A 57,117-nucleotide genomic window follows, 5' to 3' on the forward strand; every position below is an offset into this window, starting at 1 on the left:
CTTCATTTCTTTATAGTGTGTTTTGTATTTCTAGCATTTCCTTTCAGTTCTTTCTTAGTGTTTCCACCTCTCTGCTTACATTGTCCACCTATTCTTTCATGTTGTCTACTTTTTTCACTTATCATATTAGTCATAGTTACTTTAAATTCATAGTCTGATAATGCCCACATCTCTGCCATGTCTGAGTATGGTTCTGATGCTTGCTCTGTCTCTTCAAAGTGCTGCTTTTTAGGATGCCTTGTAATTTTTTGTTGAAAGCCTAACATGATATACTGGGTGAGAGGAACTGAGGTAAATAGGCCAGCAGTGTGAGGCTTTATTTTTATCTGGCCAAGATTTAGGCTGTGTTTACTATTTTTTTTTTTTTTTTTTTTTTTTTTTAGTGGTACTCGGGCCTCTTGCTGTTGCGGCCTCTACCATTGCGGAGCACAGGCTCCGGACGTGCAGGCTCAGTGGCCATGGCTCACGGGCCCAGCCGTTCTGCGGCATGTGGGATCCTCCCGGACCGGGACACGAACCTGTGTCCCCTGCATCGGCAGGCGGACTCTCAACCACTGCGCCACCAGGGAAGCCCTGTGTTTACTATTTTTGTAACTGTAAGTGTCAGAGGCTAAATTTCCCCTGGTTTTCTTGGGTTTGTCTCCTTTATCACACAGGAAACCTATCCATGTGCTGGTAAGATTTGGGGAAGGGGATTCTCTAATCTTATGATTAGGTCTAGTCTTTTAGTGAGACCACGCCCCTGTTCTGTGACCTTCTGAAGTGCTTCTCAGCTTTCCCCCCACTTATATAGGACAGGAAGCCCAGAGTGGGGCTGCAGTTGGGTATTTCCCTTCCTTGAGCTTGGCTAGGCTCTAGTAAAACCTCAGTCAGGCTCTGGTACAATAGTTTCTCTTGAAAGCCTTGTTCAGAACAGAGTCTTTTGGTGTATTTTCTCTCCCCCTTCTGGCAGTATGGGGGGATTTTTCTCTGATTTTCATTGAAAGAACCTGGTAGAGCTCCTGGAGGCGAAACTCAGGAAAGTGTGGGCCCTCCCTAAGGCTGAAACCCCTGGTATTTTTACAAGCTCTTCCAGATCGAGCCTCCAACAATTCATCAATTACGGTTCAAGTTTCCCTGGTACTGGTTCCCACAGAGGTTGTGCTCTTGGGCTTCATCTTTGGTAAGCTGTGATTCACTGTATCCATCTGTTGCTTTCACCAATTTATGGGACAGAAGTTTGCCTGTGACCTCAGTCCTCTGCTGGATCTAAGAAAAAAATTTTTTTCAGTTTGTTAAGCTTTTTTATTAGTGTTAGTATGGGAGCAATGACTTCTGAGCTCCTTACCTGCCAGATTGGAAACTGGAAATCTGGGTTGTCATTTCACATTCTTTTTTTTTAAAATTTTAATTAATTAAATTTATTTACTTTTAAAAATTAATTTTTATTGGAGTACGGTTGCTTTTCATTTCACATTCTTGATAGTGTCCTTTGAAACATGAAAGTTTTTAATTCTGATGAACTACAACTTACTTTTCCTTTTGTTGTTTGTGCTTTGGTGTCCTGTCTAAGAAACCATTGCCAAATCCAAGACCATGAACATTTACCCCTTATGTTTCCTTCTAAGCATTTTATAGTTTGGCTTTACATTTTAGATGTTTGGTCTGTTTTGAGTTGATTTTTGAAGTAGGAGTGTAACATTCTTTTGCACGTGGATATCCAGTTGTCCGAGCACCATTGGTTGAAAAGACTGTTTGTTCCCCATTTAACTGTATGGGCACTCTTATAAAAAAAAGCAAATTGACTCTAGATGTATGGGTTTATATCTGGACTCTAAATTCCGTTCCATTAATGTAGATGTCTATTATTATTCCAGTAACACATCATCTTGATTACATAGTAATCCTGATTATGTAAGTTTTGAAATGAGGAGTATGAGTCCTCCAACTTTGTTCTTCTGTTTCAAGATTGTTTTGGCTATTCTTGCATGTCCACACAAAGTTTAGCTTTAGCTTATCAATATCTGCAAAAAATGGCAGCTGAGATTTTGATAGGGATTATGTTGAATCAGTAGATTAATTTGGGGATTATTGTTATCTTAATAATATTGTCTTCCCAAATCATATATATGGATGTTTTTCCATTTATTTAAGTCTTCTAAAATATCGTTCAACAATGTTTTACAGTTTTCAGTGTCCAAGTCTTGTACTTCTTTTGTTAAATTTATTCTTAAGTATTTTATTCTTTATGATGCTATTATAAGTAGAATTGTTTTCTTAATTTCATTTTTGGATATTTCATTGCTTTTATATAGAAATACAACCATTTTGTATACTGACCTTGTGCCCTACAATTTTGCTGAACTCATTTATTAGCTCAAATAGTTGTTTGTGTATGTGTGAATTTCTTAACTTTTCTATTATATATAAGATCATGTCATTTGCAAGCAGAGATAGTGTTACTTCTTTCTTTCCAGTGTGGATGCCTTTTTATTTCTTTTTCTTGTCTAATTGCCCTGGCTAGAACCTCCAGTGCAATGTTGAATAGAGGTGGCGAGAGCAGGCATCCTTGTCTTGTTTTTGATTAGGGAGAAAGCTTTAGTCTTTCTTCATTAAATATGAAATCATTTTTTAATGGATGCCTTTTACCAGGCACCTGATTATTATCATCTCCATTTTTCAGATGAGGAAACTGGGGCTTAGAGAGGTTGACTAAGTTGTCAGATCACATAGCTGGTAACTAGAAGACTCAGGATTTGAACCTGTTTGGTTGTCTCCAAAGGCTTTTTCTTGGTAGTTCCCCCTCTGCCTGGGAGTAGCCAGCAAGGGGAGAGAGCCCTGGAAAAGAAGGGGAGCAGTGAGGGCTCGGTGGGTAGAAGATTGAACTTTCTCCAAACTACCACTGACCATTCCAATACCATGTCCACCTCCCACCCTGAGACAGTGGCACATTCACTGTGTGGCCTGTCTCTCTGCTTTTTCATCAGCCGCCATTGCTGAACACTGGCAACATTCTCTGCCATCTGAGGTAGGTCCTGCCACTGTCTCTGCCTCTTCTCCAGAGGGCTGGGGAGTCCAAGGTAAAGCGTTTGCTAGGAAATTAATATGTTGGGTGCAAAGAAATGCAGTACTGTTTCTTCTCCAGCCACACAATATTGCTTCACAAAATGCTAGGGCATTCTTCAGAGACCATTTACTCCCCAGGCTTTGCCCTCAGGTTATGGAACCTCTGGGGCAGTTTCTTCATTTATAAAATAGGGATTTTTATGAGAATTAATTGAGACACTGTGTAAAGAGTTCTGTATAATGCCTGACATGTAGTAAAGGCTCAATAAATGGTAATTATTATTATTTTAACACTTTTCCTTCCACAGTTCAAAGGAGAACAGTTTAATTTTCAGTAAGCTGTTGCACGCTGAATACTGGTCAGTGTGCAGTTCAGTGCCTACATTCCTCTTACTTTGGGCCCTACTCTGAATGCTGAGAAGATTTTCATGGACCGTGGGAACCTAAACAGTTCTTCCCATTGGCCTAACAAGGCCTCCATGGAGCTAGGGTGACTTTATGGAGAAATACCAATTCTTGTTCTAGGTGGAGGACTGTGGATCTTTAAAAAGGATGGTAAGTAAAATACCAACAAAGCAATGGTGGGAACCGCAGGCCTGAGCCCCAGAGGATAACTGAGTTGAGAGTCAGCCGGAATGTCTGCTTCTCCTCCTATTTCCATCAGGCACCCCTGTCCCGGGAGCTCCAACACATGGAAGACCCTGAGGTCTCCTGGTCACTGCTTGGCTCCTCTGGAAGCCCTGTCCATGGGCACGTGGGGAGGGAAGGGCAGGGATGGCGGGATGCTGCCTCCTACACCAGACACCGGGCACTCCTGCGCCCTTGCCCGGATGTCAGTCAGCCTTTGTATGCTCTCTGCAGGTCAGGAGGAAGCTCAGAGATGAGCTGTGCTGCCTGGAGTCCCTGAGCCATGCCACCTCCATTCTAAGACCTAGTGCAGTGTTGCATCGTGCTGTGTGGTGCTGGGCCCAGATTCACACCACGCAGACCGGAGTTTGAAGCCAGATAAAACTCGGTTCTAGTCCCAGTTGTGTGACCTGGACAAGTAGTATCTCCTCTCTGAGCCTCGGTTTTCTCATCTGAAGAGGAGGGGACAATAAAATGTTGTTGGAGACCTTATGGAATATGGTGGTGGATGATTGGAAAATGTTACCTTGTTCTTAATTGCTTAGCCTTACTGGGCCTCAGTTTCCACGTCTGTAAAGTGGGGATCACAATTGTGCAACTGTAGACCCCACAGTAAAAGACAGAGCCCAATCTAATTATGTCACAGGCAGGATATGATGGTAGAAGACAAATGGAGAGTGGGATGGAAAAAGAGGAAATGTTCTGTGGGGTGAGGTGGCCAGATGGAACTTTGCTGAGGAATGAAACTTGCGATGGGGAGTGATTCTGAGACAAGCTGGGACTTGGGACCCAGGACCCTTTGCTGCAGTGCTAGCACCTGGACAGACATCTTGAGCAACAAAATACGAAGAATCCATAAGGAACTAAAAATAACTGCATGCATGTGCAGTTGGGGCAAATTATGGACAACAAGGTACAAAAAGACCAAAAATCCCAGCTGCCACTTCTGAGGATCCGGTCGCAAAAGCAGGGGGTCGGGAGCAAAAGCAGGGTACTGCACGTGCCCGCTGCACACAACATCACCAAAGGGGTGGGCAAATCACCTAAGCTACCCCTCCCGCTGACCCCTGGACCCACCCCTACCCTCAGCCCATATAAGGAACCAGTTCACTCCCCACACCCCACACCCCTGGTCGGGGAGGGAGCGAGCAAGGGAACCTGTTGGTTGTTCTCGCTTCCAGCCCCTGCAGCAGGAGCCCCGGTAAAGCCTGGCCTGAATTTCTTGCCTGGCCTCTTATCAATTTCTATTTATTAAGGAGCCCAAGAACCCTGGTCGGTAACAATTTAACAGGCAGAGAAGAAGCCAGACACTGCCTGTGGGGTGAGGGATGGTGCAGAGAGGCCCAGAAGGAGGAATAGTACAAGCAGAAGGAGAAGCCCTATTCTGGGATCTTCCAGCTGTACCTCGCTTCGCTGGGAATGCATGTAACCCACCGTGGGCTCTACGCTGACAAACCATTGACTAAGATAAGACAAGTGCATGATAAAATCAGTCCTAAAAAGGGCAAAAAAGTGTTGAGGGCATAAAAATGGACTGCAAAGCCAGCCTTCTCATTCCTATGTGCTCATTCACACAAAACCATGTTCATGAATGTTTAGAGGGACTTTAGTCATAATCGCCCAAAACTGGAAACAACTTAAGTGTCCTTCATTGATCAGAGGATGAACAAGCTATCCCTATAATGGAATACTACTCAGAAATAAAAAGGAACAAACCACTGGTAAGGAAACAGCACGTAAATCCTAAATGCATTATGCTAAGGGGAAGAAGCCTGACTCAGAAGGCTGCCTCCTGTATGGTTCCACAGATAGGATATTTTGGAAAAGGGAGTAGCTGGGGTTGACTATAAAGGAGCATAAGGGAATTTTGGGGGGTGATGAAGTCATTTGATGTCCCCACTGTGGCGACAGTTACACAACTGCATGTGTTTGTCTAGACTCATAAAACTGTGCATCAAAAAGAGTCCATTTGAGGGCTTCCCTGGTGGCGCAGTGGTTGAGAGTCCGCCTGCCGATGCAGGGGACACGGGTTCGTGCCCCGGTCCGGGAAGATCCCACATGCCGCGGAGCGGCTGGGCCCGTGAGCCATGGCCGCTGAGCCTGCGTGTCCGGAGCCTGTGCTCCGCAACGGGAGACGCCACAACAGTGAGAGGCCCGTGTACCACAAAAAAAAAAAAAAAAAAAAAAAAGAGTCAATTTGAAATTATAGCTCAATGGATAAAGCACGTGGGAACGGGTGTCCAGGTGGATGAGTGCACATTTTAGTCAACTTTTCCTGGTTATTTCCCACAGCTTCTAGCCTAGTGATCTTCACACAGGAGGAGCTCAACAATCACAGATCACAACAAATTCATTGTAGCCTCATCAAATTCTGTGGTGGATGGAATACATCATATGATATTTCCAGACCTAACTATGATTGCTATCAGTGCATGTAAGGAAAGAGGCAGGGCAAGAAGGTGGAGAGAGCATGTGGCTGGGAATCGAAACTAGAAATGTCCTGGGCCCTTGCCTGCCAGATGACTTTGGGCAAATCACTCCAGTAATCTCTAGGAATCAATCACTGATCTGTCTAGCCAAAGGGTTGTTGAACGGGTCAGCTGGAAGTAACATGCTGCAAACTATAAAGTATTGTACACAAATCAGATATTCGTATTGTTATTGCTATTGTACTTTCAAACAGGGAATGTGAGTGCCGGGATTTAAGTGACCCGTCCAAGAAAACAATCCTAAAGTGAAACCCCATCCTTGGCCGTATCCTCTGCGCTTCTCAAGTTAAGGGAGAAGTTGATGCTCTTAAAACACAGTAGAAAGCAAGCCTTGAACGAGCTATTCTAGGCAATTTAGAAGCCAGTAATATGAAGCTTGCAAGCTACTTAACTTATGTGAGCCTCTGTTTCCTATTTGTTGTAGCGAATCCATTTGTTGGACAACAAAATGTTAATATACAAAGTACCTGCGTCCTGTGTGCCATGGCTCGTGTGAGGCATCAGGACCCACGCAGAGCAGAGAGGAACAAGTGTGCAGAGCCTTCGGGACTGAGGCAATGGTAAGGCCATCCTAGAGGATGACAGAAGGAAGCCCCGAGGCCTTGGTGGTCTCTACCACAATCTTGTTCAGTGGACAGCGGGGTCACAGATTCATCTGACTGCGGGGAAGTCGTCTGGCTAATGTCAAAGTCATGTTTTACCATTGCAGGAAATGTTTCCATTTGATAAGCAGGTGGTGTAGAAGCGGTGATGGGATTTCTTTATTTTGCTGGCTGAAACAGAAATTTGTTTGGACGTTTTTGAGTGTCACCCTATGTATTAGCTCTGTCTTCGGCTTGGGGGAATCCAACCACGAGTGAGACACAGTCCCAGCCCTCAAGGGGTTTATAGTCCTAGACTCAGGCTAGGGAGCTGTTGTGTAAACAAGCAAGTCCTGTCGAGGGGTAGAAGGTTACGGGTCCATGAGGGACACCAGGCAACCTGCTGCTGAGTTCATTTTCGATGGATGTCTACAGGGAGAAAACAGGCTGGTAAGGTCAATTTAAATGTTTGATGCATTGAGAGTTCGCTCTCTTATTGTAAATTCATCATTTAAGTTACTCAGGATTTAATCATATTGAAAGTTCCCATTCCTGTCAATCAGGTATTCTCCTTCATGAGGCTCTGACGGACGGAACCTCTGAATCTGTGAGACTGAGGACCGCACCCTGAGCCATGATTAATTCACCAGGTAAATGCCACTTTGTAAAGGGGAAAAAAGTGCCAACTCACCTACCTGAGAAGTTAGGGAGGGGATGATAGGTCCCTTCTGGGAAGCTGGGCTCCAGTGTCTCAAATGAGGGTGTCAGGGCTCTCCCGCCTTTGTCTGCAAAGCCCCAGTTGGGTGCCTCTGTGTGTGACAGCTGGCTCACGGGGCGTGACAGATTGCAGTCCCTAAAGAAGGCAGTGTCTGCACCGATTGCTCTAGCAAACTCCCTGGAGGGCTCTGGCCACCCTGGAGTCAGGGACTCCCCCTGCAGCCAGCCCCATCCAAACTGAGGTAGGAGATAGATGGGCCCCTGGGCTGAGCAGCTGGGGAGCTCGTCAAACAGAGTAAATTGGAGCTCTGTTTTCACTAAACACGCCAAGGACAAAGTTAATAGCAGGAGCTGAGCTCTGCTGGAGTAAAGAGCTAGGGGGACCACATCTATGACTCCTGAGGTCAAGGAGACCTCCCCGACGGCACATGTGCAGGGAGGCTCCTCTGGGGTCAAAAGGGGAGGGAGCGCCATCCCACAGTAGGTGTTGTCAACCTCCCTGTAAGCCTCCACGCTGGAATCCATCTTGGCAAAACGATGTGCACGCGTATTGTGGGGAGGGCCCTAAAGACAGCTCGGATGTGGGAAAAGAAGCGGGCTAATTGACCAGGGGAGAACAAAGACCAGGAAGACTGCATCACTCTCCGGCAGGCTTCTCATTCGGGGCACACACACTCTTCCCTGGGTGTGTATTTCTGCCCTGCTTTTGTCTTAAATAAACAAACCGCTTCTCTGTGTGCTCTGCCACATGTTGTGCTGTGTCTCTGATAATAAACTTTGTGCCCAGTTTTGCTTCCTTGAAACAGGATTCCTGCTTTTCATGCAGGCTACTCAGGTTCAGTCTCTGGGTAGGGAGATAAGATCCTGCTTCAAGACTGCTCACTGCTGTCTCTCCGAGAACAAAACCACTTGGACCAAGCACTGCCAAGCAGGGCAGCTTTGACACGGGGAGGGGTGGCTCTACAAAGGAGACGAGAGTGAGTGAACACCACTCACCTCCTCCTGAGGCCTTCTGCAGACAAGCAAGGAGCCTCCTGCCTTCCTTTCAGGAGGTACTACAAAGTCTCATCCTGTGTTATCTATCTGCAGCATTAGTATGTGAGAAATGGTGAAAGCCAGGAAGCGTGTGCCCTGCTAACGCAACCAGCGCTGGCCTACTCCCGATTCTCTTCACTTACACGCAAAGCAGGTGCAGTGAAAGGAAACTCCAAAGCCGATTTGGATTCCAGTGCTAACTCTGGTCCTACTAAGCCAACGCTTTTGAGCAAATCTCTGAAGCCTGTTTCCTCATATGCAATGAGGCTAATGTGCCCATGTCACAGGGTAGTTGTGAGAATGAGGTGGATTAAGGGGTGCAGAAGTGCCTAGGATAATGCCTGATGCTTGATACATGTCTACTAAATATGTATTTGGCCTGTGTTAAGCGCTTGTATCTAACGCGTGTATTTACATGTAAGCACATGTATTCAATAATACTACTACACATATTACCCACGTGTCTGGCAGCTTAACAACTGCTTCTAAGGCTTTGCCGGTTGATGAACCCCACTGGAGAATTCCCACATAGCTTTCTCTCTCTCTCTCTCTCTTTTTTTTTTTTTTTTTTTTTTGGCCAAAGTGCACGGCTTGCGGGATCTCAGTTCCCTGACCGGGGACTGAACCCGGGCCGTGGCAGTGAAAGCCCCAAGTCCTAACCACTGGACCACCAGGGAAGTCCCCCCACATACCTTTGTAGGAAGTTTTTCCTCTTTGTCTGAACTAACAGGGATTGTTGGGGCCGGGTGTCAGCAGTGGCTTAAATAGCACCTTCTTATTCACAGGAAGGAGGATTTGAGAACTCACTTCTGGAATAACTTTGTCTTATTTTCTTGCTGTTCTGTCTTTTTACTGATGGGTCTGGGGAAGAAACAAGATCACACCATTAATTCGTTTTTAAAAAACATCATTGATTCTTCAAATGAAAAATGAAACCAGACAGTGGGCAAGGAATCCGAGCACAGGAAGCGATCATGGGTGAGAGATATTTCACCCAGACGGGAGCAAGCTTGGTAAATTATTCCTACCCCCCCATGACCAGCAAGTTCGGGTTTTGGAATTCAGAACCTTGCTTTCTAGAATGTCTTGTACAGTAGTCATCTTTTCAGAGATCCAGTTTGATCATCCCTCTTCTATTCCAAGAATACTTCATTGAACTTTGCTTACCTAACAGCGCCCATATTCCAGTTCTGCGTCCTGAGATGTGTCTGAGGTCGCCTTGATTAGAGTTTTGAGAGATGTTAAATACTATCTCTTGGTTTTACTTCCACAGATGACTAATAATTTGTGTGTTTATTTGTCTGACTTTCAGAGGGCAATCTTATTTTCCTTTTTTGTTGGGTAAAGGCAGCTCATTGTTTCCCTATGTACTGCCAACAGACTGGTTTTCTTGAGGGAAAACACCTGTACAAAGTCTGGTTTCAGGTCATACTTGGACAGATGGTGCTGTTCTGTGTACTTGAAGTTGGAGTCTCATTTCTGTTTCTCTTGCTTACTGGGGCGAGGTGGGGGAAAGGAACAAACACATGGACGGTATTTTCCTATTCTGGAAAAAATTTTTTTCAGTTATTTTTTACTTATGTTTAAGATTGTTATAACATTCCGTCCTTTATTTCCTCCCCACTAGAGTTCCCCATAGCTATGAGACTCATTTGTTTTAAATAACCTTTTTTTAAAAAAAAAAAAATATAAAGCAATATTCATTAGAAGAAAGTTGGATAGACCAAGGTAACAGTTACTTTTACAATTATTTTTGATTAGCACACAAAAAATTCTCCCAATCTGAATGATTTAGTCTATGTCTGGATTCAAGTATGTTTTCCACTAATAATAGTTAGCCGCAAAACAGTATCCTGTTCTATTGCAGAATTTCTGATTGATAATTTATACCAATGTACTGAGACTCTAAAATAGCCTCTTGCTTTCTTTCACTGAGCTTGAGGCAAATATCAAGAACGGATAACTTTATTTGTATCCACAAGTTTGAAACTAGCTTTAGGAGACATGAGAGCAGGGGTGCTCCGTGAAAACCTGTGTCTATGTACCGTGAAATCGTTCTTCCTCCTTATCTTTCTTTATATCCTTTTCCCTAATAGAGAACTAGCTGTGTTGTAAACCATTATATACGTAAATCTATTTTGAACAGTTCCTTGTCTAGAATGGACTGAATTGCCTTTTGCATATATGGTTCTTTAATGATTTCTTTGCTCCTGAGGAGCAGTAACCCTCAGAAATACTTCAAAAAATCTCTGGGAACAAAATGATTGTGCCATTCTTCATACTCTGCCTCTTGAATCTGAGCCCTCTCTTCAAACCTTGCCTAAAAGTCTCCTTCTTTCAGGAGGTCTCTCTCCTGCACCATCCCTTCCTACCTTATAAGTGGATGTGATCGCCCTGCCCACAAATTCCAATCATATTCTCTACCAGTTTTCTGGCACTTAGGCGAATCTGGTGTGTGTTTGTGTACTGTTTCATTCTTCTTGTGGGCTATGAGCTCCTTAAAGGCAGGTTTAATATCTTATTCTTTGAGTCCCTTGCAGCTATAGTGCCTTATAAATAAGAGTTGCTAAGTATTTATTAATCAAATTCTAGAAACGGAATAACTCTGGTCTTTGTTTCACTTACGTACTTACAAATATTTAAATGAAACGTACACTTAACAGAGTTGTAAAGGTACAAACTACTAATCAAAAAGTAACAATACTTCCTAGACTTTTTTTTTTTTTAACGTTTAGGTGCAGGAGTAGAAACTGTTATGAAATCTTTAAATAATGTTCTCAGTTTTCAGAGTAAGTTGTTGAATTGCTAGCTCAGAATCTGGGCTCCCTTCCCGAAACCAGATGACACATTTCTTGCCCCTCCCATGCCAAGGGCCCCTCCCTCTTTGTGGGCGGGGGCTTCCCTTCTGCAGCTTGGCACTGAGATCTAAACCTATATCGGCAAAGTCCTCTTTCTTCTCACCTTCACGTGGAGGTGTGTTCATTTCTCTAAGCATTGTGCAACAGGACCAGTCCTTGGGGGAGACCAGAAAAAAAAAGCCAAATGTTCAAAGAAAAGTCCCTCACCCCTCACCATGCTCCTCACTAGCACTTCCAGTGTGTACTGTGTGCTCGGATAAAATTGAGACCCATAAAATCCGTCAATAGAGGCAGCATAGTTTTCATTATGGAAACTTGTGCTAAAATAATAATGTGGTCATTTTACAATACTGTGAACTACTGCAAGGTCATCTAACATTTTTGTTCTCATTTTGTGATTGAATTATAATTGTATAACTTGAAATCACAAAGAAGTGTTTTTAAAATACAAAAAGGGCAAATTAGCGTTCTTCCGTAAACTCTCTATAGTAATTTTTAAGGAGGGAAATAATTTAAAATATCCCAGTAGGCTTTTCTTTTTTTTTTTTTTTTTTTTTTGGCCATGCTTGGAAGTGGGGTTGACCTTAAAATTTTTTGGTCTCAAAGAACGCTTAATTAATCTGATGTGAAGAAAAAATAATAATCGCTTTATTTCTCTGGCAGTCTAATCACAGACCACCCCCTTTTCCCCAGCCTTAGGGGAGGGAGCGTTTAATAACGGTCTGTGTAAACTGATGCCCAGGCCGTAAGAGTTCGCAGGAGCTCTGCTCGAACAAGTTAAAACCAAGCAAAGAGCAAAGGGCGGCCCTCGAAACAAAAAACTGCTCAAACCAGCCAACGCAGAGGATCGCAATGGCTCTGCTGGCGCGGATCCTCAAAGCCCGTCTGAGCCCGGCGCCCGAGCGGGGCCCTTGGCAGCCTCGGCCCACGGACGCCAGGCTCCCGGCGAGGGCGCGGGCCGAGGACAAAGGAGTCGGGCGGCCGGGGGCGCCGCGGGCCGGGGGCCGGGCAGAGGGACCCCGGAGCCTCGCCGCCATGCCGGGGCCCCAGACCCTCGCCAACCTCGTGGAGCTCTTCTGGAAGGACGGCTTCAGCCGCATCCACGAGATCCAGGTAGCTGCGCGCGGGAGACCGGGAGCGCGAGGGGGCTCGCTCCGGCGGGAAGGCGCCGGGGACGAGGCCCGGGGAGGGAGCGCCGGCAAGGGGAACCGGGGAGAGGATCCCGGGAAGGACGCCAGCGAGGGAACCCCAGGAGGGAGCGCCGGGGAGGGGATCCGGGGAGAGGAAACCGGGGAGGGAGCGCCGGGGAGGGGACCCGGGACAGGATCCTGGGGAGGGAGCTCCGGAGAGGGGACCCGGGAGAGGAAACCAGGGAGGGAGCGCCGGGGAGGGGATCCGGGGAGAGGATCCCGGGGAGGGAGAGCCAGAGAGGGGACCCGGGAGAGGATCCCGGGGAGGCAGCGCCGGAGAGGGAATCCGGGGAGAGGAAACCCGGGAGGGATTCCAGGGAGGGAGCGCCGGGGAGGGGGCCCGGGGAGGCACCGGGGAGGGGCGCCGGAGGAGGGGGTCACGGGCAGGGGCCGCCCTGGAGCCGCTGCGCGCCCACGCGCCGTGCGCTCCGGCGAGCTGGCCTGCGGAGTCGGGGCGCCGGGAGCCGCCGCCCGGCCTCCCGGGACCGTCCCGAGGGAGGCCCGTGAGCAGCGCCTCTCCCGCGGTGGGTGACAAGCCCTGCGGGTCTTTACGCGGCCGAGGACAGGTTGCGTATGTTCCTAGTCCTTTTTGTTTGTGTTTTATAATTGAAAAAAAAAAAAAAAACACAAAAACTAAAAATAACAGCGAGGGGTTCGGAGGCTCCGAGTTATGTGATCTCTAAGTGATGGGAAGACAAACGAAAGTTCGTGAACCTCGGCGTCAAGCCAGGTCTGGGCAGGGACTTAGGAAGAACCCAACCGGTCCAGCAACCCCGTCGGAGTGCTGGGAGCCCGATCGTTGTACGGTGGCTCATCTTGACCCTGAGTTTTGCCCTTCCCGTGCCCATCTCAAATCGCGTCTTTCATTGCAAGGTGATCCCCACCTTTCAGCGTCGTCAAATCCATTCGCTCCCATTTCCTATGGTAGCTGCTCGCTGCTTGCCTCCGTCATTTTCTCAGGGCTCCCACCCCAGCACCCGCTGTGATTTCTGGGACCTCGTCCAAGAACACCCTCCTTCCCCACTACTCACTTCTTTTTGTTCAGAGCTTACCCTTCAACCTTCAGAAACTTCTCAGAGGAAGCTTTTTGTAACCACCCACCTGGGTTTTGGTCATTCGTTCATACGTTCATTCCCTCAACCCTTAACCTACATGATGGTGCAGAGGCCACAGCTACAGCTGGAGAAGCAGAAACTTACTTCATTGATAGAAAAACAAAACCAAAAACAGTGGGGCAAGAGGAACAATCTTAATTTGACTGAAATTCCAGTTGGCCCCTCCTCTCCGTGCCCCACATGAACTCTACACGATTTCTTCCCAAACATGTTTCAGGGGGTCAAAAATGATTTTTTCTGTTCCATGTGGAATCTGAACATAAGCTATCAAGATGATAGTTTTCAAATACGGTAAAAAAAAAAAAATTGTTATTTATTTATTGACAAGTTCAATACAGGTTGCTGTAGACTGGAGCATTGGTTGTTTACTAGAGCTGGTTTTTCTAGTAAAACCCTCTCCCTGAGCTCTCCAGGTCACCCCTAAGGCATTTCTAAGGAGGAAGAGAATTATTCTGTTACCTCAAGTCCAGTTTCCTTTCACTCAACTTGTGATCACAGAATGCTGTCTCACAAGGGATTCATCTATAGGGTCCAGGTCTTTCACTTTACATGTGGAAAAGGCCCCAAAGTGTCGACTGAGTGACTTGCCCACAGTCACATAGCTGGTTAGCGGCAGAGCAGACACAGTGATCAAGGTCGCCAGGTATGACAGAGCAGGAGGGTCCTGCGTTACATAGCAGCCCTTTACAAGCACCTGTGGAATCTTGGCCAATCAGTTCTTCTCTCTGGACCACAGTTTCCTCCTCTGTGCAGCAGTCTAGCAATCCTCATCCATCTCACGGGTTATTGTGAGGTCGTGTGATCAGGGCTGTGGAAGGGCTTTGTAAACTGTAATAATAACCAATACATAGAAGAATGAACAGTTCTGGAACTCTTTTCATGTGCCAGGCACAGTTTTAAGTCCTCCATGTGAGGTAATCTCTATTATTTCTCCATTTTGCAGGTGAGGAAACTGGGACACAGTGGAACCTAACTTCCCAAGGTCACCCAGCTAGTAAACTGTGAGCTGAGATTCCAACTCCAGAGTCTGTGCTCCAGCTGGCTACACAAACTGAGTCTGTGGCTGACTGTATCGTTCCTTGGCCCTCCACCAAAAAGGGCCGTAAACTACCTGTGTCCTTCATCTCGTTCTTTTTGCCCCTTGGTCAGTGGCTCCCTTGTCTGATTGTGCCCATTGAGTAGCTGGATGTGCCCGAGGAGTGGCCCATCTCCCAGTAGTTCTGGTAACAGTCATCCTATCAGAAACCTGGAGAAATACCCTTTTGGGGTCACCTGTTTGTTAGGCAGAGTGATCCCTTGGCACCTGACACATCCCAGTTGAGTCTGAGTGTCTTCATCTCCAGGCAGCGGGACTTCAACTAGATCCACAAAGAAGCAAACAGCTTCTACCTGAGAGCAGAAGAGTGGAGAGATGACAGACCCTCTGGCCCGCCATTTCCGTGGTTGAGAGTTGGGGTGATAAGAAATGTTGGCAGATGCCAAAGAGGGATGTAGTCATTTTCCCCATGCTTAGCCCTGCCTATGTCATGCTATTTTTTTTTGGCCACACCACACAGCATGCGGGTTATTAGTTCCCTGACCAGGGATCTAACCCATGCCCCCTGCATTGGAAGCATGGATTCTTAACCACTGGACTGCCAGGGAAGTCCCCATGCCTATGTCATGCTGAGCCATGCTGGAGGGTACTTTCTCTCCTTCCTTCTTTAATTATTTAACTGGACTATTTAACCCATTTACATTTATTGTGATTTCTTTTTTTGGTAACAACTTCATTGAGATATAATTCACATATCATACAATTCTCTCACTTAAATTATACAACCATCACCACAATCAACTATAGAGCATTTTCATAACCTTAAAAAGAAACCCCATATTGTATTCTTTAGCAATCACTCCCCAACCCTCTCATTCCCCCAGCCTTAAGCAACCACTAATAATTTACGTTCTGTCTTTATAGATTGGCCTATTCTGGACATTTCATATAAATGGAATCATATAATGTGTGGTCTTTTTTGTCTGGCTTCTTTCACTGAGCATAATGTTTTCAAGTTCACCCATGTTGTAACATGTATTAGTACCTCATTCCTGTTTATGAACAAATAATATTCCAGTGTGTGGATAGACCACATTTTGTTTACTTATTCATCAGTTGATAGACATTTGGATTGTTTCTACCTTTTGGCTGTTATGTTTTCATTTCTTTGGGTATATATCTAGGCGTGAAATTGCTGTGTCAAATAGTAACTCTGTATTTAACCTTCTGAGGAATTTCTAGACTGTTCTAAAGCGGCTGCACTATTTTATATTCCAGCAACAGTGCAAGAGGGTTTTGATTTCTCCACATCCTTGCCAATACTTATTATTATTACCTGTCCTTTTGATTATAAGCATCCTAGTATGTGGGAAGTGATATCTCATTGTGGTTTTGATTTGCATTTCCCTAATGACTAATGACATTGAGCTTCTTTTCATGTGCTTATTAGACATTTTGATATCTTCTTTGGAGAAATGTCCATTCAAATAATTGCCCAGTTTTTAATTGGGTTATTTGTTGTTGTTGTTTTTTACTGTTGGGTTGTAATAGTTTTTTTATATATTCTAGACATAAATCTCTTATCAAATATGTACTTTGCAAATATTTTCTCCATTCTAGGGATTGTCTTTCACTTTCTTTGTAATGTCCTTTGACATTACGCACATTTTAAAATTTTGATGATGTCCAATCATCTGTTTTTTTCTTTTGTTGCTTGTTCTTTTGGTATCATATCTTAAGACGCCATTGCCAAATCTAAGGTCATGAATATTTATCCCTATGTTTTCGTCCAAGAGTTTTGTGGTTTTAGCTCTTGCATTTAGTCTTTGGTCTACTTTGAGGTAGTTTTTGTATGTGGTGTGAGATAAGGGTACAAATTATTTTTTGTTTGTGGCTATCCAATTTTCCCAGCATCTTTTGTTAAAGAGGCTATTCTTTCCCATTTAATTGTCTTGGCACCCTTTTTGAAAATCCATTGACCTTAGATGTATGGGTTTATTTCTGGGGTCTCAATTCTATTCCAGTGATTTAGATGTCCATCCATATGCCAGTAGCACACTGTCTTCATTACTTTTATAGTAACCTTTGAAATAGGGAACTGTGAGTCTTTCAACTTTGTTCTTTTTTTTTAGGATTGTTTTTGCGGTTCTGAATCACTGGAATTCTGATAGGGATTATGTTGAATTTATGGATCAGTTTGAGAAGTATTGCCATCTTAATAATATTAAGTCTTCCATTCCATTGACATGGAATAAATAAATTCCGTTTACGTAGGTCTTTAATTTCTTTCGATGATCTTTTGCCGTTTTCAGAGTGTAAGTCTTACTCTTATTTTATTAAATGTATTCCCAAGTATTTTATTCCTTATGATGCTATTGTAAATGGAATTGCTTTCTTAATTTTATTTTTGGATTGTTCATTGCTAGTGTGTGGAAATACAATTGAATTTTGTATATTGATCTTATATCCGGCAAGCTTACTGAACATGTTTTTTAGCAGATATCTTAGAATTTTCTACACGCCAGATCACGTCACATGTGAACAGAGACAGCTTTACTTCTCCCTTTCCAATCTGGGTGCCTTTCCTTTCATTTCTCTGCTGGGGGCATTTTTACAGGTTTATTACAGATTTCCTGCAGGGCGCTTTCTTCACAGGACAGGCTGGGCGGCTGCTGAGTGTCTGAATGAAAGGGGCAGGCAGACCCTGTTTGACTCAGGACAGTCAAGACCCTGCAGTTCATCTACATCCACATTCCTCTCACATTGCTTCACACAGCTAAGGTTTTTTTAAACACACATCTTTAAAGAACTAAGAAAACTTCTATGAATATGATTAATGATGTGAAAATATGTTTACCTCAGGAATACTTAAAGCAACCACTCTTTTTTTGTTTTAATTAATATTTATTGGAGTAGAGTTGATTTACCTTGTTGGGTTAGTTTCTGCTGTACAGCGAAGTGAATCAGTTATACGTATACATACATCCACTCGTTTTTAGATTCTGTTCCCATGTAGGTCATTACAGAGTACTGAGTAGAGTTCCCTGTGCTATGCAGTAGGTCCTTATTAGTTATCTAGTGTGTATATGTCAATCCCAATCTCTCAGTCTATCCCTGCCCCCTCCTCTCCCCCTTGGTAACTGTAAGTAAAGTGGCCACTCTGATTCAGTTCTGCATAATGCAGAGCTTCCCTCTGCCCCAGTTTTCTGCTCCCCTAACATCCAGGAATGTCCGTGTCAAAGGTATATCATATCTGTGTATTTTTTTCCTTTTTTGATTTCTCCATGGTTTTGCAGCAGAAACACACACGGGAATATGGAAAAATCTTCAAGTCTCACTTTGGTCCTCAGTTTGTAGTATCTGTTGCAGACCGAGACCTGGTGGCTCAGGTGCTCCGGGCAGAGGGGGCCGTGCCCCAGAGAGCCAACATGGGGTCCTGGCAGGAGTACCGAGACTTACGGGGCAGATCCACCGGGCTCATCTCCGCGTGAGTATGTGAGGCCAGGCTGAGACGTGAGCAGGAGCGGGGAGCCCAGGGACGCCCCCCCTCCCTGAACGCTGGGCTCCTAAAAACAGCTATTAATAAGGCACAGAACTCCCAGTGGAATAGTCTCAAAAGAGCCTCACGTGTGATCTCCCCAAATCTCCTAAAACCCTCTGGGAAGAGATTTGGTGGCAGGGACAAGGTGGGGAGCCCACTAGCCGAGTGATGGAGAGGAGCCATTTTTCAAGGAACACTCTGTGGCTTTAGGCGTCCTTTCGGTGACCACTGAGGGGACTGAAGCTCACAGATCCCATCTGTGGACAGGGGTGAGGGTGGTGAGCTGTTTTAGGAGACCTCCAGGAGGGGCTACGAACTTCAGCATTGATCGCCATGGGATGATGTTCCTGCCTTATAACAGACTATGGTTATTATACACCTTTGTGTCTTCCAAGAGTGAATCGGGGCAGCCTCAGGTAGGGAGGAGAAAACAGAGCATCTGCAGATCCCCTGGTCCCAATCCCTTTGGTTTAGAAATTCTATCTTTGGCTCTTTTGATATACATGTCCTTACACAGGAACTGGGGAGTAATACCATCACTCCCCTCTCTTTGCAGTGTCTGTCCTGTCTTCATCCCATTTGGACTGGCAGATCTTGTTGACTCTTTATTGCTGGGAAATTTTTGCAGAGATACTCTGAATTCCTTCCTAGAATATCACTATAAGTAAGATTATTTGGAATTCACTTTATTCTAGGGAGGGTGAACAGTGGCTCAAGATGAGAAGTGTGTTGAGACAAAGAATTCTGAAACCGAAAGATGTGGCCATTTTTGCAGGAGAAATCAACCAAGTTATTGCTGATTTAATTAAAAGAATCTACTTCCTCAAGAGCCAGGCAGAAGATGGGGAGACTGTGACCAACATCAATGACCTTTTCTTCAAATATTCAATGGAAGGTAGGTGAACTCAGGAGGTGGGGAAGATGGAAGAATGGACCTTTTACCAAAATATGGTTCTTATCACTCGTTGAGCATCTCCTGTGTCCCAGACAACGTGCTAAGCCCCCTACATACGTACATGTAATTGTCACAGTGCTAATGGAACCAGGTTGACTGACACTGTTTTACAAATGGGGGAACTGAAAAACTAACCCCCATTTTTAGTGGCAGAAACTTAGTTTCAAATTGACCTCTCTCTAACTCAAGAACCATGCTCCTAATTACTACACATTTTGTCTTAGCATAGTTTTAAAAGCAACAGGAGTCTAGAGGGCATGTACCACAATCATTCTAACTTTTAAAATCCATGTTAGTTGGGTAGCACATTCCCATGGTTCAAAAATCAAACCCAAAAAGTACTCATGGAAAAGTCTCCCTCTCTCCTGACCCAGCTAGGTCACCAGCTTCTTCAAGGGATATTTTATATACATACAAAGAAATATGAGTATGAGTGTGAGTATTCTTGTAACTTAAAAAAAAAATCGATAGCATACCAAACATTTTGTCTGTACCTGGGTTTTTGGAGAATTCTATTAGCTTTCCCATTTTTATTTTTATTTATTTATTTATGGCTGCATTGCTCGTGCCATGTGGAACTTCCCTGACCAGGGATGGAACCCGTGCCCCCTGCAGTGGAAGCACGGAGTCTTAACCACTGGACCACCAGGGAAGTCCAGATTTCCCTTTAAAAAAAAAAAAAAAAGTTTCTTCAAATTTAAGTTTTAAGTTAACTTTTTAAAGTTCTGGTATTAATGCTCTCTAAAAATAGTAACAAAATCAACAGAGAAGTGAGTTGTAAACACACTGAAAAATCCTCCCCATCCCTGGTTCGCAGAGGCCCTTTCCTCTGCCCCCTTAGCTCATCCTGGGGCTCCCCGAAGTGTGGCCAGGAGGAGCCACCTTTCAACTCCCCAAAGTTGGGCAACTGGCTGAAAGGTTGGGAGTTTTGCCTTGTGGGTCTTGAACAGACTGTTGAGCTGACGGCGCACTGAGGCAGAGGGTTCGTCAGCATTGAACCCACAGCGCCCTGGGGGTCAGGGCCTGGTAGAGAAAACCTCAGGGGTAGGCACCTGGATCACTTCTTTTTTTAATTTTTATTTTTTTGGCTGCACTGCGAGGCTTGTGGGATCTTAGTTCCCCGACCAGGGATGGAACCCAGGCCCCCTGCAGTGGAAGCGAGGAGTCCTAACCACTGGACCGCCAGGGAAGTCCCTGGACCACTTTTGAAAGTTACATTTATGGCCAGGTATCGTATATTGATGCTGTGAATGATCTAGAAGAAGAAGAAGAAGGGTTGTAACCTCTCTCCCGCGCAGGAGTGGCCACCATTCTTTACGAGAGTCGTCTGGGCTGCCTGGAGAACAGCGTCCCGCAGGCGACGATGGACTACATCGAGGCCCTGGAGCTCATGTTCTGCACGTTCAAGACGTCCATGTACGCCGGTGCCATCCCTAGGTGGCTCCGCCCGCTCATCCCCAAACCCTGGCGGGAATTCTGCAGGTCCTGGGATGGACTCTTCAAATTCAGTAAGAGAAGAGTCAGGGCACCTTTTGTAGAATCAGATGGACCTGACTTGCCTCCTAGTTGTGTATCTAACACTCACGCAGACAGTGGGTATTACTGTAGGGGATTCCCCGATGGAGGTACGTGCTATTTTGACTCAAGAACTTTTAGATTGGTTTCTCGAATGAGCAAAAAGCACGTGGGTTGTGACCACAAGTAATGTGACAGATTTCTCACTTTTTAAAAATATTTATTTATTTATTTAATTTATTTATTATTTTTGGCTGCATTGGGTCTTTGTTGCTGCGCGTGGGCTTTCTCTAGTTGTGGCGAATGGGGGTTACTCTTTGTTGTGGTGCACAGGCTTCTCCTTGTGGTGGCTTCTCTTGTTGTGGAGCATGGGCTCTAGGCACGCGGGCTCAATAGTTGTGGCACGCGGGCTCAGTAGTTGTGGCACGCGGGCTCAGTAGTTGTGGCACGCGGGCTCAGTAGTTGTGGCACGCGGGCTCAGTAGTTGTGGCTCACAGGCTCTAGAGTGCAGGCTCAGTAGTTGTGGTGCACGGGCTTAGTTGCTCTGCGGCATGTGGGATCTTCCCGGACCAGGGCTCGAACTAGTGTCCCCTGCATTGTCGGGTGGATTCTTAACCACTGCGCCTCCAGGGAAGCCCTGAAGAGACGATTCTTAACCAAAACTTCTTTCAAAAGAAACGCTGTTTTCAAACAGGCCAAATTCACGTTGACAACAAGCTGAGGGACATACAGTGCCAAATGGACCGAGGGGAGAGAGCGAGAGGGGGCCTGCTCACGTACCTCTTCCTCAGCCAGGAGCTGACACGGGAGGAAATCTACGCCAACATGACCGAGATGCTGCTGGCTGGCGTGGACACGGTGAGCTCTCAGCTTTCCTTTCTTCTCAGCAGAGCACAGTTAAAGCTGGGGGCCTTTCCGAGGAATCCAACAGATGGCAGATACTTTAAGAGGACCATGCTTGTTTGTACTAGCTGAATGTCTGCTTCACTGCTGAGGGTCTCCAGGAGAAAACTCGACCTTTTTTCTTTTCTTTAATATAAATAAATGTGCACGATGAATTCTGTAAATAACATAACCCAATTCTATTACCACACACACAAAGTAGCAATATGTTTTAAAGTTTAAAATCATTCCTGATTTGCAAACATTTCTCCATTGTTTCGTAATATCAGAAATGAAGGGACTTCCCTGGCGGTCCAGTGGTTAAGACTTCACCTTTCAGTGCAGCGGGTGCGGAGCTAAGATCCCCCGTGCCTTGTGGCCAAAAATCCAAAACATAAAACAGAAGCAGGAGTGTAACAAATTCAATAAAGACTTTAAAAATAGTCCACATCAAAAAAATCTTAAAAAACAAAAAAGAAATGAAAAGGGCACAGACATTAAAAACCCTCTTACTTATCATTCAAAATATTCCGGGCTATGGAGAACTTCCCAGTTCATTTGATAACGTCGGCATAACTTCAAAACCTGCTAAAGAAAGCATAAAGAAAGAAAAGTTTAATAAGCAGTTTGACTTATGAATATGTACATATATCAATTTTAAATCCTAGTGAATAGATTCAGTTAGTGTAACACTATGACCAACGAGGGCTCAGTATCAGAATGAAACAAAGCATTGCCCATTGATATGGAGGGAATTCCATACCCTATTACTAAGTGAGAAATGAAGATGCAGAAAAGCATGTATATCCTGTGTTCCCGTTAGTAAAACAGTGGCCCCCGTCCCATCTGTCCGCGTGCACGTGTGTATCGCTAAGTGATTGCTGGACGTGGAGGAAAGTATGGAGTCTGCACCCTGGACGGTTAACATGGGTTCCTGGGCTGGGGCGGGGCTGGTACAGGGGTGTGGAATCCAAGTTCCTTCCAAAAGCTTATGTATAATCTGATACCTTTACTCAAGTATAAAAAATGGTATATTTGTGGGTATATGTCCAGAAAAAGTTTAAAATTTGCTAAAAGAAAGTGGTGAAATAAGAAAAAGAAGGGCCAGGCTTTTGGTAATTGGTGGAAGAAAAGTCAGTTGAGTGAAATAATTAAGATTAAGACAGCAAATTTGGTGATTTACTGTGTCTCCAGTGCACATCTGTAAGCACCCTTCTGTTCACACAGAATCCTCTGAGGTAGGTGTTACTGTCTTCATTGAACAGGTGGGAAAATGAAACAGCTAAGCTTGCCTCAAGGTTTTTCCTTCACAGGAGTGCTTCCCGGACTTGAGGAAAGCACCAATCTCCTTTTCAGAGGTAGACAAAAACCCCACGGTTGACATTTTTATTATGAAGCCACTTAAACATGGAAAAGCGAAACACTTCACATAAAGTCATTATTCTTATGGATCATCTTCCACAATAAAGCAAAAAGTATATAAATTAAATACAAACGAATCAATGCGGACAATGCAAGCGATGAAAGTTCTGATTAACCGTGTGAATGTGACAGTGTGGGTTTGCTTGAGTGGAGAAGCAACGATGGAATGAACGGCCTTGGATCTAAGCTGATTCAGATGCATGCTACTGTTGCCCCCTGGTGGTAACTAAGAGCATCACCGTGAGACGGAGGGCAGCGAGGACTCGTTCCTAACGTGAAGGGAACATCTTGAAACTTCACGCTCATTTTCTAAAATGTTATTTTAAAAAGCCAACTTCATTGCAGCATAATTTATGCACGATAAACTGCATCCATTTAAACGGTACAATTCGATACAGATTGTTGACTGATACAGGAGAAGCACAGATGCAATCATTTTTGAAACCAGCGCTGCAGTTAAGATCCTGGATGTTGCTACCACCTCTGCAAGTTCCTCACCCCCATTTCAGTCCATCCCTCCCATAACCCCTGCCCCCCGCCCCAGCAACCGCCTTCTGACGCTGTGTCATAACAGTTTGCAGTTTTCTAGAAATCAGTTTGCATTTTTCTAGAAATTTATATAAATGGAATTATACGGTATGTATTTTGTGTCTGACTTCCTTCACTCAGCAAAATGATTTTGAAATTCATGGATGTTGTTGCCTGTAAAAGTAGTTTATTCTTTTTTATTACCGGAGAGTATTCCATTGTATGGCTATACCACGTTTGGTTTTTCCATGAATATGTGATTTTAATAGAAATTTTCTGTTCTCTTCATAGGAAGCATCTAAATTATTTCCTTATCATTTATAAGGAAGAACTTGCACATTACATTGTATATTACAGGAGAGCTTGCCCTCTAAAAATACATAATATCGATTAGAGGGAAATAACATCAATATGGCCTACTTAAGTTAGATTTTTTTTAGATGAAAGAAAGGGCACTTATACTGTGGAATTTCCTTGTTTACAAGAGAGTGAACTACAGTCACATAGGTAATAGTATTGATTTTGGTGAAAATCTTGGAATCTAGGGTATAAAATAGAATTATTTATTCTCAATAACCAGAAATGTAATTCTTCAGTTTAGGAAGTGGTATAAACAATGATACTGCTTTGTGCAAATGCCATTCAATCCTTATATGGTGCTTTGCTTGATAAGTGCATGGGAACAATGATGGACCAGTAATAGTCCTGTGACCACCACCTCCCGTCCCCCTCTCCCCCATCTTTTCTCGATTAGGGCAACCAGAGCAGCCCTTGCCCAGCCACGGGCCTGCAGGATGCAGTTCTCAGGCTGACGGGCAGCCTCAGGTCCTTTCTAGCAAAACTCAGGTGATCCTTGTAGAGAAGGTCGACGAAAGTTCTAGGCACAACTTCCAGGCTTAACCAGCGTTCCTACGTGCTCTCAAACTCCATGGAAGAAGAGGCAGATTGCTCTTCAATGATTTTTTAAAGTTCCAAAATAATTTCTCCTGTGGCTCTTCATTGAAAGAGCGCTTGAATCCCATCGTCGATGTTACTTTCCAAAAGTCTCTGTCAGGTTTTTTCCAGGAGGAGCTAAGGGAGATCATCTTTTGTTTCAGTAAGACATAAAATGCTCCGATGGACTTCTATGGGCGTGGCTTTGCACCTGCGCTTATTCTCCCATGACTTCACGTCCGATGCTGCCTGCGCCTGAAATCCTTGCTTTTAGTCACCCACGTGCCTGTGTCTGCCGGTTTCTTTATTAGACATCGTTCACGTTGTCCTGGGCAGTGTATCTCCTCGCGAGGCACCCGGAAGTGCAGCAGACCCTGTACCGGGAGATAGTGAGGAATTTGGGGGAAAGGCACGTTCCCACGGCTGCGGACGTCCCCAAAGTCCCACTGGTCCGAGCTCTGCTTAAGGAAACCTTGAGGTAAAAGGCTCACCAAAATTCATGTCAAAAACCGTGTCCGTTAAGTCTCTGATTCTTTATCGCAATGAATGTGCTTTTGACTTAAAAACTGGGTCCTAAACCAATACTCCAGAGACCCTCGGTGGCAGAAATGTTTAGGAAGGAGGGACTCATGACCATTTTATTTCCTCTCTGCCCTCGACAGAGCAGCAGAAAGGCTATTCTGTTTTACAGTTAGAAATATTCATTTCTTCATAAAGATCTTTAGAGCCATCCTCGAACTTTGTACTCACTCTAGACATTTGTTTCATCAACTGTTTCCCAGTGTGTTCTTCTGGGGATAAAGCAGAATAGGACTGACCGTCAGGAAAATGTTCTGGGCTGAGTGGCCAGTTACTAGACGTGCTTACTGTGTTCCTCGCGTGAATGTCTAGTCAAGGTGGAGACACCAAGTAGTGAGGCTTGTTTACTTCCGGACAGGACTTTACTGACCCTGGGAAACGCCGGAGCATGAGGGATACGGGTGGTCTTGGGCAGGCTTGGGTGGGAGGTGGGATTAGGTGACTAGTGAAGGTTCTTCCTCCTGTGAGGCTCAGGATCGTGACCACAGCATTCCTCTGTGGAGGAAATGCCGTGACACGGAGCAAAGGTTATTTACAGAGTACACACTAAAATAATGCTTTTAAACCTGACTCGATAATGATATTTCAAGTTGGCTTGCATCTTCCATCTTCAGCATGCTGTTTAATCTCAAAAAAAAAAAGAAGAGAGGGAGAAAGAAAGAAAAAAGCCAGCTGTGTGTTAACTGGTATTTGTCAATTAAAATTTATTCAGTTGGGCTTCCCTGGTGGCGCAGTGGTTGAGAGTCCGCCTGCCGATGCAGGGGACGCGGGTTCGTGCCCCAGTCCGGGAGGATCCCACATGCCGCGGAGCGGCTGGACCCGTGAGCCATGGCTGCTGAGCCTGCGCGTCCGGAGCCTATGCTCCGCAATGGGAGAGGCCACGGCAGTGAGAGGCCCGCGTACGGCAAAAAAAAAAAAAAAAGTTTATTCAGAGTTTTCGTAGGATCACTTCCCAGAGAATCCAAAAACTGATGTAGCATTTCTCAGAATCTATTTCTTGGAGCCCTGAGTCCTATGAACTATTCCTTGATAAAGGGGTCCCATGTTTGCATAGATTTCAGAAATTCAGCATTATTCCTCTTGGGACTTGCCCGGTGGTGCAGTGGTTGAGAATCCGCCTGCCAATGCAGGGGACATGGGTTCGATCCCTGGTTGGGGAAGATCCCACATGCCGCGGAGCAACTGAGCCCGTGTGCCACAACTACTGAAGCCCGCGCGCCTAGAGCCCGTGCTCCGCAACAAGAGAAGCCACCACAATGAGAAGCCCACGCGCTGCAACAAAGACCCAACACAGCCAATAAATAAATTAATTAATTAATTTTAAAAAAAAAGAATTATTCCTCTTGGGAGCACAGTAGCATTTTAAAGGCTTTGCTTTGTGTTCTATAAATTTTTTTGACTGTGAGGCCCCAGAATACTTGCTGGGCAAAGCTAGGGAGCCCATGAAGATCCTTGCAAGATTTCCTGGTTGAAACTGTACCATGTGTTACTTTTTAGAAAATGAAAATGGCAATATATCCAGACTGTTAAATGTTTAGTAACATATTTTGAAAGTCACCGCTGCCTTCCCGTCCCCGTTGGCTCTTTCTAGGCTGTTTCCAGTGCTGCCGGGGAATGGCCGGGTCACCCAGGAAGACCTGGTTGTTGGCGGGTATCTGATTCCCAGAGGCGTGAGTTTGGCGGACGTGGCGGGGCTGGGCTGAGCAGGGGCGGTTGGGTTGGAAATTTGCTTCCACGTTTCGGACGTCCCTGTACCTAAGCAAATATCTGTAGATGTCCTTTTCTTCTGCATATATTTTTATGATGAAGATGGGGCTTTACGAGCAAGGAGATGTGGATTGTGTGACGCTGCTCTGGCAAAAACAAAGGCAGATACTTCTGTAGCTCGCAGGCCTATTCAACCCTCCCTCCCCACCCCCACCCCCACCCCCACCCCCACCCCCTGCCGGAGGCCCCACGGAAGCAGCAGTTCCCTCCAGGGAGAGTTTCTGAAGGACTTGAATTGCCTTCTCTGTGGCTGCATTGATGTTCATTCCGGGTAGGGTGTGACTTGAAGGGGGACCTGCCATCCCGGGTCTGCATGGCCTCTTGGGCCCTTACATGACTCCTCCCGGCCCGAAGCATCTCTGGAGGGTCGGTCCAGCTGGGGCTGTGACCTCTGCTCTGCTTTCCCTTGATTAAGTTCTTTATTACTTTTCTGGTGAAAACGGTTTGCTCAGACCCAGCTGGCCCTCTGCCACTATGCCACCTCCTACGAGGATGAGAACTTCCCTCGGGCCAAGGAGTTCCGGCCTGAGCGCTGGCTGCGGCCAGGAAACCTGCGCAGGGTTGACAATTTCGGGTCCATCCCCTTCGGCTACGGGGCTCGAAGCTGCATCGGGCGGAGGATTGCAGAATTGGAGATCCACCTCCTTGTGATTCAGGTAGGGCCTGCGGGCTGGGCTTCATCCAGGTGACTGGCTGGGCTCCGTTGCTGGATCAAGACTTAGGTGAAAACAAGGAAACAGGATTTTGAAAACTTTCAGAGCTTCCTGTTAAATCTCTTTTATGTGTTAAAATGCCTCCCCTCCCCCTGCAGTAGCCACCTCTAGCCCCATGGCCACCTGCCTTGTTCCTTTCTTCCTTGGAGTCACATGGGCAGAACTGGGATGTGTGTGTGTGTGTGTGTGTGTGTGTGTGTGTGTGTGTGTGTGTGTGTGTGTGTGTGTGTGTAGCAGGGGTGGGTGGTTACAGGAGCCCAAGCACTCCCACAGGGGTTCTGCAGAAAGGCTAGTGGAAGGTGTCCAGCAAGCGGCCCTCAAACATTATGGACCATCCCGTCACCAGGAGCCCCTCGAAATCAGGTTCCTGGGCCCCGACCACAGAGAGAATCACTTGGTGGCTCTGGGGTGGGGCTCTGGGCGATTCTGATGTCAGTGGTCTAAGGAAGTGCACGTGGTGGGGCACGGGGGATCTCTACTTCTGCTGGTGGCTGCGTCTGCTGTTCAAGCCCCGGCCTCCCAGGCCTCCTTCCTTCAGAGCTTGTCACTGTCACCGTCACCATGGAGGGAGTCACGCTCACCCCCTGCCGCCCCCTCAGCACCTTGTTTTCTGTGGATCAGCCTTTTAAGCAGGGAGGTGGCTCTCAAGCTTGTTTGGGTTTTGAAACATCAGGAAGGCTTGGTTTTGGTGAGAGAATACCTTCCACGCAAATCTCTAAATGCTCAAGTGTTTACTTCTGCGCTTATCCGGTATCTGAGCTCAGGCTGTGGCAGGAACTAAATAATGTCTGAAGGAAATTTCATGAAAGAAAAGCCCGCAGTAGGGAAAATTCTATCCATTAGCCTTTCCTGCAGATTTGGGGAGCCTGCCGTGGAAAACCTAGGCCCAAGTTTCGGGAGCTATGACTCCAGGCTTTGGAAGCACGAGGGGATGACCTGGGGACCCATCTCCCCATTTCACCGATGAGGAAGCTGAGGCTCAGGGAGTTGGAGCCACTTGCCACAGTTGCCGTGTGGCAGGTGCAGGGCACGAGGCGCGTGTCCTGTCTCCTGCCTGCATTTCCCCTCATGTTACTGAGGTGTTTCCTGCAGGCCGGCAGAGCCCAGGGCAGAGCACTCAGGGGTTGGGACCTTTACGGACGATGGCATCAGAGAGCGTAAGGGATGGGGAAGCCTGGTCGGCCTGTGGGGGATTGTGGGCATGGGAGGCAGGCTAGGAGGGCTGGAGGAGGTGAGGGGCCACGGCCAGGGAGGTGGGTGTGGAAGGGGGCGAGGAGGACACCAGCTGGGCCCACCTTGCTCTGGTGGGAAAGCTCCGGGGACCTGGTGAGACCAGCAGAAGCGGGTGCCGGCCTGTCCCTCGGTCGTCCCACCTCTGTGGGCACACGGGTGGCTGCAGTCCTCCAAAGCGAGAGGTGTCCCTTCCAGGGCAGCTGTCCCGGGCAGCGGTGGGCCCTATGGACGCTGGCCAGGGCCAGTCATGCCCAAGGTGAGAGGCATCTCCGTGTGGAGGATGGACTCCAACCCCAGCTCTGCCAGTTTGTGGTTCCGACACTGCTGAGCATGTTTCCTCATCCGCAAAATGGGCCAAATACCTGCCTTTTGGGTGTGTGAGGAATAAGAATAGTCTAAGCAGAGTCTGTGTTGTCTGCACACCTGCTCTCAGTGTCTGCTCACGGGGACTGTGTTTGGGAAGGTCCTGGCTCCATCAGTGCTGCTGTGTGTTCCACAACCATGTCTCTGAGGGGCAGAGGCCATTTCCAGGCAGCCTTTCGGGGGGGCTGACTGCTTCCTGGATGCTTCCCGCTTCTGACAGCCTGGACAACCATAGCGGATGCTGAGGGCATGAGGGCACAGATGGTGGAGTGGGAAAAGGGTCAGAAACTGGGTGTTTGGTGGTGGTGATGGGGGTTTTCTTTGTTTGCTACTATAACATACATGGGTACCTGCTACAGTTCTTGCTTCAAGAGCCCTCATTTCTACTTGCGCAAGTATAGAGAGGGAACATCATTGTTTGTAATTGCCAAGAGGAAAAAAGAAGAAACAGAAGGCACAAATAAACAGTACTAGGAATGAGAAAGGAGACATAGCTACAAATGCAGTTGATTTTTTTTTAAATCAAGAAAATACTGCAAACAGCTTTTTTCCCAATACATCTGAAGACTTAGATAAAATGTACAATTTACTAGAAAAGGTGTAAATTACCCAAATGGACTCAAAAGAAAGAGAACAGACCTTGAATACATTGAGTCGGTAGTAAAAATATCTACCACCAAATGTTCCAGACCTAGACAGTTTCATTGGCAAGTTTTATCAAACCTCCAATGAACGGGTGATCATCATCTTACACAAATAGAAAATAGGAAAAGGAAGTCTTGTTTTTATGAGACTTGTATAACCTTGAGAGTCACAGCCCAGAATGGATAAAATAAGAAAGAAAAACTACAGGCCAATCTGATTTATGAACAAAGATGAAAAATACCTTAAATGAAAAATTGGCAAGCCAAATCCAGCAATGTATGGACCAGGAATGCACCGTCACCAAATCAGGTTTGTTCAGGAATGCAAGGATGGCCCACCTCAAGGCAGAATTCACCACAATGACAAATTAAGGGAGAAAAACTTTATGACCCTCTCCCAAAATAATTGAAAAAATTCAACACCCATTCATGAAGAAACTCTCTTAGCACACCTGTAATGGAAGGGCTTTCCTTAAGCAAATAAAGAGTGTCTATCCCAACAAAACAGCGACTTATGCCTGTGGCCTATGGGAAGGGAAGGTTTGGCTTTAACGTTGCAATATTAATGTGTTTCCTTGAAAATAGGAACACGACATTCATATTGCACGGAGAGTGGTTAGAGGATACACCCTTGCTCCTTGGGAACTGGGGACTTGAGGTGGAAGGGGGGTCTTGTTTTTGGCTTTTACATCTCCTGTGTAGTTTTCATTTTTCAATGAGCATGTACTGCCACTCAGAAAGGAAAAAGGCCCTGTGGGCTGTTGGCCATGGAGTGAGGAGACCTGTGTGTGATTCCTTCCTCTGCCACATGGGAATGCGCGAGCAGTCCTGTGAGGTCAGAACAAAGGGTCAGAGATTAGATGTTGAGGTGAAGGCATCTCGATGCCAGAATGTTCTAGAGTTGCCTAAATACAGGTCATTCAGCTTGGCTCTCTAACAATGACACAGTAATGATTTTAGCCTGTGTCTTCAGTGCAGCCCTGCTCCCTGCCTGACCTCCACCCCCGGAGCCCCAGCTCACCCAGAGGACCCATCAGGGGGTCTTGCTGCTTTACCTGGGAGACCAGGCTGGAGAGTCAGGGTGGGCTGGGGCGTTTGCATCCCATGTGACAGTATAGGTTCTCCAGCACTGATGCTCTCTTAGGAGGTTGGAGCAGGGGAGGGATGAATGGCTGGTCTGCTACCCTGCACCGTCCCCACCGGCCCTTGAGCAAGGCCCTGCCTCCCCTCCAGGAACCAATGTAGTTTGACAGAGGTCCTTAGAGCAGGTTGCCTTTTGGGAGATTAGTGCTTGAGGCTGACAGATACTTAAGCGTTCTTTAAAACGTCCCAGTTTCACCCTGAGAGGTAGGGCTGCTTCTCCTTTTGAACTGCAGAAGTGAGAAATGGAATCAAAGGTGCACATGAAGAATAGTTAAATTAAAGGCAGTAATGGAGAAAGCCTGACGGCTGTGCCCCTGCTGTGTCCGTACCACCACTGAAGTGGCTGCAGACTCCAAACCAGCAGGAACCCTGGAGTTTCACTTGGTTCCTCTTTCCTCCTTGCTCCTTTGATTCCTTCTTTTTCCAGACCTACAGCGGAAGTAACACAGAACTTTGAACTAGCTCATAAAGTGTAAGTCATCTGAACATCTGTTACTGAACAAAGTTCATGTGCCCGACGCGCAGTGAGGCCAAACAAACCAACACGTCCGAGTTTCAAGCAGAGAAAGGTTTATTGCAGGGCCAAGCAAGGACATGGGTGGCTTATGCCCCCCAAACCCCGAACTCCTTGATGGTTTGTGGGGAGAAGCTTTTACAGGCAAAATTTGGGGTAAGGGCTGCAGGGCTGATTGGTTGGTGGTGAGGTAACAAGGCGGGGCTCCAGGAATCTTGTGCTCATCCTCAAGTTACCATCCTCCACCTGGTGGGGGGACCTTAGTTCTGCAGAAGTGCTCCAAGATACTGTAACGTATATCTCTTGAGGAGGAACCAGAACCCAGCCCCAAGCCTGCACTGTTGTTTCTTAACTGCTCCTCCCTTGTTTCTGCCTCCCCTCCCTTCCCTAGTTAGTAACTGCTCGAGTCCCCTCTTTGGAACTCAGGGAAGGTCAAGGAAGTCGTATGAAGCCTGTTTCCTCCAAGCAAGAAATGGGGACATGGAAAGGTTTTTGTGCCCAGGAGCCCCACAGGGTCCTGCTCAGTTTAACTTCTGATTGCGTATCTTTGCCCCATGGGCCTTGTTGCTCAGTGGGCATGCTGGGCTCCTGTATAGGACCTGACACCCTGTTTCCCACATCTCTCATTCCCTCATCTCCCTGTAGCCGGGGCTGTCACAGGAGTATGGGCACTCCAGCAGTGCTGTGAATTTTCTGCTTCCCAATTTTGAAGTCCTTCTCTCTCTTTCTCTTCTTAGTTGCTTCAACGTTTTGAGATCAAAATATCTCCACGGACTAAAACTGTTCATGCAAAAACCCATGGGCTTCTGATGCCAGGGGAGCCCATCCACGTGCGTTTTGTTAACAGAAATTGAGCCTGGAGTTTTCACCCAGCTGCCAGACCGACACACACCAGGTGTTCGTGGGCCACGGATGATGGTGGGGGAGAAAAGGATCCCTTCTGGGGGCTGTCTTGGTTATACATTGGCCTCCTGGTTTCTGGGAGACTTTGAAATCTTTATGCAAAGTAATGTGAGAAGATTGCTTTACTTTTGCATACCAGAGTTGCCTTTTCTTTTTATGTTTTTGGAGAAACAGCTGTTGCGAAGCCAGTGGCACTGAATTCTCATGCCTCACATGGTGTCTTACCCTTGGACTCACTATTCACTTACCCATAGTCTCCTCTGCATTTGGGCCAGGAAATGTTGGCATACATATAGATTCAGTGCTTGAATATACCTTCTCTAATACTGCATCCGGGACTGCCTGTTAGGATACAATTCCAACTTCTTGTTTTTAATTTGAAGAGGAAACATTAAGAGACCTCTGTAGAACAGACCTGTGGTTGCCAGGGGGGGAGGGGAGGTGAGGGAGGGAAGGATTGGGAGTTCGGAATTAGCTCTATAGCACAGGGAACTATATTCAATATCCTGTGATAAACCATAATGGAAAAGAATATGAAAAAGAATGTATATATGTATAACTGAATCACTTTGTTACATAGCAGAAATTATCACAACACTGTAAATGAACTACAATAAAATAAATTAGAAAAAAAAAAAAAGGAATGCCTCTCTAATACCATAATTACGGGAAGAAAACAGCCAGGCAACACCAAGCCCCAGATTTAGATCCTGCAGCAGGGCTCCGAATTAAAAGGACCATATTCTTATTTTTTTCTCCAAACTAATATTTCTTTTTCTAGTCATAGCTCCTAAAGAAGTTGAATATTAGTTTTTTGGTTTGAAAGAAATAATCAATACGAAATAAAACACCTGGGGAAGTCAAGAATAATCAGATTTTCTAACCGAATCTAAGTACTCAGCAGATGTATAAGAACTGAAAATCTGAGCACGTGAAATTTCATTGCCTACATTGAGAAAAATGAATTAAACAAACACTGTAGAAAACAGTGTAACTTTAGAACATTTTTATTGCAAGGAAAAATAAATATGTAAATGGACATTCTCTAGACAAAATCATATTTTTATCTTCATAGTCTTATTTTAAATATCCAAACTGGAAATGTGATCCAGGTGTTGGTGCTGACAGAAGGCTCTGCCTGAATGCCTCGGGTGCCTAGGAGCCTTCCAATGTTCTGCTGCTCAGCTCATGCCACCTGTTGGTCGCTAGTAAAAAACACAATTTTATAACATTCTCTCTGTGCCTTCATGCTTGAGACCTCTTAGTCTCAATTCCACAAGTCTCTTTACATAATCCTTACCCTCAAATCACTTTCCTACGAATATATACCATAAATCTTTCTTCCCATCTTTAGTTGGTCATTCTGCAAAGCAATCCTTAAATAAAATAGAAATAGTATCAATTTCACATACCATTTTTGTTTGAGTATATAAAGTGCGATGACAGAATAACTTTAGTGTGAGTGCTGTAAAAATATGTAGAGTTAAATATGAAATTATGTCATGAACTGAAAAAATGTTAGATTCCTTTGAGTTAGCAGTATATATATTAAATTTTATAAACTAGATACAATTTTATTCTGTTGGAGACTGAAATTTAAAAATACTGAGACACCAGGAAACTTGAGGTGAACTCTTATTCTACAAGGTGACCCTCTAGTGATGTGTGGCCCTGCCCAGGGATGGGCACAGACAGGTGGGTCGCACCTGTGCCCACCTCTTGGTCTCCACAGACAGAGAGAGAGGCAGCCAGACCTTAGGAGCCTCCTGGTGTGACCAGCGGGACGTGCATGGCACCAACTGTGAAGCATTCTTGCCAAAGAAAGTGAAATCGAATCAGTTAAGTCTCCAGATCCACCAGTTTATGGGAAATACAGGGTATAGAGGGGCATGTTAAAATTGCATGCGGATGCAATCAGCAAAATCCAGCCCACAGCAAAGTCTACAGGACAAATAACTTATTTCCCCAACAAATAAGTGACAAGAAAAAAGAAAAAGAAGAAGGGGGAACTGTTATAGATTAAGAGATTTAAAGGATAATTAGGGAAATTTGAACAATGTGTATTTGATGATATTAAGGGATTATTGTTACATATTGTTGTTTACATTAACAAGAGAGATCTTATCTTTTGGAGGTCTTCCTTAAAGATATAAATATGCAATGTTTATGGATGGAATGTTATGATATCTTGGATTTGCTTTAAAATAACCCAGCTTGCTGTGGAGGGTGGGTGATGTGTGTGTGTGTTGGGGGGTGGGGGGCTGGGGGAGGAAAAGATGAACCAAGATTGGCCCGATGTTGATAAGTGTAGAAGCTGGGTGATGGGTACCTGGAGGATTCAGGCCTCCGTTCTCTGCTTTGTGTCCATGTGAATGTTTCCATAATAAAAAGTGTCTTCAAAAACCAAAGACTTGATTGACTAATGATCTCATAGTTCATTTCTTTTTCAAACTGTTTACAAACCAGCAAAACTGACTGTAAATTAGGTTCTTCAGGGAGCTATACCTTCTCTTTCAATAATGGTTAGAAACCATCGATTTAACTACCTAAAGTACAGTTGTTGTGCTCAGATTTGAGTGACCTGCCAGACAGGGGTCAGCTAGCCCTCGTAGCTGAGAAGCCAAGGCAGGGCACAGTTCCAGGGGTATTAGTAAGGAAAGGGGAGCAGGGCTAGGTGCTGCCACCAGGAAGGGGTGAAGTTGGTAAAAACTGTGAGGTAGCTAGTCAGACATGAGCGGGTGCTGCCCCATCCTGGAGGGGGTCATCTCTCCCGGCCCCCCACTGGTAATCAGAGCACGGCCAGAGATCCTCCCTCTTCCAGTCAAGGACCACCGCTGAGTTTCCAGGCTTATCTGGACTAAGCAGGATAAAATCGCCAACACAGGTTGGTGCAGGGGCACCAAGACCTAAAAGGTGACTCAGAGTAACCCAGGGCCCATTATGCCGTATTTATAATAAATTAGCATTGCGTTTTTTGCCCCGCCCCTTCCCCCATGCTCTTCGCTTGGGTGCTCCTCGGTGGTAAGCACCTGCGCAGTAAGAGAAACGTCACATAACCTAAAACTGTCAATCACCTTGTCAGTCAAATGACGTAGGGCGTGGGGAGGGACTGCCACCACTCTAATAAGCCCAGCCCTGCCCCGACTGCAGGGCTGCTTCTGGAGAGCGTACTTATGCTTTGCTTCATAAAACTTGATGCCTAAACCTGCTCTCTGTCTCTTGACTGAATTCTTTCCCTTGAGAGAACAAGAACCTAGGAATCGCCGGTCGGCCGGGGATAAAACCACTGTTTGTGGGACAGTAGGGGGTGGTGAAGGCCTGCGGAGTACGCTCCCTGCAGGAAGGTTTTCAAACTCCATTTCTAAAAATGTGCTGGTCAAAACTAAAGGGGTCAGCAACTGGCCAGGCTGAGAGACGGCCAAGGCAAGGGGTAGCCCCGGAGGCCCAGGAGCCGTGCCCACGGGGACTGTGGTGGTCAGAAGCAAGAGGCAGACCCGGGGGGGACGGGAGCTGGGGCCAGTCACCAAACTGAAGGAAGAGCTGATCAGCCAGGAGCCAGGAAGCACCGTCCAAGGGCCTTGGCTGCAGGATCTCTGAGTGACCGGCATCCCAGCTGGAGGGTCCCCTTCCCCAAGGCGTTTGACTGGCTTGCCTTCTGATCCATAAGTGCCCTGACCAAAGGAGGAGGGGGGCGGTGGGAATGCCCAGCTGGCAAAACCAGAGCTGCCAGCAGACTGGCATCCCCAGCTCCTGGCTGGGCAGAATTTTCAGGGTGAGACTGAAAACAACATACCCTCTCTCACGGCCGTCCCTTCGAACCGGTGCTGTGGTCACTTCTAGCCTCAGATGAAAGCTTGGGCAGTTTTAATACGTTTTAGAGCACTCCTAGAAAAGGAAAAAACCTCCAGTTACTTTTAGCCACCGTAACACTCTCAATCACGGATGAAAACGTCCAGTCCGGTGTAAATAAACATCCCAGAACTTCGTGTAAAGTTGGGCACTTCCACTCCCCCAGCTCTGGGCAGCTCCGGCTGGGAGCCTGAGGGCGGGCGGGGGGGGGGGGGGGGGAGGTTAGCTTCTTCTTCCTTTTCTGCGTTGCCCCACCCCCCACCCCGCAGCCCTCAGGCTATCTGTCTTCTCTGAGTTTGGAGCTGTCAGGAGGAAGGAGGGCGGGAAGCTTGCTCCCGTCTGATGCAGGAGACCTGGCATCAGGCTCTCCGGCCTGGGCGGGTGTCCCTCCACTCCTCTGGGGCTTCCTAAATGAAAACCTGCAGCTGCAGGGCCTCTCCTCCAGGCGGCTTCGTGACTGTCCCCTCAGCCCTGGGCATCCAGCCTGGGTCGCGTGGCCCCTCCCAGCTCTCCTCCTGGCCAGAATCTGACCCCCTGCCTGACTCCCTGTTGTCCCCACCCTAGTGGGTATCGTTTCCTCCCCGTGTGTCCAGTGCTGCGTGGGCTCACTTTCAGGTGGTGGGAGCTGGCCTCAGGTCTCGGGAGCCCGCAGACTCCAGGCAAGGGGGATCAGGCTCCCTCCGAGTGTCTCTGGAAGCCCCCCTCACTCAGCTGGGGGAGGGGAATGTGGGGTCCCTGCCACGCGCTGCTCTATTTGCAACCGTTGCAGCTTACCTGAAAAGAGACATTCTGGGTAGGGGGGGGAAGGTCCTGGTCCCTTGGTCACTGCTCCTGTCCACAGATCTGGGGCCTGGCTTTGAGCTGAGCCAGGGATAGGACCGGCCCCCACTGGATGCCAGCCGCCAACACAGAAGTATGCGCCTGGGCTTCCTGGCTCTTGCAGACCAGGGGCAGCGCCGGTGTAGAATGGACACTGAACCCTGCCTGGAGTGGAGTAGGGTTGGGGTGGGCGGCAGTTCCTGACAGCTGCTTAGAGCCCGTGTCTTCTAGTTCTGCAAGCTTTTCCTTTAAAGTGCTAATTTAATTGTACTGGGATCTGCATGGTGTGGGGACTTGCTCTGTGGCCTCATACAGGGTTAATTTATGAAAATGTTCCATGATGCTTGCTGGGTTCAGGGTTCCACATCTGCCTTATTATGCCAGGCTTGCTGTTGTGCTGTTGAAAACATCTGTATCCTTCTTAATGTTTGCCTATCCATCACTGAAAATGGTGTCTTAAAAATTCCCACTCTGATTGTGGAGTTGTCAGTTTTTGCTTAATATAGCTTGAGTTCATGTTGTTAGATGCGTCCGAGTGTTGTTTTATCTTCCTGGTGAACTGTTCCATTTATCATTTTGTGGTAATGCTCTCGGTCCCTCCAGGTACCTTGGCCTTAAAGTCTATTTTTATCTGACAGTGATTTAGCCATCCTAACCTTGTTTGTTAATATTTACATGACATTTCTCTTCCTATTAGTTCCCATCTCCACAGTCTTTTACTTTCAATCATATAGTTTTCTTTTTTTTAAATGTGTCTCTTGTAAACAGAGTATAGCTGGATTTTTAAAAAAATCCCACTTGGTGATCTCTGTCATTTAACTCTTTTTTTAAAAAAAATTACTTTATTCAAGTATAGTTGATTTACAATGTTGTGTTAATTTCTACTATACAGCAAAGTGATTCAGTTATACACATGTATACACTCTTTTTCATATTCTTTTCCATTATGGTTTATTGCAGGATTATCAAATACAGTTCCCTGTGCTCAACAGTAGGACCTTGTTGTTTATCCATTCTCTATGTAATAGCTTGCATCTGCTAACCCCAAACTCCCACTCCATCCTTCCCCCACCCCCTGTCCTTTAACTCTTAACCTTTGTTGTGGTCACTGATACATTTGAAATTATTTTTAACTTTTAATTTTGTGCTTTCTCTTTATCTCCTCCTCCTCTTTGACTCTTTTCCTGACTTTTTGGTTTTTTATAAATGTATTTATTTATTTCTGGCTGCATTGGGTCTTTGTTGCTGCACGCACGCTTTCTCTAGCTGTGGCGAGCGGGGGCTACTCTTTGTTGCAGTGAGTGGGCTTCTCATTGCAGTGGCTTCTCTTGTTGTGGAGCACAGGCTCTAGACACGTGGGCTTCAGTAGTTGTGGCATGCGGGCTCAGTAGTTGTGGCGCATGGGCTTAGTTGCTCCGTGGCATGTGGGATCTTCCCGGACCAGGGCTCGAACCCATGTCCCCTGCATTGACAGGCAGATGCTTGACCACTGCACCACCAGGGAAGCCCTGACTTCTTTTTGACTGGAATGAGTTGTCTTTCCTTTACCCCGCCCTACTGACTTGGAAATTATGCATCCTATTTCTACTCTTTAATGATTATGCCTAAAATTTTAACACACATGCTTAACAAAGTCTAAAATGACTCCGTATCTCTGCTTCTTCTTGAAGGTCACCCCCTTCTGTCTTATGTTTTTGTCGTCCAGTATTTTAGTTTCACCTTTCCGATCCTCTATATTACTCATTATTGTAATTATGGTTTTATATAGTAAATACTCATTTATTTCCTGCATCTCGGATCTTCCTTCCGGTTTTAATTTCTTTCTTCCTGAAGTACATCACTTAGAAGTTCTAGCAATAAAAATCTGTTAGTAGTAAACTCAATATTTTACTGGAAGTCTCTTTATTTTGTGCTCATTTTTTCATGTTTTCAAATTTTATATAAATAGTGCACACTGTATCACTCTGCAACCTGCTTTTTTTCTCCTCTCAGCGTTGTTTTAAGTGAGTTATTCATGTTGTTACATGTAGCTCTGTTTCTTTCATTTTAACTCTTTATAGTATTTTATTATATTAATACAGCACAATTTATCTATCTGTTCTCTTGGAAGAAGACTTTTTAAAAATATCTTTAGAATTTTACCTTTTTCTTCTGGTACAGTGCAGAAGTTTACGATCGCAGGAAATATGTATTTATTCCCAGTTTTATAACTATCAATCATCATAGCTTGAAATTAAATTCATGCATAATCACTCACCACAAACAAATGAAGTACAATCATCCACAATCCAACGAGATGCATCCACTTTAAATTGCATCTAAAATTGATTTATCCTTCATCAATTAAAAACGTTTTATAAATGCAATAGAAAAAAAATTTCCAGATTTGTGAAACTAAATGGGGACCAACACTCAGTAGAAGTAATTAACAGAGAGGATCATAAATTTTTAAAATCTCAGGAACAAAATGTGTAATAGAAATTTAGAAACTAGTTTACTTTTGTCAGCCAAATACAACATTATAAACAACAGCTGCATCTGATCCAGAAATTTCCTGTTACTTGGACTCTATCAACAGAAGAATGCAGAATTATTCTATTATAACTGGCTGGATCATGAACTATTAGCAGTTCCAACTGGTTCATTTAGGTGTTTCTTTTTAGTTATGCTCTTACAATTTCTAGTTAATATGGTATATCTAATTATAATAATTTAACTACTTGGAAAGTTAAAGTACATACCAGAAAGGAACATGCCTACAGAAATACAAACACAATTAAGAAACATAATGTTTTCAACTTGGAAGAAGACTTTCAAGAGAATTTATTTTATAATTATATAAATTATAATTATAATAGAAAATATTTATTTTATAGTAGAAAATAATTCTATTTATTTTATTTTTGGGCCACACCATGCAGCATGTGGGGTCTTAGTTCCCTATCCAGGGATTGAACCTGTGTCCCCTGCATTGGAAGCCTGGAGTTTTAACCACTGGACCACCATGGAAGTCCCTCTATTTATTTTATAATTTATTTTATGATAACTGTTATTACTGTATCTTTATTGTGAAAAATTTCAAACAACCATCATAAATAGAATAATGAACCCTGATGTATCCAACCTCAACAAAAGTCAACTCATAATCAATCTGGCTTTATGCATATTTCCACTCACTAGATTATTTTGAAGCAAACCCTACACATAGTATCATTACATCTGTTAATAAACCATAAGGATTATTAAAAGAAAAACCTCAGAATACCATAATAACACATACAAATTTAATGATTCATTATTATTATTAAATATCCAGTCTGTGTTCAAACTTGTAGTTGTTTCATGACTATAATTTAAAAAAATAGTTTGAATCAATTCAGATGAGACCCAATCGCTGAGACTGACTGATATGTCTCTTAAGTGTCTTTTAGGGTTCTCTTTTTCTTCCTCTTTTTTCTTTCTTTTTCAAGATTTCCTTGAAATTTATTTGTTGAGGAAACCAAGGTGTTTGTCCTGTGTAATTTCCCACAATCTGAGCATTGTTGATCTCATCCTGCAGTCTCACTTAGCATGTTCTTCTATCCTCTGTTTGTCCTGTCCATTTGTAACTAGAGCTAGAGGTCACCTCCTTCTTGAGTCATTTAGTTGAGTATAAAACTCTCTATTAATGGTTATTTTTTCTCAGCTTTTTTTTTTTTTGCCGTACGCGGGCCTCTCACTGTTGTGGCCTCTCCCGTTGCGGAGCACAGGGTCTGGACGCACAGGCTCAGCGGCCATGGCTCACGGGCCCAGCCGCTCCGTGGCATGTGGGATCTTCCCGGACCGGGGCACGAACCCGTGTCCCCTGCATCAGCAGGTGGACTCCCAACCACTGCACCACCAGGGAAGCCCCCTTTCTCAGCATTCTGAAGATATTATTCTGCTGTCTTTAGGCTTTGGTTATTGCTATTGAGAGGTCTGAGGTCAGTCTATCTGTACTTTGTAGCAATTTATCTTTTCTCTCTGGCTGTCCTTGTCCTTAAAGTTCTCCAATTTCATTATTTTTATTTCTCTTACTTACAGCTCATTTTACTCCCTAAATTAGAAGATTCATGTCCTTCATCAATTATGGAAAATTCTCAGCCATTATCTCTCTGAAAAACTGTTCTTTCTCCTCTTCTTTCCATACATTCCTTCAGGAACTTCTATTAAGCAGAAGTTGGACCTCTCATTCTGTCTTCCATGTCTCTTATCTTTTCTTGCAAAATTTCCATCTCCATCTCTCCCAAGTGGCACTCTCAGGAATTTCTTCAGACTTATTTTCCAGTTCACTATTGCCCTCTTCAGCTGACTTGTCCATTGAATTTTCCATTTCAGTAACCATTATTTTCCATCCTATAAACACTATTTGGTTCATTTTTAAGCAAGCCTAGCAATATATTTTAATAGCATCTTGCTCCTATATCATGCTCTGCCTCCTTCCTTAATTCTTTGATGATCTTCAATGTAATTACTTTACAATCTGTATCTGCCTGTTCTGTTGTCTCCAGTTCTTGGGAGTCTGGCTCAGTGGCTCCTCATCTCTGTTGGCTTTTGCTCACAATGGCTTGTTCCTTGCTTGCTCTGTGGGTCTGGACTGCACATCCCCGTGGGTGGGGCCTTAGCTGTAGAACACATGCAGCCCATACTGAGGAGGGGTTCCCTAAAGGAGCTCTATAGTTGCTTTTGCCAGATACCCCAGTGATGTTCACAGCACAGAGCTGCCGTTTACTTGTTTCTCAGCATTGGGTTCCTGGAAGGTCAATGCATGAGGGCGGGCCTGTGGCCGTGTATCCCCATGGGCACATTTTAAGACGATTTGAGACAAATTCTTTTGTAGTCCCCCCTTTTTTTTTGCCACTGGACAGATTTTCGTGTATTCTTTGAAAGTGAAAAGGTTTAAGGCTCCTAGCTTTTTATGAGGGCGGGTGCTCAGTTCTAAATCCCTTCTGCTGTGCTCCGGCTTCTCTTGCCTTCATGGTCATTGAAATGCAAGCCCTTTGGAAACTGCTAACCTCCCCCATCCAAGGCAGCCAAAGTGTTAGCCCCCCACCCCACCCTTTTATTTTGGACTTTGGTGTCCTCCATGTGGTAGAATAGTGTCCCTCACCCCAAAGATTTCTGCATCTTAATCTCCAGAATATGCTAGAGGACATGGCAAAGAGGGAATTGAGGGTGCAGATTATCTCGGAGGGCCTGATACAAGGAATCACAGGAGCCATGTAAGTCGGGGAAGGAGGCAGGAGAGGGTCAGAGGGTGGCGTGACTACAGAAAAATGGTCAGAGGAAGGCAACGCTGGCCGTGAAGGTGAGGTCGGGCCCTGAGCCAAGGAATGCAGGTGGCCTCCAGAAACTGCAAAAGCTACAGAAGTGGATCCTCCCGTAGAATGCAGCCCAGCGAGACCAGTGGTGGACTTCTCACCCTCAAAACTATAAGTACATAAATCTCATGTCGTTTTCAGCCACTAAGTTTGGGGTCATTTGTTATGGCAGTGATAGAAAATGAACACACTCTCCAAAATGTTTGGCTCTAGGTCTTTTTACTTTTCTGTGGACCCATCCATGTATTTCAAAGGACATTTATTATGTTTCTTGCAGCATTTCTGGGTATTTCATAGCAGGGTATTTTCGCTGTGCAGTCTATCGCATTGCCGGAAGCAGAAGCCCCTGCCTTCACTGTGGAAAGGTTCATTATATCTTTACTCCCAGGCCCGTTTTGTTTGGGTCCCTGCATTGTATTCTCAATCCACAAATGTCTCCTGTCATGGGAACATAAGGCCAGGAGGAGGATTAGTCCACACTTCCGCATGGGACGCCTTTAGGAACAGACGCAGATGTGGGCAGAGAAGCTGTGAACTAGAATGATCTTGACGGGTCCCAAGGTCAGCGTCACACATGACTGCTCTGGTTAAAGGCCCATGCCTGTTAAAGGGGTGATTGTAGAGGGGAAGCAGATTGCAGTCACTACCGGATGCTTTGTGTTGTATCAAGGCTCTAATTTAGCTCTCGGATAATAAAAACCTTCTCTAGAACTCTCTGGTTTGTTTCATCCTTGGACTCTGCAAAGGAGCCGGTTCTGCTTTGGCCATCGGGTGGGTGGAAGGCGGGAGCAGAGGTCTCTGCAGAGAGAGGGAGTGAGCGCTGGTCCTCAGGGCAGGTCGTGCTGTGACTGTAATAAAACTACAAGGGCTCTTGGTACCCAGCGTGGGTTTTAACATGTCAGGCAGGTGGTAGGTGGTTCTGTTAATATTACCACACATGGATTCTAAATTACAGCCTCAGTGAGAACCTAGGATTACAGCAATCCTTGCAGAACTGCCCCCCTGCCCAGTTCCCCAGGGCCTGAGTGGGACCAGAGAGGAAATGTCCAGGGGACCCCTGCTGAGACGTGATGTCAAGACAGCCCCCAGGGACCTCCAGGGGCTCGAAATTGCCTTCTGTGTGAAAGAAGGTAAGGCCAGAAGATTTTTCATTCAAAATTCTATTTTTAAAAAGGAAACAAAACAGTGTTTCGGCTTTTGGTAGAGATGGAGAGAAGTAACACCCTCCTCCAGGGTGTGGAAGCAATTTCCATAAATAGATGATTCCCGAGGAGCAGCATGGGGGTCCCTGAGCAAAGAATCTTGCCTCAGGGAGGGAGGCCATGGGGAGCACTGTGAGGGTGACCCATCTTAGGGAGCAGGTGGCATCCGCTCGGCTCCAGAGTTCGAGTCCCCTGTCACCTGTGTCCTGAACATCGTTGCCGGATGGGCGTCCCCCAGCCTTGCTCGCATCTTCACCCTGCCCGAAGCTCCTGACCCCTGAGGCGCCTCCCAGCTTTGTTGCAGACAGAAGAAGCTTGGGTCTGCCCAGACCTCAGTGCTGTCCAGCTCTTGACCTTGGCGAGCACTCAAGGACCTTGAGGGCTTTGCATAAACACAGCGATAGGAATCGCCACTTTGCTTGGTGAGGATTAAATAAGACCATGTCCGCAAAGCATCTGACACATAGCTGGACTCACTCTGCGTGTCTTTCCCTACGTTGCTTAAGGGAGAGGCCTCACAAAATCACTGCTTGATACAATTTGCAGCTGATTCCACATGAGGCTGGGGAAATAGTCGACTTCTGAGTCCCGGTTCAGCGTGGTGGCCGAGGACAGGAACACTGTGTACCATTAAGTTTGGTCCTGGGGGACTGAGCCATTACGAAGTCATGGTCCAGATGGGAAATGAGGTCCAGGAGGTGTTGGAAACCACTCGGGCTGGGTGTTGGGCACATGCCTGGCTTGGTCCTGGCTGTGCTGCTGACAAGCTGTAGGACTTTGTGAAGTGACTGGATCTCCCAGGCCCAGGACTCCCCAGCTCACGGAGTTGTTCTCGGCTACTGTCTGGTCCATGGAAAGAAGGTTATAAACCCCAGCTCCTTGGGTCTGCCTTTGACTGGCAGCTCCTGCAATGCAGCATCTCCGCCTTGCACCCCTCTCCCCTTGCGGTCCTGATGCTGCCCACGGCCTGTCACCTGTCGGGCATCTCTCCGCTGGGGCTGCAGCCGGCTCAGCCCTGACTCCTGCCTGGTCCTACGCTGAAGCTAGTTCATACCACCTGGCTCACAGGAGTTGATCGTATGTTCTTTTTTAAAAAAATTAATTTATTTTAATTTATTTATTTTTGGCTGTGTTGGGTCTTTGTTGCTGCGCGTGGGCTTTCTCTAGTTGTGGCGAGTGGGAGCTGCTCTTCGTTGCAGTGCATGGGCTTCTCATTGAGGGGGCTTCTCTTGTTGCGGAGCATGGGCTCTAGGTGCGCGGGCTTCAGTAGTTGTGGCACGCGGGCTCAGTAGTTATGGCTCACGGGCTCTGGAGTGCAAGTTCAGTAGTTGTGGCACACGGGCTTAGCTGATCTGCGACATGTGGGATCTTCCCGGACCAGGGCTCGAACCCGTGTCCCCTGCATTGGCAGGTGGATTCTTAACCACTGCGCCACCAGGGAAGTCCCGATCATATGTTCTAAGCTAACTTTAGAACCACTGCAGGAGTATTTACACAAAGGAAACTAGCAAATTCTACGGCAATGACTTCCGATGCCAACTCCCCGGAGTTGGGCCAAATTTCACAGGTTGAAGGCACCGTCTCCACTAGACGGCCCTCACTTCAGTCCCAGATGCAAGTTCTAGGGTCCCCAGGCCAGGCTCCCTTCTAATGAGCTGGCTACAAATGTGGAGGTTCTCACCACTCCCTCAGGTCCGGTCGTTTGCTAGAACTCTTCATAGAACTCAGGAAAATGCTATACTTAGGGTTACAGTTTTTTTATGACACAGGGACCCAAATCAGAACAAAGGGAGAGATGCATTAAGGTGTCGTCCCCAGGGACACGCTATCTTCCTGGCACGTCCCTGTGTGATGATACGCAGAGTACTGCCAACCAGGGAAGCTCCCCTGAGCTTTGGTGTCGGACTTCTTATTGGGGTTTCATGAAGTACGCAAGAATGATTGAATCGTTGCCCGTGTGATTCCATCTCCATCCCCCCTCCCCTACTCACACTCCCCAACCCCCATCATCACTCGAGGTCCCAACCCTGTAATCACATTGTTGGTTTTTCTGAGTCACCTTGTTAGCATAAACCAGCAGGTGTGGTCCAAGGGCTCCATCCCCGATAACAATAACAGGTAAGGCTTGGGAAATTCCAAGGGTTTCTAAACCCTTGCTGCCCCCAGGAACTAGGGACAAAAGCCAGTCAAATTCTCTATTACTCAGCTTCAAATCAGCGCCCACTCCACACGGCATCCTTCTGGGCGCCCCACTCCTGTTTCCTAGCGCGAGCACTTGGGCAGGCCAGACTCATCTTCTGCCTCCAGTCAAGGTCAAAGGTTGGTAGCAAGCCTCTGGTCAGGGGTCACTGTTCCAACCAGTGGGGCGGGATGGGATGGGTCATAGGACGTGAACCATGACCCCCTCATCTTCGTCTTTAGCTGCAGCTACGTACAGGCCTTCTCTGGGGCTCCTGGAAGCGTGGGCACCAGGATTGGAGGGTCTGCTGCGACAGGGAAGGGATGTCAGCTGAGGGACCAGGTGGGGAGGTTTTCCTTGTGGCTCCATTAAGCCCTTAACGTCACACTTTCCTCCCAGGGAGGCTGCTCTTGTCTTTCCTTTTGTAGATTTCTTCCCGATGTTCTCAGGCTCGCACACAGCAGCACAGCCTGGCCCATGAGGTCTCCTCCCCTCCTGTGACTCCCTGAGACCGAAGAGCCTGGATCCGTGTATTGTCAGCAATCAAGACATCGATCAACGTTTGTCCCAAAAGCAATAACTATGATGAAGTACCTACTACGTGCTAGCTCATGAGTAGGGAGAGGTGTAGAAAGCTTCAGGATAGCGCTGTTGGGTAGAAAGAAACTGTGAACCACGTAGGCAATTTAAATTTTTCTAACCGCCACACTAAAAACGTGAAAAGAAACAGGCCAAATGAATTTAAATAATGTATTTTATTTAACTCAATATACCCAAACTATTACCATTTCGACATGTAACCAATGTGAAAATTATTAATGAGATATTTCACATTTTTTCAAAATATTCAAAAAATCTAGTGACTATTTTATGCTTATAGCATGTGTCAACGAGGACCAGCCCCAATTCAAGGGCTCATAACCTCCTGTAGCCTGTGGCTGCATATTGGACAGCACAGCTACAAGTTTATTATATGTATAGTTTATATATTTTAAAATTATATATATTACATATTTATTTCTTTTCTTATACTCAGTATTTCATAGTGACTATAAGGGAAAAGAATCTGAAAAAGAATCTATATACATATATATAACTGAATCATTTTACTGTGCACCTGAAATTAACAGAACATTGTAAATCAACTATACTTCAATAAAAAATAAAATTATATAGATCACATATTTACCTCTTTGGTATTATATATATGTATAAACATGATATATTTTCTTCTCTGGAGGAAAGAAATGAAAAGATGCTGGGGAAAACCGTCTTCAGGAGGCCTGGTGCCTATATCCTGGCTCCACTGTTTGCTGGTAACTTACCAGCCCTCCTGAGCCACTGTTTCCTCACCTGTGGAATGGAGCTTAATAACACCGGCACAGAATTGTTGGGAGGGTTAAACGAGCAACTCTGTGGAATATGGTACAGAACAGGTGATTGGTTAATACACAGCTTGTTCTCTGTTCTCAAGGACTTCAAGTCATGACACAGATCCAGATATTAAGTTGGCTTCTGACCCACCTTGACCAGAATTCTAATGAAGAAATCACGTTATGTTATGTATCCAGCCAACAATGATCAGGTTTGTTGGGCAGCAGGTAGAATGCTAGTTCTGTGGGCTGTCAGTGAGGCCCTATCAGTGTATCAGAGTTATCCATGGTCAAACCCATCAGGACTTCGCAGAGCCTTAATGTATTGACAGGATGTATTGTGAATCTCTGAGAGTGGGACGTGTCAGATTCCTTTGACCACGTAGCTTTTTCTATAAAGCCTCTCAAGGAGAGACAGGGGACACCTTGGTGGGCTCCCTGCTGTTTATATCAATTATAAGAATCAACCACACGGAGCATGCCTTAAACTCACTTTATTCCCTTCACTGCACTGGTTTGGGTTTAACACGTTCAGAGCAATTTATGCTGGAATGGAAGGGTTGCCTAAGCGTAGGGGCTTTCCAGACAGGTTAGATAGAGCCTCCAAGATTCACAGAGGGATGCAATGTTATAGCTGGAAGACTCAAGACTGCCTGCTTCCACCGCTGCCCCTCCCGGCCCCCTCCAAGCACATGGCTTGACCGCCTCTGTCCCATAGTGCTTCTGTGAACACTGGGTTGCATGGATCTTTTTGAATTAGAGTTTTAGTCTTTTCTGGGTAGATGCCCAAGAGTGGGATTGCTGGATCGTATGGCAACTCTAGTTTTAGTTTCTTAAGGATCCTCCATACTGTTCTCCATAGTGGCTGAACCAATTTACATTCCCACCAACAGTGTAGGAGGGTTCCCTTTCTCCACACCCTCTCCAGCATTTGTTATTTGTGGACATTTTTTTGGGGGGGCCGTACCACATGGCTTAGCGGGATCTTAGTTCCCTGGCCAGGGATTGAACTCGTGCCCCCTGCAATGGAAGCATGGAGTCTTAACCACTGGACCGCCAGGGCAGTGCCTATATGTGGGCTTTTTAGTGATTGCTATCGCCAGTGTTGAGTGGCTCTGCTGGCATTGTGTGCTTCACAACTTTGGCAACCACAGACCTTAGGTGTGTGCGACGCACTGGCAAAAACATACGTGGACTGCTGCAGGCTCCGTGCCCCGGTGGGAACAGATCCTGCCACGTGGGGTCCCCCCTGAACTGCTCAGAGCCCCTGACTGGGCTTCGGCCCCTCCTCCCAGGCTCCCAGGCGGCCTCACTCGTGCCTGTAGACGGTTCTCAGGGTTGCTGCTCTCCTGAACCCTGTCTGGGTCGCTGACTGCTCACAAGGCGGGGCTGTTGCTGCCGCATCCCTGCCCTGGACGCCGCCTCTTTGGGGGCTGCTGAACTTGGGGGCCCGCTCGCCAACTGCCCCGCCGCATGGAGCTCGCCCAGGTTTGGTTTAGAATGGGGAGAAGGCCCCTCCCCCACTCTGAGCCCAATCTGTCGGCTCACCTTGAGCCTCTGAAAATAGGAGCCTCCCGCCTCCCTGTCTCTCCTGCCTCGGCCCCCGGCGACCCTGAGTCTCTGGCTGCATCTGCTTGAGAACAAGCACTTGAGATTTCCCAGGACCTTCGCAGTCCTTGGCTGTCTCAGTCCTCACCACAGCCCCCGGATGCTCGTTACCCCACTCCTCATATTAGAAAACCGAGGCTCAGAGATACGGCAGTGCTCGTTCAAAAATCGTAATGATGGCGAGTCCCAGGTCTGGGTTTGAATCCACCTTGTCCATGCAGTCCGCAGGGATTTATTGAGCACCTACTGTGTGCTGTCTGCATCCAAAGCCCACGCTCTTCCTACACTGCCTGCTGCCTCTCAAAGTGCTGCCCAGGAGCGGGTCAGAGGAGGAGGCTTGGAGTGGGGATGGGGGGAGGTGGGTGCCAGGCCCGAGGGGAGGTGCTTGTGCCCTGTGCTACCACTAGATGGCGCTGCTGGCCCGGCCGCCCAGCCTGTGCCGGGGCAGCAGCGTCCAGCCCAACAGCCGCTTTGGGCCCCGTTGTTCATGAAAGCAGGACAGCCCTGGCCATGCTGGGAGAGCACTTTAAAGAGGCCAGCAAGCCACCCCCGAGAAGTTCTCGTTCGTGGAAAGCTGGAGCCTGAGGGGACTCTGAGACTCCCCCGCTCCTTCCTGCATTTTGGTTTCTCAGAAGTTCCAGCTGTGGAAGGTTCAGAAGGCCCAGGAAGGTGCTGGAGGATAGACCCTAAGCCCAGCTTCTGGCAGGAGGTCGATGGGGATAATCCTGGAAGCCTGGGGTTAATTTGGGGGACGTTCCCCCCCCGTAAACTTAATTTAAAAACGTTTCAAGCCTACAGAAGAGTTGAAAAAATAGTACAATGGGGACTTGCCTGGTGGTCCAGTGGTTAGGACTCTGCGCTTCCACTGCAGGGGGCGTGGGTTTGATCCCTGGTGGGAGAACTAAGATCCTGCATGCTGCACGGCAGGGCCAAAAAAAAAAAAAGGTACAATGAACACCCATTTCTACCTCACCTAGATCACCGCTTAACATGTGGACACACCAGCTTGGTCTCTTTCTCACTTGTGCGTGTGTGTGAACCACGTGAAAGTCAGTTGTAGACAGGACACTCCTCACCCTCCCCCCATCAGTTCACCTCAGCTTGTCTCTCCTAAAAGCAAGGCCATTCCTTCACTTAACCATGATGCTGTTCTTTGTGGTTTTACTTTTTAAGAAAAGAAAGGAAGGGGAAATGTATCTGGCTTAAGAACTTGAAAAATCTCCAGTGAGATATCGTTGCCAAGAGTGAAAACATTAAGACGCCTAATGTTTAAAAGATTCATCCCTGGGAGTTCCCTGGTGGTCTAATGGTTAGGATTCTGCGTGTTCACTCTGTGCCCCGGGTTAAATCACTTGCTGTACAGCAGAAATTTAAAAAAAATTTCTTTTAAATTGAAGTATAGTTGATTTACAATGTTGTGTTAATTTCTGCTGTACAGCAAAGTGACTCAGTTATACATATATATACATTCTTTTTCATATTTTTTTCATTATGGTTTATCCCAGGGTATTGAATATAGTTCCCTGTGTTATACAGTAGGACCTTGTTGTTTATCCATCTTAAACCACAAGTCTGTTCTCTATGTCTGTGAGTCTGTTTCTGTTTCATAGATAAGTTCATTTGTGCCGTATTTTAGATTCCGCATGTAAGTGATATCATGTGGTATTTGTCTTTCTCTGTCTGACTTACTTCACTTGGTATGATTATCTCTAGGTCCATCCGTGTTGCTGCCAATGGCATTATTTTATTCCTTTTTATGGCTGAGTAGTATCCCATTGTGTATATGCTGTACAGCAGAAAAGAACACAACATTGTACATCAACTATATTTCAATAAAAAAAAAGATTCATCCCTCTTTCACTTGCCTTGAGAGGAGTTTTCAGCTTGACGGTGGACCAGGCTTGGTGTTCCCGAGGACAGGTCTGTGTCTGACCCAGCAGCAGAGGGTGAATTCACAGAAGACAGCCCCTGGGGCCCTGGCTGGGCGGGAGCTCTGTGCTGGCTCAGTGCCAGACCAGGGCCCAGGACGTTTTTTTTTGTTTGTTTTTTTTTTTTGCGGTATGCGGGCCTCTCGCTGTTGTGGCCTCTCCCGTTGCGGAGCAGAGGCTCCGGACGCGCAGGCTCAGCGGCCATGGCTCACGGGCCCAGCCGCTCCGCGGCATGTGGGATCTTCCCGGACCGGGGCACGAACCCGCGTCCCCTGCATCGGCAGGCAGACTCTCAACCACTGCGCCACCAGGGAAGCCCCCCCAGGACATTCTTAATGCAGGCCCTGCCCACGGCAGCTTCCAGGAGCAGGAAGGGGCTCAGCTGACCCCAGGATTCCAGCAAAGGGCCTGGGAGGGTGATTCTCAGAATGAATGGTGGCTGAATGTCCTTTTCTGTATCCGAGAGCTGGGCTGGGGGTTAAACTCTGCCCCTGCTTAAAGAGAGCAGGGAGCGGGAACTCTGGACAGGGGGGTCTGGAGCCAGATCTTGTTTGTGGAGAAGATGGGGAGAGGGCGGGGCACAGAGGTGGGCTGAAGCCTACTGTTCCGGACCCCAGGCTCGAGCTGGCTGCACATGGCAGTGGGGGTGGGCGGGGCTGAGGAGCTGCTATTTGCTGGGAAGAAAAATTTCCCTCTAGCACATGTGGACCCCAGCTTGAGTGGATTCTTCTAGGCGCAATTACCCTAAGCATTTCCCCGGCCATGGGGCTGTCTGTTACAACAGCTGGGGCCTTGATGGAGGACAGGCAGGCCCTTGGGAAGTCAGGGACCCCCTCTGTGTGGCTGCTTACACGTTCAGTGACCTCTGAAAGGAGTCTCTGAGTTTCTGTCCCTCCAACCTGTCCTGGTCAATCCGTCTCAATCACACACAAGGCCAAGCCTGGTTTCCTGACCTTATGACGTCTGAGTGACACACACACACACAAACACACAGTTCTAAAAAAAAAAAAAATGAACGCACAGCTACATCCAGCAATGCACCCAGGCATTACAAAGCTTCCAGGAATTCATTCCCATGAACTGGGCGTTGGTCTGGCACTGATTGGGACGGGGTCTTGGTGGCGTCTGGTCCCACCCTGGGTGCAGGGGCCGGAGGGGCTTCTGGTCCATGTGCTCTACCCCACAGCCTTTCGGGTGTCCCGACGGACCTTTCTTTGGTGGTGTCCTCTCCAGAGTGAGGGGAGAAGGGGCCACGTTTGCGTCCTCCTGGACGATGCTGTTAGGATGCAAGCCCGTGCCTCCTGGTGTGCCCTTTTTCAGCTCTGTGCTCTGAGGCAGGGTTATTTCTGGGGAACAGCCAGGGACACGGAGCAGCTGGTTGCCTCCCCTTCCTTTGCAGCCCAGTCCTAATTTCTCTGCAAACACACCGCCATCCACTTTTGCCCACCACATGTGAGGCCAGACCAGAAGGGAATTCAGTAACACCCTTTCCTTGGGTCCATGTCTTGGTGGGCCTGTCCATGATGGACTCCCGGGGTAGACAGATGACTCACTGCTGGACCCTGGGAATGTCAGCCCTCCCTTACACGCTCGAGGTGAAGCTGATGAGTAATCGGTGCCAAAGTGACACCTAAGGGTGCCTGGCTACTGCCACAGAGCACTGAGTCTCTAACTGTTGAGTCTCAGGAGCTCATTAAACTCTTAAAATTATATGAGACCTGGAAGAGCTTTAGAGGATGTGGATTATATCTATAGATATTTAGCATCTTAATAATGAAAACAGAAAATTTAAAACCATTCATTCCTTTCACCGAGTGCTCAGCAACCTAAAACAATCATGTATCTATATAGACCGCTATACCAAAACCTCATGGTAAGGACAAACCAAAAATCTATGATAGATATAGACACAAAAAAGAAAAAGGAATCCAAACACAACACTAAAGAGTCATCAAATCACAAGAGAAGAGAACAAAAGAGGAAAGGGAAAAAAAGACCTACAAAAACAAATCCAAAACAATGAACAAAAATGGCGACAAGAACATACTGTACATATCAGTAATTATCCTAAATGTAAACGGGTTAAGTACTCTAACCAAAAGACATAGACTGACTAAATGGATACAAAAACAAGACCCACATTTATGCTGTCTACAAGAGACCCACTTCAGACCTTTCACCGAGTGCTTTTATTCTCTGACCCTCAGATGCTGTTAAGTGTGTCCACTGCCGTTGGTCACTTTTGCTCTCCTCCCAGAAGCTGCAGGCTTTAGGACCCTCCACCCCTGCAATACGCACGCACATGCAGCAAAAGGCTCGCTCCTATGGTGCAGCTGTCTTAGTGAGCTATGATGAGGTCACCTAAGTGTTTCTCGCTAAAGTGTGAATGACTGCCAGCCCCAGAGCTGCCAGGAAAAACCTGACTGGAAGAGGAGGTATGCTCAGACAAATACTTCTCTCCCTCTCTGGCTTTTCTAGCCATGTGACAATAGAAAGAACATTCTACCCACCTGTGGGAGTTACTGTGGAGTTTTCGACTCCAACTTCCTGGACTCTTTCTGCCCTTCAGAGCTGCTTCTCCTCTTCCATGTCTAGGCCTTTAAAAAGACTCTCCCAACCCCACTAGTGTGGTGGGAGGCCCCAGAAGTGGGGCTTGAGTACTGTCTCCAGAACCTCACATTTTAGTACCACTGTTTCCTGTCTGTGGAATCTGAAACCTTTCATCCTCAGTTTACCTTTAAACCACTGCTCTAAACTGTACTTTGAATGGCTCTTTGACTCATGCATGTAATGTCACTCAGATTCACTGAGTTACGCAGTTTTCCCCAAGGTTGACGCTCTTCATCAGACAATACAGAAAAAAAAAAATCACATTCGAGAACACTGCCACCCGTCTCAACAGAAACATCCTCAACTATTTGGAGGCTGTCAAGCTCAGGACAGCAGAGATGAGTTTTCCAAATTTCTAATTGTTGCTTGAATGCTCGGATTTTTTCATTGGTGGCAAATACTGTCATTGTTTCCCTTGAAATGACAAGCTCACTTTGTTCCTTTTCGAAGAAATGTCTGTCAAATACCCAAGTCTGAATAACCATTGTGTGTTTGTCATTCTTTTAATTCAAATGAGATTTCATTCTTTCAAGTTATTGAAAATGTTATTTTCAAAATGTTACTTTCAAACATGTTACTGCATGAAAAAAGCATCCAGATCGGCTCACACCACAAACAGCCCCGTAGGTGCTTCTCTCCAGACAACGGTGGTCTTGGGGTGCCCCGTAGAAGAGCTCTAGGCCACCTTGAATTCCATACACTTGATATTTTTTACGGCTTCATCAGGGAGAATCTTCTTTTAAAAAATTCTTTTTCATATTCTTTTCCACTATGGTTTATCACAGGATATTGAATATAGTTCCCTGTGCTACACAGTGGGACCTTGTTGTTTATCCATTTCCTATATAACAGTTTGGATCTGCTAACCCTAAACTCCCAATCCATCCCTTCACCAGCTCCCTCCCCCTTGGCAACCACAAGTCTGTTCTCTATGTCTGTGAGTCTGTTTCTGTTTCATAAATTCATTTGTATCATATTTTAGATTCCACATATAAGCGATATCATATGATGTTTGTCTTCCTCTGTGTGACTTACTTCACTTAGTATGATAATCTCTAAGTCTGTCCATGTTGCTGCGAATGGCATTATTTCATTCTTTTTTATGGCTGAGTAATATTCCATTGTGTATATGCACATCTTCTTTATCCATTCATCTGTTGATGGACATTTAGGTTGTTTCCATGTCTTGGCTATTGTGAATAGTGCTGCTGTGAACATAGGGGTGCATGGATCTTTTCGAATTATAGTTTTGTCTGAATATATGCCCGGAAGTGGGATTGCTGGATCATATGGTAGTTCTATTTTTAGTTTTTAAGACCCTCCATACTGTTCTCCATAGTGGCTGCACCAATTTACATTCCCACCGACAGTGTAGGGGGTTCCATCAGGGAGAATCTTAAGGGGAGCTGGCACATGCGATGGAGAAGCACGTGGCCACTGCTACCTGAGCAGCGCAAAGGCCCGCAGCTTTACCCACTGCTGTTTTGTGCTCCCGCAATGCAAACACCGGCAAAACTCAAGTGACGTTTCAGTGGGACCGTGAAAATAATGTTGACCTCATGGACTCCCTTAAGGGTCTCTTGGGAGTCCAGCTTGCCTGGACTGTGCTTTGAAACCCTGTGGGCGGGAGCATCTGATATGTTCCCTCAGTGTTTTCTTAGCACGGCTCCCAAGGCCCCATGGGCTGGGCTCCCGGCAGAAGCTCCGTCAATGCCCCATGGCTGAAGGCTTGGCATCTCTGTGAGGCAAGTTTGGGGAACAGAGTCTGGATAAAAGAGAAGTTAATGCCCAGAGCCAGGGGACTGCTCTCTGGAGACTAATAGGTTTGGGGCAGTGCCCAGGCACAGGTATTTTCTAATATTTAAATGATTTTAAAATCCTACCACAAGAAAACTAACTGCAGGGCTGTGAAGCCAAGAGCAGAGAGGCAGCCCAACTGCAGGGACAAAGCCACAGTCTTCTCTCTGCTCCCCTGGCTTCTCCTTAGAACAGTCTAGACGGGACACCTTGACCTTCAACCACAGGCCCTGGGCTGTGTTGCTGTGTGGCTTCCAGGGCCCTCCTGAGGAATGTGCCTCAGGGGCCCAGGCGGGGCTGAGGGCACTGACACCACTGGGTGCCATTGGAATCACAGAGGAACAGCTCCTGACTCTGGAAGGGATGTGGCAGAGCTTTGGAGCTGCACCGGTCAAGGTCAGGAGGCCAGGGAGCTGTGAGTGCCCTGCCCTCCAGGCCTCCATCAGGGGTCTCCCTGCAATTCTCATCCTGAGAAAGACCTGCAACCCCCCAGAACCCTCTCTTTGGCCCTGCTTCACCCCAGGGGACCCTTAGTAAGTCACCACTGTTTCCCGGAGTGGCCGTGATTCTAATTCTGTGCCCACGCCACGCCCCGAGACAGGCTGACCAGCTCCAGCCTCTGTGGCCCCGGCCCCAAGCACTCTGTCCAGGCACAGGGGTCAAGGCCCAGAGCCCCATGGGCTCCATCAACATCCATGAGCCTCCCTCCTCGGCCGTATCTGTGGCTTTGAGGTGGTGGCTGGTGCCGGTGAGGACAAAGGCTCTTCTGGTTCTGGGAGATAGTTTTGATCTCGTTTTTGTAAGTGTCTCTGCCCTCCAGAGAACAACCCCTGGGCTACTGGTCTGAAAAGCTTCCCCGGTGATTCTACTGCATGGCCTGGACAGAACTTGGTTTGTTTATTTATTCCTTAAAATTGACTATTCGGCAGGAAACCAGGGAAGATATATATATATTTATATATATATATATATATATATATATATATATATTTTTTTTTTTGCCGTACGCGGGCCTCTCACTGTTGTGGCCTCTCCCGTTGCGGAGCACAGGCTCTGGACACGCAGGCTCAGCGGCCATGGCTCACGGGCCCAGCCGCTCCGCGGCATGTGGGATCTTCCCAGACCGGGGCACGAACCCGTGTCCCCTGCATCGGCAGGCGGACTCTCAACCACTGCGCCACCAGGGAAGCCCAGGGAAGATATTTTTGAGATCTAGGTGGAAAGCAGAGCTATGTAACCCCACCTGAGGTTATGCAATTTAAAAAACTAGCAGTATGTTCCTACGTAGCTTACATATATAGATTATTCAGCCAGGACTGTATTTGAAATTTGGTTGACACTTTCATTGATTATGTTTATCTTCCTGTAATCAATTTCAAAGAGGTATTTGAAATCTCGAAGACCAAGTTTCTCAACAGCATTACAAGCTTGTAAGAAAAGTAGCATTACTTTATGAAGACATGAAGGGTAGAGAAACCATTTTTGTGTTTCCACAGGCTTACGATCAAATTTTCCTGCAACTTGGAATCCTGGGTGTCTTTGTCCGCTCAGGCTGCCATAGCAAAATACCATAGGCTGGGTGATTTAGACAACAGAAATTTATATCTCACAGTTCTGGAGTCTGGAAGTCCAAGATCAAGTGCTGGCTGATTCAGCTCCTGGTGAGAGCTCTCTTCCTAGTTTGTAGTTGGCCACCTTCTGGCTGCGTCCTCACCTGGCAGACAGAGGGAGCAGGCTCTCTGGGTGTCTCTTATTATAAGGGCACTAGTCCCATCATGAGCTCCCTCACCCCATTATCTCATCTAACCCTAATCCCCTCCCAAGGCCCCATCTCCAAATACCGTTACATTGTGGGGTTAGGACTTCAACATATGAGTTTTGGGAGGACACAAATATTCAGTCCATAAAACTGGGCTAAAAGCAAACCTTAAAAGTTAATTTACAGTAAACATAGTGAGAGAACTCTAGAGAAGTTTCCCTAACTCTGGAGTAGGTAGTTACGTACATTACAGGGAGTGTGAGGCCTAGAAAATTGGAGGCAGCCATCTCTAGGTTCCCTGGTCCCTGGAGGGGTGTACCGATACT

General features: G+C 46.4%; 1 protein-coding gene across 1 annotated transcript; it reads left to right on the forward strand.

The window, feature by feature from the left end:
- Positions 1–12,019: 12,019 nt before the first annotated feature.
- CYP27C1 (cytochrome P450 family 27 subfamily C member 1) lies at positions 12,020–32,279 on the forward strand (the record flags this gene model as incomplete). The annotated part of the gene is made up of 9 exons (XM_082841078.1): positions 12,020–12,465; positions 17,990–18,180; positions 18,930–19,129; positions 20,488–20,697; positions 21,399–21,562; positions 24,781–24,947; positions 26,640–26,718; positions 27,268–27,471; positions 32,163–32,279. The coding sequence occupies exons 1-9, from the start codon at positions 12,205–12,207 to the stop codon at positions 32,277–32,279; spliced, it is 1,593 nt and encodes a 530-aa protein (XP_082697204.1). The 5' UTR covers positions 12,020–12,204.
- Between the last annotated feature and the right edge of the window lie 24,838 nt (positions 32,280–57,117).

The sequence above is a fragment of the Leucopleurus acutus genome (genome assembly GCF_964270905.1).
Source record: "Leucopleurus acutus genome assembly, chromosome: 6".
In the NCBI taxonomy this organism is placed as follows: domain Eukaryota; kingdom Metazoa; phylum Chordata; class Mammalia; order Artiodactyla; family Delphinidae; genus Leucopleurus; species Leucopleurus acutus.